Consider the following 56,660-nt stretch of genomic DNA (forward strand, 5'->3'; position numbering starts at 1 on the left):
TATTAAGTGAAGTTGTTTAATGGGTATATTAGGATTTTTAAAAACAACCCGTAACCATAATTTTAGCCTTGATATCAAAGCTTTAATAGTTTCTTTTCTTTCATATATCAAATCATGACCACAATCAAGACCACATCAACTATATTTGTTTGGAACTTTTCACAATATGAAAGATGACGAAAAAATTGTTGATAGTGGCCACAACAACAATGTAATCCACAAACAACAACATATGGGGAGAGGAAAAGAAGGAATGTTGTTGTATGATATATACTTACAATAGTTACACGCCTTTGACTGAAATATTTGCATTTTTGTGATTCCTTGTAAAGATCACCTTTGGGTGCATACTATAAAATGAAATAAACTCGTTTCTATAATAGATAATTCATAAATCATAAACAGGGAGGTATCCCAAAACCAGCACACACATAAATTTTTAAGATTAAAAACTAAAACTTCATTTAGGCATTTCACCAAACACATAACTTACAACTCATTTCACCAACAATGTAACCACATGACAGTTAACGCTTCCTAAAAGAAAAATGGTTTTCTTTGTTATCGCCACCTACACTAGCCATGTGGGTATACAAATAAAAACCCAAATCCGTAAATTTTAATTTTTGTAGGAATTGAGAATATCAATGAAATTGAATTAATAAAAAAAGGGAAAATTAAGGAATGGATAAAGGTAAAACCTTTTCTGTGCGGCTTCGACAGCTTTGGCATGTGCTTCTTCAGAGGTCAATCTTTCTTCTTCCTTGCAAATGCATTTGTCTACGCTAAAGCAACCAAAGCAAAGACCCATCTTTGGTGTTTCTCTCTCTTCCTCTCCTTCTTTGGTTTGGGCTTTCTCTTTCTCTTACAATTTCTATTTAATTTAAAATTCTTATGTACCCTCTATCACCATGAGTAAAATACTATCTAAGATTGCAAAATTTAAGGAAAGAGGGTTAGATTTTGACCTCCAGTACAAAAGAGATACAATGATGATCCTTTCCCAAACATCTAAAAACATCTAAAAAAGTTTCAACAAACAACAATAACAACAGCGGGGGGTGCTTTAACTGGGAACAAACAAAATCAACAAAATAATTAAGAGAAGAACATTGAATAGCAAAAGAATATTGTATTAGGCGCGAAAGCTCAGCTCTTTGATGTTGATGCTGTAAACAAATATGGGTGAATATCAGTTGAGAAGTTTGTGCACTGGAAACAAACAAAGCGAAGGCAATTAGTAAGCAAGGAAACATGCATAATAGCTAACAAAAAAAAGTCATGCCTGCTGGAGTCTTCTTCGTTGGTGACCTTGCAGAACCAAAAGAAGCAAGAGCTAAACAATAAAGCCTTAACACAAAAGAAAAATGGTGTTTTCTGCAAGACAACGCTGCCACCGCCACTGCATGCGTCTGAAACATGCACTAGTGAAATGACAGAGAAGCAAGTAAACTAATACAAAGTAAAAGAAAAAAGGAGGGAAGAAGCAAAAGTTTGACGGGATGGAAATGTGAGAACCAAGGCACCAAAAAATGGAGGCAAACAGTGTGCAGCAAGCCACGTACGGAAATGTGAGAACCAAGGCACCACAAAATGGAGGCAAACAGTGTGCAGCAAGCCACGTGGCACAAAACAAAGCAAAAAATTGTAATGATAAAATGACCAAAAAACTAGCAAAACTGTCACATGTCAAACATTCAGCCATGGGCACAATAGACATTTCATTGTCCTTCTCTTTTATTTTATATATATATATATATATATATATATATATATATATATATAATTTGTATTGATTGGATTATTTATTTTATGTATATAGGGTGAAGTAGATTTTATTTAGGCAAGTTGTAATTATGTTATTTTATTGTCTGGTATGTGATGTTGCAAAACTAATAAAATATATTTAGGCAGGTTGTAAAAATAAAAAGGAAGTAACTACTACGACCGTCGAAGACGAAAAGATGGCTTTTGGACCATCAAAATTAGGAAAGCAGCCACTATGGTCATCGAAATCAAGCCAATGGCCTCAAGCCATGGAAGAAAACAACATGGATATCGATGCCATCAAAAAGGAAATGCGAATGATGGATACTAATGTCATAAAAAGAAATGGGAGTGATGGATACTAACGCCACCAGAGTAAAGGAGAAATCAAAAGATGTTTCTCAGTGAAAAGGTGAGGATTTGAACTTAGATTGTATTTATTATAATTCACCTTTAAGTTTCGAGAAACCAATGCCCTTAGAGTCGAAAAGGATGGATCTCAGGATCCTTTGGAAGAGATTAACCTGGGGACTGATGAAAATCAAAAGCCCACTTATGTAAGCAAACTATTAGATGTTGGGCTTTAAGGAAAAAAAATCTTTATTACATGAGTTCAAAGATTATTTTGCAAGGGAAAATAAAGACATGCCTAGACTCAGTAGAAAATTGGTGGAACATAGATTTTCAATCTGTGAAGGCAAAAAAACCAGTGAAGTAAGCACCAAGAACTACAAGGTATGTTGATTGGATCTCTAATATTGTTCTTGTGATTAAAAAAAATGATAAAATGCGTGTATGTATAGATTTTAGAGATTTCAGCAACCCCTAAAGATAAATACCCTATGCCAATTGTTGGCATGCTAATTGATTTAATGGCAGACACCAAAATTTTAAGTTTATTAGATGGTTATACAAGATATAATCAAATATACATTACTGAAAATGATATATCAAAAATTGTTTTTCAATGCCCGAGGGCATTAGGAACATATCAATGGATAGTAATTCCATTTGGTTTGGAAAATGTTGGTGCAATATATCAAAGAGCAATGAATCTTATCTTTCATGACTTGATTTGAAAATTGATGCAAGTTTATATAGATGATGTTATTGTAAAGTCATAATCAAAAGATAACCATCTTGACCATTTGAGATTGTCATTTGAAAGAATGAGACAACATGGACTGAAAATGAATCCATTAAAATGTGTTTTTGGTGTATCTGCAAGTGAATCCTTAGGTTTCGTTATCGATCAAAAGGGAATTGAAGTAGATAAAAATAAGGTGATAGCCATTTTGGAGACTTCCCTTCCAAAGAATAAAAAAAAACTTCAATCATTATTAGGTAAGGTGAATTTTCTTAGAAGATTCATTTCTAATATGCCAGGAAAAACTAAAGTGTTTTCACCTTTACTCAAATTAAAGAAAGAAGTTGAATTTCGATGGAAAAAGGAACACCAAGATCCTTTTGATGACATTAAAAGACACCTTGCAAATCCACCAGTTCTAGTGCCTTCTATGAAAGGAAAAGACTTGAGATTGCACATTGCAGCATCATATTCGACTATTGCAAGCATGTAGGTGCAAGAGGATGATAACGGCATAGAATGTGTTGTTTATTATCGAAGTCAAATTCTTAATGATGTTGAAATTAGAATCGGTGCAATAGAAAAATTATGCTTATGTTTGTACTACTCTTGTACTAAACTCAAGTATTAAATGCATGTTAAGATTTATTTTCTTTCTTTCTTGTTTCTTTCTAGCATTTGGAGTTTGAATTTAAATGTTTGCTAGCAAATCAATAGAAATGTATATTTGATACATGTACAAATGAATGAAAACTTTGATTTGTAGTGTAAAATAGCCTTTATTTGGGGAAGAAGGAGGAAAGTTGTTGTTAGCTTCTTGGCAATTATACTGAGTCGTGTAAATAGTATAAAATGAAAGTTCAAGTATCATATCCATAGGGACTCATGTAATACTTGAAAAAATAACAACGTTCACTAACTACAACTAATAGAACAACAATGATTTTAGTTGGATTGCAAAAATGTAAATAACAATAGCACAAATAAATAAATAAAAACTAGTTTTGGCATGTTTACGAACACATGGAATACGATAAAAAGAGGTAAAATATTCACTAAACCACCTCCTCACGTAAACAAAGGTCACTCATCTAGTTCAAAGCCTAATTAGTATAATCAACTCACAAAAATATTCAAACCCTAATCCTATGGATGGAAAAAATCTAAGTCCTTTGATCAAACTATCAATCCTTTGACTAGTCTAAACAAGTGATTTGTTTTAAGAATAAGAGTTAAAAGATGACTAGCAAGATATGCTCCATCCTTAGACATAAAGGCCATTAGGTGTTCCTCTTAATTTCTAAGTTCAAAAGCATTTCCCAATGACAATTCAAACCACAACATCAAGCAAAGGGTGATCAAGCCAAAACAAACATTCATGCATAGAAGAGAATACTTAATAATGAACAATAAACATAGATTAATAATCAAAATATAAACATAAGGATGAGTTCAATTACATCAACCCCCAAAATGGTTAAATATAACTATATAACTGCTAGAAGAAAATAATAAAATAGATGAAAGAGATGATGAGCAATGGTAGGGAAGCCATAGAGAGGAAGAGATAGAGCTTTCCAGCCTTCACCCAAACCCAAGATGTTTCCTTTAAATAGGTTCTAACATGTGGTGAGTTGAAAATTGTCATGTGTAATTTGGGGCTTAAGCACTGGTTTTGTTGTGCTTAAGCGCCACTCTACTACTAAAAAATTGAGTCTATGAAGCATGGGACTTAAGCCCCACAATAGCCATGCTTAGGCCTAACATTCCATGTCATGCTTAAGCCTTAGAAAAGCCATTCTCAAGCCCCAAATGATGTACAACTCTTCAAGATTTCCTTGCTTTGGTCCCGCCATTAATTTCCATTTAAGTTTTCTTGCTTCTTCATTCAATATAAGCAAAAATTAAGATGAGAAATTGCCAAAATAACTATCCTAAGGTTATTCTAATTTATTTACAAATTAACTATTAAAAAGGGCAAATAAAATTTAGAAGTCTTGAAATACTAAGATAATTGCCTCAAAGTTTTCATTCAAATAAGGTTTACAAGGCAATTATCAGTTGGTGACGTTGGTGAGTGACAATGGTGTATGTGATGATGGTGAGTGGTGACTGGAGGGAAAGTTGGTAATGGGTCGTGATTGGCTGTCGATGACAATGGAGGAGCAGTAAGAAAGGTAGGGATACTAAAGAGATAAAGTTATGGTGTATAGGATGTATAATAAGGATATGAGCCTTAAGTTAATCTAAGGGCTCTTAACATTGGTGCTTGGTGGACCACCTATGAGATTTGATGCGTAAAAATAGTGCTCGCACAAGGGTAAGTGTGCCTACACATTAGTAACAGTGGACTACAAGTTTGGATGTCAAAGCCAAAGGACCAGTTGTGTTTCCAATTAGTAAAAATTATTAAACTAAACAATTGGATTAATCAAAAAAGGAATTGAAGAATTTTTGTGATTTTGGTTTTAAAAGAAAACAAGTAAAATATGCAAAAGAGAGATTTGAATGATATTAAAAGCGAATAGGGATTATGATTCACTAATATCAATTTTTCCCTAATCTCAGTCCTAACGAAGTTCCTTCTACAATTAATTATTGATTTAAAAAATGAACTAAAGTCTATGGTCAAGGTTAAAAGATGCTCTTTGCCTTAAATCAATACTCCAATGATCATGGATATATCAATTTAAGTCAAAGGATATGAACAATTCTAGGGATGATAAATTAAAGATTAATTAATCTATTAGAGATTACCCAAAAGGTTTGATTATGAAATTTGGTATAAAAACATTCTCTATCTAGGTCTACCTAACATACGCAGATGATCAACACAGTACATTCAATTAAGTATAGGATTCATCATTTCCCAAATAAACAATAAGAATAAGGAAGAGAATTAATTAGCACAAAACATTTAGGAATTCCATTAACAACAAAGAAATGGATACAATTGGACAGTTACATCATAATCCCTAGATTAGGAGAATTAGTCATTCATGGTCACAACAAAACTAGAAATCCAAACGGTGATCACAACCTGTCCTCCCGGTGTTGTCCAAGCTTCTAAGCTTTCAAAAACCCTCAAGGTTCTCTCTAAATTCGTCAAATGACAAAAGTGATCAAATGATTCTTTTTATAAAGTTTGGAGCCCTATTTATAGCTTCCTAAAAGATATCAGTTCGAAAAGGCACACTATGACCATGGTAAAATCCATCATTACTGTGGTAAGAAAATAATGACACTAAAACTCTAAGACGTTGTGGATTGACTACGGTCTTCATGAAAAATAGTGACATTGAAGCTATAGGGAGTTGTAGATTGACTACGACCCTTATGGAAAATAGTGAAATTGAAGCTCTAGGCCGTTGTGGATTGAAACTCAAACACAATATTGGAATGTTGAATCTGGCATATACAAAAACATCACCCCCTATTCTCATTCCCTATTATGGAACAAATAATCCATAATTATACAAACATTATTTCAAATAACTTAATCTAGAATTATTTTGCATAATTCCTGAAAAGCCAACATGTAAGGGCACAAAAAGATTTTCTATTTCAAATTTGCCAACCCTAAAATATAAATAAGCATATTTGGAAAAAAGAATCTATGAATTTACCTTAAGCAGGAACTTTGTCGATGACCCATGCTTTCAATGAATGAGGGGTGACTTCTGAAAGGAAGAGGGAGCCACCCGTGAGATGGAGGTACACAAGAAGATTCAGAGGAACTTAAGAAAAAAGGTAAGGTAATTTGGAGTTTTCAAAATTATGGAGATGCTAGTAATTCATGGAGTGCAGGAAGCAATAGTCTTTAGTGCAGAAATATTTAATTGAAAATTAGTCCAAAACAACCGATGGATCTGGGAATTACTATTTGCAGTTCCTGATTTTCTATTTTCACCCCATATCAACAATGATGCGTGCTTTGAAGATAGTATAAACTGCTTTACGGTGTGTGTGACCTTTTAACTTTAACTTATATCTTAAAGAAACATGACTTGTTTTTATTATTAATTTTGATTTTTTAAAATAGTGATTATTTATTACATTTAAATTAACCCAAATGCATATTCCAAAAAAAAATGCATATAATAAGCTCATTCAATTCAATTTTCTGTCATCAAAATGTTCTTGAAAAAAAAAACCTCAATGTAATCAGAGCCATATAGGTTTTCCGTATGCCACGCGTATTTGTGAAGTTTTGCGGTCTCCTTTTTCCTTTGTCTTTATGTCTTTTTAGCTTTTTTTCTGTCGAAGCAATATCCTCTTCTTTTTTTCTTTCCCATTTTCTTAATCTGATATTTTAGATTCTCAGATTGAATAGCTTCATATTTTATTTCATTATCTTTCTCACAAGCTTTTTTTTTCCTCCTTCATCATTGTCCCCATTGGCTATTTTTCACTGCGTGACGTGTGTAATTAATGATTCCACTGTTAACATTTTTTTTCCTTCTGATTTGTAAGAAAATTAGATGAACTGAATTAGTCTCAAAACAGGTCTTAACTCAGAAAAATATAAATACTCACAGAATATTCATGGACAAAGTTGTTACTTGATCAACATGGAGTCTAACTTAGGTAGATAAGTCTTTTTCGTTGGCAGCCAGTTGTGGGTTTTTCCTACATTACACTTTCTTTTCTCATTTTTTTTCTTACAAAGTACACCTACATGAAAAAATTCTTACAGTGAGGTGTGAAGAGATGTCGGAGTTGGGAACCCGACATCTCTTCGTTTCGTTTTTTTAAAAAAAATTATTAAAATTTTTGTTTTTTTTAAAAAATTAATTCACTTGTTTTTTTAAATATTATTTTTACATTAAAAAATAATTAAATATTTTAATATTATTATTTTATTAAATATAATTTTTTTATTATTTAATTTTTTAAAAAAATAATTTTTATTTAACAATTTGCACTCCTATTTTTTTTTTTTTGGATTAGGACCCACTGATCTCTTTTATATTCTTGTCACATTAATTTGTGTGACGTGCGATATGTTCTGTAAAGTAAATAACAGCGTCACATAATTCATGAGATCAACATTGGCAAATTTATAAACAGTCATCATTACGTGAGAACACAGTAAGTGTTTAGTCTGATATTCACCATAATCACACTTTTGTGATTGTAATGACCCTAAACCTTTCAGGTGGTTTGGGTGGTTGAAGTGGGGCTTGAGTCTTTGTTACAATAAATATGTGGTTGTGTTTGTCGAAATTGGTTAACAATGTGCATATTTGATTCTTGATGGTCATGATTCATTGCCTCAGAGACGATTATTGCCTGGGTTTGTCGGCCTCTAATAGGAAAAAGTTGCGCGGTCTTGAAGTATGTCTCCTCAATCAACGATGGCATCGACAAATATCTTGTGCTTTTGAACAAGGAATTGACTAACTCAGATAAATTTGTGGTCATATGTCCCCAACGTTTTCCCTCATCCGAAGCATTATACCCAATATTTTGTTGCTGCACTTATTTGGATGGCTATCCCAAGATGCCCCCAGTGCGCATCTTCTCCGTGTATGTGAACCTGTAAATATTCAATCAATTTAATACGTTATGAAATTTGAATTAAAATATAGTTTAACAAAAAATATATATTAAAGATTCTCACCATTTTGCATGAGTGGTTTCTTCAAATGTTTGCAATTTAGGTTATTGCGAAGGAAATTTTGTGCAATGTGATGCAGGTATAAGAAATGGGATGTGTCCTCAACCCATATGTTACTTGGATTGTTGTAGGCACTTATAATCGAGGGATGCCTATATGAAATGATGTCTTCTCAAATTCTTTAGGAAAATCCTAAGCTGAAGTTGTCTCCCTTTCTACAATGACATAGGTAACCAGGAAGATATGGTTAGTACCATCTTGTGCTGTGTAGATATCAATAATGTACCAGTATACTTCCCATAATGTCATGTACCATCTACTTATATGATGGATTTGCAATATGCAAATCTGTTAATGCATTGACCGAATGACCAAAACACGTGTTTAAGCATTTTTTTTGCCAGGTACCATTTCTCCCTCTTTTTTTAGTAGCGACCACAGTCCCTAAAACATAAGATTGCAAAACTCCCAAAAACTTTTGGTATCTTGGCATATGATTCTTTCCCAGTTTCCATTAATCATCCACAACGCTTATTTCTTTGCTAACCATGTCTTTTTGTAGGATGAAGTATAATTCGTGAATGTTTTGATCTCTGCAATCAACATTTTAATTGAGACTGTTGTGTTCGTTTTGATAATGGGTTGGATGATATGTGCTATGATGTGTTTGTCGAGTTACCTATAATCCTGTGTGAGCATTGACACAAGACAAGTGTGATGACCTCTAATATTCTTGATAATCCATTTCTTATGCGTCTTTGAATTGCATACACCTAAGCTCCATGTACAACTTACACACGAAGTTTAACCTTTTCTAGTTAGAATATATTGTTTTGCAGTCAAAATAATTTTTGATGTTGTATTCTTTGACTACTTGAATACATTGCACTTTTTCATCGAAGGTCATGTCAACCTCGAGTGCACCAATTGGTGGTTGTACATAGTCTTGTTGTTGGACGAAATGGTTGATGCAATCCTACCCCCAAGGGCATTGGATAGAAGACTCCAAGAAGATTGAGCCAGAGCTGCTAAAGAAGGCCCTAGGGTTCTCATAAGCCTTAGGATAGATTTTTGGCTCTTGGGCTAAGTATGAGCCCACTTATCTTTGTACATATTAGATTAGGGTTTCATTGTTTTTGAGGCTTGTATTTAGGGCTCCATATTATAGGGAGGGTACTCTAGTAATGTAGGATTTTTCAGCCACCTAGACTAGTTTTTGTATTAGAGGTAGTTTTGTAATTTCACATGCATTAAGTGCACTATTTGATGTGTGTGTTGGGAGAGAAATTTAATTGAATTGGGAGAAGCCCAATCCAATTAAATTTTGGACCAGCTTAAGGGGGAGGTGAGCATTTGCTTGCTACACCCCATTGCCACATCATATAATCACACTTTGTGCATGTCCTTCATGCTTTACATGCCTCATTACACCTAAGCACACTTAGTGGAGAATCTTGGACTTGATCTTGGATTAGTGAGCCGAACCATAGCTAAAATTCACTAATCATAATTAGTGAAATTTTGGTTCCAAATTTGGCTCCACAAATTCAAATTCAAGTGAAATTTGAATATAAATTCAAATTTTCCTCCAATTTTGTGTGACACTTAGGCTATAAATAGAGGTTTTGTGTGTACATTTTTTCAACTTTGATAATTTGAGGACTACACTTCAAAGTTCAGACCTCATTTGAGGCATAAAATTTCGTGCTCATTCTCTCCTTCTCCCTTCACTCATATTCTCCTACCTTCAAGCTCTTATCCATTGCTTCCTATGGTGGTGAACTTGCTCTTGACTCATCTCCTCCTTGAAGTGACGTCTCCAATCATCTTTCTTCCTTCTCTATTCTACTGCCATTGATCTTCAAGAAGTAAATGACTCCATTGATGAAGAAGATCCAAGGCCTACAAGCTTCACATGGAGCTACATCATGTGGTATCAAGAGCATCTTCATCTAGGTGATGTTGTTTTGCTTCCTCTATCTTTTTGTTCGGTCAATTCATTTTTAATTCCTTGTCCTTCATCTTCTTCTCCATGTATCTCCTCCATTATCTTGTGGTTTGGTGTTGTTTAGAGTAGATTAAAAAAAATAAACCGATTAAATCTTAGACTACACTTGTTCTTTCTTTTCTACGGTTCAAATTTTATAGATCTACTCTTGAATCATGTTTTGTGTTGATTTTAGGTTCTATTATTTTTCAGTCATAATCTTCTTGTGCTGAACCGTTAGATCTCAATTTTATTGCAAAATATTGATTAGAAAAGAAAACACAAAAATCTAAGTGTAAATCACTTCATTCATGTTATCTTAGAGTCATGTTTAGTCATAATAATTGTCACATTATGTTCTAAGTTTGTGTTCAATTTTGTTTTTGTTGATTGAATTCTAGATACATTTGTTCATGTATTCTTGCAATTCTTAGCCTATCATTTGAATTTTGAGTCTAATTCATGCATGTTATTTAGTTCATAACATGTTCTAAATCAATTCCTAGAAGTAGTCTTGTTGTTGAACTTTTTTTTTTCTGAGTTTCCTATATGATGCCTATGAAGAAATTGAGTTGTGGCTGGATTTGTGAATCAAAATAAGTCTTAAGCTCTCTTGAATTGTGTTATTCAAGATAATTGAGTGTAAGCAAACACAAATTGTAACTATCCAAGCCTTAAGCAACATAAACACTACTCTTGATTTCTAGGTTGAAATTTTGGTTGCTATTAGTTTTGGCACACTGTTTACTTAACTCCGCCATGGCTTGAATACTTCTAATTTTGAGCTGAAATTTTTACTGAATTTTCTAGACATCTAGAAAAAAAAAGAACCAAGTGATTTGGATAAAAGGAAAAAAATAAGAAAAATCACACAAGTTGGCAGGAAAATCAGTGTCTAGAAAAAAAAGTGAAAGGGAAGTGTGCTTATTGTTTTGACTCAAAATTTGTTCTATAATTGGTGCCTATTTTATACCAATCTTAGTTCTGAAATTTCAATTGAAAAGTAGTGTGAAAACAAGTGCCAAAACTAGAGGTTTCATGAGTCTTTTTTTTAGTTGTTTTTACTCTACTCTAGAGCCATTCTAAGTTTCTCTTTGAGTCCTAGCTTGCTTTTATGTGTTTTTCATTGCTTTAATTGTTGAATAATCCTTGAAAAATTGTCTTGTTAAAACTCTATTGGTTTAGCTTTCATTTCATGTTTTGATCCTTTGTTTCCTTGTTTGTGAGTGACCATATAGGAAATTGGAAATGAGGATTGTTGTCATCCCTTGAAGAATTTGAGTCAAGAAGCAAGGGGCCAACCACCTTAAGAACTATTGGACTATGAAGCACTCCAAATTGAGTGAAACACCAAAGAGAGAACCACAACAAACATTGAAGACTTTTTTGTAACTTTGTAATTGGCAATTTACTTACCTTCATTACTAGCAAATTTTGTAACAAAAATTGGAAGTGTGCTGGGAGCCTCCAAAAGGTTACCAAACTTCCATTTGGGTGTGATAATTTTAGGCAATTTTTCCCTTGGGATAATGAGTGTTTTGTTGAGAACCTTAAATGTGGTCATCCAAACACTCTTAGGATCCGTCTAGTTTACATTTCTTGCACTTTAATTTCTTGTTTACTTTCATAGCTTATTTTCTTTACTAGTCACGCCTAGTTTATCTTTTTCTTGCATAATACTTTCTTCTTGCTTATCACGCTTATCTTGAGTTCTTTTGAACCCGTTTTTACCTTTTGCAAACCCCCAACAAGAAAGAACCACAACTTAGGAATCAACATGAGTCATCGTTCATCTAGAGTTAATGGTGAGGGTACTGGTCATAAGGACCCTCTATTTAGAATCTTAGATGAGTTGAGTTCCCTCAAGTTATGGAAAGAAAAACTAGAAAGAAAAGAAAAAGGAAAAGAAAGGATAGAAATAAATCAAGATGAGAGGGAACAAATAAGGGAAGAAGAAAGAAGGAAAATACTAAAAGAATTAAGAAAAGAAAAACATGCCTCCTATAGTAGTCATGACCCTTGCAAGAGCCTAAGTAAAGAACTTCGTGACTATTGTGAAGGAAGGCATAGGTCACATCCTAGACCTCACTCTCATAGGATAGAAAAGGAAAGAAAGTCTCAAGAGGCTAACATTAACCTCCCATACTTCCATGGGAAGGACAATGTAGAGGCTTACTTAGATTGGGAAATAAGGGTAGAGCAACAACTTAAAAGGAAGTCTACTTTAAAATTTTATGGCCCTCATTCTTATCCAAAGAAAGACCAAGGTCAAGGAATCTTAGGGGTGGCACCTTCTAAGCCTAAAGATGATAAGGGGAAGACAATAGAAAAGCAACCCCCTAAGGCTAGTATGCAAGAGAAGACTAGTTCTATAAAGTGCTTTAAATGTCTTGGAAGAGAACACATTACTTCTCAATGCCCCACCAAGAAAACCATGATTATGAGGGGCCAAGACATTTATAGTAGCCAAGATGAGGCTACTACTTCACCTTCCTCTAGTGAAAGTGAAGAAGCAAAAGGGGAAGAATCTAGTAAAGAAATCTACCCCCAAGAAGAAGGACAACCTTTAATGGTTAAGGAGGAGTGTAAGGAGGTAAGTGTCTGCTCTAAGAGGTTAGTTAAGAAGGAAAAAAGACAAACATTTAAGAAACTTCCTCTCTTAGAAAACCTCCACATCTTCTTTGTAAAAAGATACTTGTTAGCATTGCCACACCTCTTGGGCTTGAGATTATTCCTCAAGTAAAGGAGTTGTTGGATGAGGGTTTGGTTTGTAAGAGCTTAAATCCTTGTGTTTTGTTGGTGTCCAAAATAGGTATTATGAGGTACCAAATCCCTACGATATGTGGTATGATGAATGTGTTGAGTAGTGCAACCCTCTTTTGTAAAATTAGTCATGCATCCAATATCTTCATGATTCATATACATAGGAACTCATTAGGTAGGTTTGTTCTTATTTTTTTGTTTCAATACAAACCTAGGTGCTCATATGGGACAGCTTAGGTTTGTCATACTTTTTGATAGGATTAATCAACATGAAAATATAAAAAAAAGGTACATTTTATTGCATTACTTTCCTTAATTTTTCAAATAGTGATCAAGGGGTTCCCACAAACCCTAAGAGAATAAAGGTCATTCCAAAGTGGCCCAGTCCACCAAGTATAAGGGAAATTTGGGGCTTCTATGACTTAACAAACTTTTACAAAAGGATTGTCCCATATTTTTCTATACTTGTAGCACCACTCATTGAGTTGGTGAGAAACCATGTTCCCTCATGGGATGATGGTCAAGAAAGGGGTTTTCAGACCTTACCCTACTCTAACATACCCAACACCACTAACATATATGTTTTTATTCTTTTTACAGGTGTCGAGGAAATAATTCCAGAGTTTCAATAACCTCTGGATTTGAGGTCAAATCCTTTTCAAGGGGGAGAGGATGATGCAATCCTACCCCTCAAGGGCATTGGATAGAAGACTCCAAGAAGATTGGGCCAGAGCTGCTGAAGAAGGCCCTAGGGTTCTCATAAGCCTTAGGGTAGATTTTTGGCCCATGGGCTAAGTATGAGCCCACTTATCTTTGTACATATTAGATTAGGGTTTCATTGTTTTTAGGCATTGTATTTAGGGCTCCATAGTGTAGGGAGGGTACCCTAGTAATGTAGGATTTTTCAGCCCTTGTATTTTAGGGCACCTAGACTAGTTTTTGTATTATGGGTAGTTTTATAATTTCACATGCATTAAGTGCACTATTTGATGTGCGTGTTGGGAGAGAAATTTAATTGCGTTGGGAGAAGCCCGATCCAATTAAATTTTGTACATTAACTTTAAGTTTCATACATATTACACTTGTAATATTTGCAAATGTATCAAAGATGCACCAAACACCTTCTTCGTCAATAAATTGAACTGCCATATACTCAACATGACCATTGAATTGGTATACGGGACAATGATACCAAAGTGCAGTAATTAAAAGCGTAACATCATTATCTCTAATTGATGACTGTATTGCGGTGATTATGTCTGACAACGTCATTGTTGGATTCAACAGTATCGATTTTGTCTTGTCACTTTTGAAAACTGCATTTGGACTTGAATTGTGGATGGTCTCCCCATTGATATAAGCATACACACAAATTGGCTCTGAACTCATTTTGCTTGCTATCTCTGTTTTCTCGCACAATTTGATTTGATGCTACTATACAAAGTCTATGGTGATATGGTGCCTTTATATATACAATCAATCATGGGTCCATGGTTCACGTGATTTGGAATCTCAATGTGTGACAGTAACATATTCATGTCAACGTGCTTTCGAATCTCGAGGCCTTACAATGAGATAAAGTGTAAACGTGCTTTGTAATCTCGACGTAATTTATATTATAAATTGATGGGAGGTGCATGTCAATACCATATTTTCATCGCCCAACATCAAATTTTATATCATTTGTAACCGGTTTATCATTTAACCTTGATGTCATGGCTCATATACCTCTATTGCGTCATCGACGTGTTCACCGTTCACGTACCACGATTAATGACTTAATCACTTCATACTACCATACAATACTTGAACCACAACCACAAACTATACCATTATTATCGTCTACCGGGTTTCAACATATTGCTCTAATCAAATAGTATATAGTTGATCCTACATTGATCACAATATTGGTTGAATGATAAAGGCCTGAAACACCTTTCATCTACCATGGGGTGAGTGCACCATCACACGAAGATGTTGCACTGCATCTAGGCATTGTCGATGGTTGTGTTGTGACTGGACCTAGCTTCTTATATTGGGATAAGTTATGTGATGAGTTACTAGGCGAAGTCCTTCTAGATAATGCATGTAAGGGAGCCGCACTGAAGCTGATATGGTTGCTTAGCATCTTGTGCGCACCATTACCTGAAAAAACAACAATACACCAATTACAATGCAGGTGTAGAGCTTACATAATGTACATGACTAGTGGTGCTTTAATACTTGATAAATCTAAAAATAAAGTTCAACTAATGTATTTGAACTTATTACGTGACTTCAACAACATAAAAAAACATAGTTGGGGTTCTGCTTGTTTAGCAAACCTATACAGAGAACTGTGTCGGGCATCATCAGAGGTTGGGAGAGTTATGGGTGGTTGTGTCATACTATTCCAGTCATGGGCTTGGTACCACATGTCTTTTATTACACCAAGAGTCCTACGGCCCGAAACAACTTATCCACTCGCTAAAAAGTTATTACAAATAATGAAATCAAAATTTTTAATTTCAATGACGCACATTATAACATTACAATGAATAGTGGTTTTGTTTCATTTACATTTCAGATGGAATGGTGGTAGATTAGAACATAGGGGCACACCTCATAGTGACTTGGTCGGGTATAGATCTTGTATAGATCATATGAAGAGCCATTAGGTATATTATTATCATCAAACGCACCATCAATATGTACATATTAACATTTACTAATGTTGCATTGTTAACATATATATTTCAATTTTCTTGGGTCCCATATAGAGGATTTGAAGAGGACCTACCAAGACATGCATACAGAGATAGCGACATTTGGTCTATATGTACTGCAATTATTTGTTTTCCCATTGTGGAATGACATCAAATAAATGTGGTCAAGCTACAATTTGGACTACATGAAGATATCCCTGTTGATCCCATGAATCTTGGTTGACTTTACCAGATTGACATGCGAGGTAATCATTATAGTGACTAGATGGAATATCATGCGGGGTGGATTAATTTTGGAAAAACAAACACAATGATGTTTTAACTGAACAATAGGTTGAAGGGACAGTGACACAACAACAACAACAACAACGACATGCGAGGTAATCATTATAGTGACTAGATGAAATATCATGCGGGGTGGATTAATTTTGGAAAAACAAACACAATGATGTTTTAACTGAATTTATATTTATATAATTTATTATTCTTTAATTTCTATGTTTCATATCGATATTACATGGATATTATTACTTAAAAAAATAGATTATAATGAAATTCAACAGACTTAATAAGTTTAAAGAAAATATATATTTATTAAAAATAAAATATTTAACATTATTTTTTAATTTTAATATATATATATTTTTTTCATTGATAAAAATCATTAGAAGAAATAATTTTATTTATGTACATTTATTTTCAAAAGATATTATATCACCTTTATTATTTGAATTATTATTTGAGTGAACAAAAAATTACAATAAATTTTAATATACTTAATTTTTAAGATAAAATTAACTTAATTAAAAATATAATTAATCAAATTTCTTGTTAATAATTAATTAACATAGTACTAAATTTTTAAAAATTATTGTTTATATATATATATATATAATTTTATAAAACCAGTGAAACGCACGGTTTCAAAGTCTAAGTCTAGTTTTACATTACACCTTGGCTTGTGTTGTTCAGGTGTATTTATTGCACTCTCAAACCAAGGAAAAGTACGAGAGCTTCTTCTCCTTTGATTGTGTGGACGTTTTGTTTTCTCTCCATTTTCTGGGTTTGAATGATACTTGTAAAAAAAGAGGGACCTGAGTGAAACAAGTGGTGGGGTTCTCTCACAAACATGGAAGAGGAAAATGTTAAGCAGCCATTGTTGGAGAGGAAGTACCACGAGAACTGCCCTGGTTGCAAAGTGGATCAAGCCAAAGAGTTGAGTGAGGGAAAGGGTGTACCCGTTACAAATCTTTTCATCATATGGATGGTGGTGTTGTGTGCTGGTAATCATTAATTTAACTTTATTTGAGTGTTTTTTCACTTCAGGAAAAGTGTTTTTTTTTTTTTTCACTCCTGCCATTTTAGGACTTTTGGGGTATTTGTGACTGCCATGTTTGCTAATGCTACTTTTCTAACTTCTAACCAAATGTTTGCTAATGCTACTTTTCTAACTTCTAACCAAATGTTTACTTTCCTTAACTTGTGCTATCAATGGCCTTTGTCACTAGAGTAATCTGAATTATTTGCTTGCCCTTATGTGCTTTTGCATCAGACAAACACAGTTGCCTGCAAGGTTGCTAAACTAGCTAAAAGTTCAGCTAGGTTGGCTATAAAATTTGGTGCCTAACTTCAGAACTGAAACTGAATATAAAGCTGATTGTTACCTTAACAGCTAATCTTTTAAGCTAAAACTGAAAAACTAGTCCTTTTCAAGTTATACACTTCCAAACTTTGGTTCATCCTTTTTCTTTTCTTGGAGGAAATCAGAAAAAGTTCACACCTTAGAGTTGACTGGTTGAATTCATATGATTATTTCATTTTTCTCTTCAGTGTCAGAAATTGAGTACCTTAGCTCAAAAAGCAGTGCTTTCTATCCGTAAGAGAGTGCGGGAGGATTGAAGTTAAATGCTGAATTGTTTTATGGGATTTTCAATTTTAATATTTTGAAAGGAAAATCAGTGTCTGATTCTATGTTTTACCACTAGTAATTTTTTTATTTTTCTTTGTCTTTCTCAATCGGTTGAAACTGTTTTGCCCCTTCTGATCTAAATTTGTTTTGTCCTGTACAGCGCTGCCTATATCGTCTCTCTTTCCATTCCTTTATTTCATGGTGAGTTTAACTATCTACTGGGGTTTATGTTGTTACCTTTTTGCTTGATGTATACTCTGATTTTGTGACATTGTTGGAAGTTGTCTGAACATATTTATTTATTTGAGTGCTTCAAGTTCAATATCAGTTTTTATTTATATTTATAATTAAAGTTCACACTCCTGTCAATCCTCAAATTATCTCTGTTTTGGCATTTCAAAAATGACTTTAAGTGTCAATTCACTGTGTAATTTAATCATCATTTTTATATATAATACAAATAATTGGTTCCATAATGTAGGTTTACTGTACTTGGATAAACTTATACTGTAAATCTTTTCCTGGTAGTTGGACTAACTAAAAGTAGTTGTGTTTCTTGGAATGTCCATGGCCATGAATAACTTACAGAAGGAAGGGATGTATTTGAGCTATTTTGAAGGAGAGACTCTGAATTTAGAAAGGATTTGTTATTGATGGAATGTTTGTCTTATTGCAAAATAGCAATTCTTTTTTTGGCCAATGTGAATGAACTTCACTCCTCCAATGAGACTACTCAAACACATTGAAATTTTGGCATGCACACAACTAATTAGTGGTCTCAAGAACTGAATAATGTTCAATCTAAATAATTTAAAAACCTGAGACATTAATCAGAGGATTTTCTTCAATATACCAATCCCCCTTCATTTTTTTCCTCAACAATAATATACCATTCTCTGTTCCCTTTCAACAGTATAAATTTGCTGAGACTGATAGTTACAACAAGTTGGATTTGCCAAAGTCAATTTTTAATGTCTTATTGCTCTCTGTTTTGCTTTTTCATTTGTTATGAAATAATCAAGAAATCAAATCTTTGTTAGTATTTAACTTTATGCTGATGCACATAATATGTATCCTCAATAATGCAACATTTATTTTCAGGTAAGGGATTTTAATATTGCGAAAACAGAAGCTGACATTAGTTCTTATGCTGGTTATGTTGGTAAGCTTACTTCTATTATTTCCATTTTTTGATTCTTCAACAATTCTTGTAAGTTATTTATTAGTGATGCCAGTATGATAAAAAATGTTGTAGGTTCTGCATTCATGTTTGGCAGATGTTTGACATCTGTATTATGGGGTATTATAGCTGATCGCTACGGTCGAAAGCCTGTTATAGTTATAGGGATTATTGTAGTGTAAGTACAGTTGTTAATGAATTGGATTCTTTTAAGTGATGTTGTGCAGCTTCCCATAATAATCAACGCTTGCTTGATTTCAGTGTCATTTTCAACACACTATTTGGCCTTAGCACAAGTTTTTGGATGGCAGTTATCATGAGATTTCTTCTGGGAAGTTTAAATGGTTTGCTTGGACCAGTGAAGGTATCACATTTTTAACTCCTAATAGTTAGAAGTTTCATGTTTCTTCCACCAGTACCAGGATAGAAATATTGAATGTGTGTGAACTTGGATATGTAACTTGTTCATCTCATTGAAACTTCCATTTATACATCTGTTTGCCTAACTCCTCTATTTGACAGGCCTATGCCACTGAACTTTTTCGGGAAGAACACCAAGCTCTAGGACTCTCAACTGTAAGCATCACCAACTTTTTCTAATATTAGTTCTTAGTACTGTATTTCCACAAGAATAATTCAGTGTGATTTGCTTTTAGGTCAGTGCAGCTTGGGGCATAGGTTTAATCATTGGCCCAGCATTGGGAGGCTATTTAGCTCAGGTACTATCTATATTCTTGGCCATTAGGAGTATAAGATGCATCTTGCATAAACCCTTAAATTTTGTACTTGTTCATGAGATGACTTGTTTTATATTGAAAGACTTCTGACTTTTAATTAAGAAGGTTAATGCTTGAAATTCTGTATTTAATTGAGGATTATTATTATTATTTTTTTTTTGATAAAATCCATCTGCCATAGAAATTGCATGTTATTAAGTATTAACATTTTCTATCAAGTACTTGAGTATCTGTGTGAGGGTGCATGCACACAGGGATTGTGGGCTTGTGGCTAACATTTATGTGCACATTTGTCACTTGTTTCTCTAACACTGCTAATCTTTAATTGTAGCCCGTAGAGAAGTACCCACATATATTTCCAAAGGATTCCTTCTGGGATAAGTAAGTGGACTTCTCTTACTTTAATTTTATAAAATTTAAGGATTCAATTTTCCGATTTCCTTTGTCCTTCTATCATTTTATTCTTTAATGATGTGCTGATTTTCATTTTCCAAAACATAAATCATTCTGCAGGTTTCCTTACTTCTTGCCCAACTTTATAATATCTGCAGTTGCATTTGTAGTAGTTATTGGCTGTATCTGGATTCCGGTATGTATCTTAGGTTGATAAATCTGTTCATTGACTACAGATGTTTCTATCTTCTTTATGTTTCGTGGATTTTATTTTAACATTTTTATGATGGCATTTTATAGTGTAAAACCATTTTTGTATGATTTTTTCAGCTCAGCTGTGCTTTGTCTTTACTGTTTATATTGTTTAGTCTGTCTCCTTCGTCAATTTAATTGTTTAAATACATTCAGGAAACACTTCACAACCACAAATGTAGAAATGAATCCATAGACAATGCTGAAACTTTAAAAAATGGAGGCAATGTGGCTGGTAAAGACAAGATAATCCAAAAGAAGGAAAACCTCCTCCTGAATTGGCCCTTAATGTCATCGGTCATTGTTTATTGTGTTTTCGCACTTCATGATATTGCGTATCAAGAGGTATGATACTTAATAAGGTTTAAAATGGTCCATGCATCTCCTTTTATATATGTTGTTTTGATTTTCATGCTTTCTATGCAAGCATTTTTAAGTGAACAATATTCATTCATCCTGATTTCTTTAGGTTTTCTCGATATGGGCTGTGAGTCCTCAAAGGCTGGGGGGGTTGAACTTTACAACTGATGATGTTGGTAATGTTCTTTCAATATCAGGTGCATCTCTGGAACCATCAATATATGCTTATTAAGGTTGGGCATACAAGTTTCCTTCCTAACTTTCCATCCATACCGATTGCATATAAATTTTATGCATTTACATAAGGCCATATGGTCACTTCCTGCAAGGCTTTTCTCGTTTTACTGATCTCGTTTAATGAATTTTATTGACTTGGGTTTCCAAACTTTGGTCAAATATTGTTTAGACATGTCTTGGTCATGGCCATAATTTAATATTTGTGAATGAGATTCTTGACCTGCAATCATATTCTGAATGTGGCTTTGTAACTTCACGTAAGTATATTTTAATATCAAATGCTATAGACATCTCAAATATTTTGTGTGCCTAAATCAGGATTAGTAAGTTGTTTTATATGGTTCAAATTACGTTGATGTCCAAAAGTTACTAATTCAACTATACATCTATTTAGGTTCTATATTATTTTTGCTTGAGGAATCTTCTATTTTATAACACTCCAGGATTCAATAATTTTGACAGAAAGATTTCTCTTATCTTCTTCATAAAGGAAGCATGAACAATTGGCAAGTTTGCATCGTAATCAGTTTGGAACAAGATTGACATAATATGGTATCACATGAACCATATTAAATTTAGTGGTGTTCAAAATTAAACCAAACCATTTGTAAACCACCTAACTGATCCAAGAAAACCGAAATGGTACAAACTAAAAATCTAAAAAGACACCATATTTTTTGTGGTTTGGTTCAGTTTTTGGATTTTTTTTATAAAAAACCAAACCTAACCGAACAAACCACATACTATAATTATATTGATTTTTATTGTGATAATTGATAATAAGTATTAAATAATTTATTACTTTTCATTTGCTTTATAATCAAGATGTATATCTTACTTTCATATGTTAAAAAGGATGTACTAATGTTGTTAAAAAATAGTGTTAAATATCTAATGATACCCAAATTACTAGTATGTTACAAAAAGAGTTGGTAATATTATTTTATATTAATGCTAAATATAAGTGAAGATAATTTTTAATTAAGATATGTTAAACAAAATTTAATAAAAATAAAATTCATTTTTAAAATTATATAGCATATATAATAATTATGTAAGTTTGGTTTAAATTGTGATAATAGATTAAAAAAATTAAAAATCGTGAACCCGAATTGAACCAAACCGTAAAAGATTAGTTTGGTTTGGTTCAGATTTGATGTTATATTAAACTGAATCACACCTTTATTTTATGTTTGGTTCGGATGACTTTTTGGATAAAAATCAAACCATATCACACTGCAAACACTCCTAATTAAATTTATTCCTTTAGTTCTATACTTTTATCAATATTGTATGTACGTTGTGTGTTTGACAGTGGCAAAGATGTAGAAAAAAATTTACATTTATAGTGTGTTTGGATGAAGCAATTTATTTAACTGGGGAATTCATTTTTTTTAAGGAATTTAAAATGATTCATGATAAAATAGTTTGTTTGGATAGAATATTTGAAAGGAGATTTAATTTTTGATATTTTTATGAATCATTTTGATTGATTAAAACAGTGAGATTTTAAATTCTCTCAAAATATAGAATTTGAAAATTTTTTTTCGGAGATGTTCACTCTAACTCACATTTTTACTCGCAACTCTTTTCACTCAACACTCATAACTACGGGTGACTAAAGTTTTTACGGCCGATATCGACATAAGTTGTTTTTCACTGACGTTGGCCGAGGTTTTTTGGTTAGAATTTTTTTGTATGATGTCAACCAAAGCTATTTTTTGCCGATATCGACTAAGATTTTTTTTAGATAATGTTGGTTTGGGTTATTTTCTCACTGACGTTAGTTATGGGAAATTTTTGCTAACATCTGCCAAGGATTTTTTTGGCTGTTGTCTTCCAGGTTTTTTCAATTGATGTTGACCAATGATTTTTTTGGTTGATGTTGACTATATTTTTTTTACTAACATCGATCATAACTAACTTTTGAGTAGACACCTATTAGAGTTTTTTAGTCGACATAAGCTAGGTTTTTCCAGCCAACGTCAGACAAAGCTATTTTTTAGCCAATGTTAGCTAGGGTGTTTTGGTTGATGCCAACTAGATTTTCTTAGCTGACGTCGGTTAGGATTTTTTTGCTGACGTCGGTTAGGCTTTTTTGGCTGACATCAGCCAAAACTATTTCTTCACCACATTAGTTAAGTTTTTTGGTTGATGTTGGTTATGGTTTTTTCTGCCAACACAAGTTAGGCATTTTTGATCGATATTGGACATGATTATTTTTAGTCGACATCGACTAGGTTCTTACAGTTGACATTCACTACATTTTTTTCGGTCAATATCGGTCAGAGCTATTTTTTAGCCAACATCAGCCAAGGCTATTTTATAACCGATGTTGGATATGGTTTTTTGTCCGACATTGGTCAGGGCTATTTTTTAGCCAACTTCGACTAGAGATTTATCGTCCAACATTAGCCAATGATGTTTTTCAGCCGACATCGGGTAGGTTTTATTGGTCGGCATCGATCAAGCTATTTTTTAGTCGATATTGGGTAGACTTTTTTGTCAACGCCTGCTAGGATTTTTTAGGCCGACGTTGGCTAAAAATAACCTTGGTCAATGTCGTTTGAAAAGACCCTAGTTGGTGTTGGCCAAACAAACCCTAGCTGACGTTAGTAAAAACATTTAGCCAACATCGTCTCAAAAATAGACTCAACCAACGTTAGCCAAAAAATAATTCCGACTGACGTCAACTGACAAATATTCCTGGCATACTTTGACAAAAAAAACCTTATTTGATGTCGACTAAAAAATAACCTTGGTTGATGTCGGTTTAAAAACATCACTGGTTGTGGTAAGACAAAACAACCCTAATTAAAATTATTAATATTTTGTATTTATAAATTATTATAAATTGAAAATATTTTTTAATTAATATTTCAAAATTATATTGTGTTTATTTTCTATAAAATTTAATATTAAAATTTTATCTATTTAAAATATAAAATTGAAATTTTGCATATGGAGGAAATTGAATTGCCCTATCTAAACAAAGAATTTAAAATGAAAGAAATTTAAATTGATTCATCCAAACAAAGCATTTTGAAAAATGAAGGCAATTAAAATCAAAGCAATTCAAATTCTGAACATTTCAAATTCTTTGAAATTTTGAAATTCAGGATCCAAACACATGGTTAGTGTTGATATCTGTTGTCCTATTTCATAATAGAATTGTATAATTACTGAATTCTCAAATGCTCAGGTCTTGCGCTTATCATTTACCAACTTATCATATACCCATATGTGGAAAAAGCTAGTGGACCTATTGTTATTGGTCGCATCTCCGGGGTTAGTTTTCACCTAATTGTGGTAATTATTGCATTTCAGCATTTCATTTTTTTGTTATTTGAAATATATATGTTGTTACCTTGGTCCCATATGCAGATGATATCCATACCACTTTTGCAAAGTTACCCCTTCATAGCATTGTTGTCTGGCTTAGCACTATACATAGTGTTAAGTGTTGCTTCAATTCTGAAGAATCTTCTGTCTGTAAGTGCACCTTTTATTTATTTAACCATTTATTGAGGGTTTTAAAATTCATTTGGATTCTCAAAACCTCTGGAGATCAGTTTAATTGATTCTGAAAAGTTTCTCTACGTTACAAATTTGATTGGTTGTATTCTTTTTATCGGATTTAGGTAACCATTAATACTGGTCTGTTCCTTCTACAAAACCGAGCAGTGGTAAATTTTTGGATAATTTCATTCTCTTTAGTTTCTTTACAATGTTGAGACTTGTTATTGATGATGACATGTTGATTTGGAAAACAGGAACAACACCAGAGGGGGGCAGCTAATGGCATTTCCATGACAGGCATGTCTCTATTCAAATCTATTGGCCCTGCTACAGGTGGTGCAATGTGAGTGTTTCCATGATTTCTTCAGTTTTAGTTCGATTTATCTGTCAGTTCAAAAAACTCAATGTAGACATCTGCATGGGATTAAAGTTTCAAACGATACTTGCTATAAAACTTTCATATTATTGTACAGGTATTTTCATATATGATCTATATTAATAACAGATTAATATAATTCATCTGTTCCTGAGACTTCATGCTAAGTTCCTTTATGATAATATTCTTTCATAATTAACTGTTAGTTGACTAGATTGAAAGATGTAGGTAGCCTGTTTCCTGTTGATGTACCTTTAGCCTTGTCGGCATAGTAAGACATTTAATGGAAATTACTCTCACTCTGATCCAATGACAGTTAATAAAGTTTGCATTAGTAGAATTTCTTAATCACATACTTTCTAAACTCAAGTATGATACATTAAAAGTATCTCCTATTTTGTTATATGATCATGGTCAATGCAGATTAACTTGGTCACAAAAGCGGATGGATGCTTCATTCCTCCCAGGTATGATGCTCAATTAATTTATTTGTTCTGGTTTCTGTTTCATATATGGAACATGGAACCCTTTGACTATCTTTAAAGTCAGTTAGCCTTGAAAAACAGCAGCCTTTAATCCGTGTGGACCCAAGTTCAGACTGTGCATTTATTTGTGCTAATCTAATACCCTTGATGGACAAAGAAAAAAGCTAATGTAGAACTGAATAACATGTGAATTCCTTATAGTACTATGTTTTAATGTGTATGGACCTAAGATCAGATTATGCATTTATTTTGTGTTAATCTAATACCGTTGAAGGACAAAGAAAAAAGCAAATGTAGAACTGATTTACATGTGAATTCCTTATGGTATTATGTTTGACTAGACAGTATGCTTGTGGTGGTACAATAAACTATTGTCTAGCTAGACCTTGATGTCATTATAGTTATTAAGAGCATTGATTCTTTTGCTAGCTGTATTATTAGGAGCTTACTTACTGCTGTACATTTGACTGCAGGCACCCATATGGTCTTCTTTGTCTTGAACATAGTTGAAGGACTTGGAATACTAATGTTGTTCAAACCATTCCTTGTTGAAAAGAAGAAAACGCACTCCAATCAGTTACATTGATAAATTAGAAAAAAGCTCAGTTGTGTGAAATTATGCAAAATTTCCTATAATCAGATTTGTGAGAAACAAATATAAATGTGGAATAATCACACAATTGATAATGGAGTTTAGCCAATTATGCCTATGTCTCTAGGCTGCTGCAGACCTTTTTTATTGAAAGAGAAAAAAATGTAAAATAGGTGTTTATAAAACACTCAACCCACAACCCAATTATACCCAAAAAAATAAGTATAATATTTTCTAGTTGTGAAGGTTTTCTCCCTCTCATTGTTATTCTCTCTCATTATTGGAATATATATAATAAAGATTCCAAGGGGTGCTATTTATATAGGTATGTAGAAGTTATCTTTCATACATGTTCTTTTTCCTATTTTTATGCTAACTATTTCTTCTCTAGTTTTCCTACCTTTTCTCAATGAAACAAAAAATGTTTCACTCGTTTAATTGGATTGTGTAACCTTTGACCAACAATCTCCCACTCACACCTCGATCAATACATCAACCTTCAATTTGTTATTCTGACAAGCCAACTAAAGTTGAACACAACTTCAATTTGTCGATGGTCACCACCTTTATTAACATACTGCTAGATTCTTACTTCCTTGGATCTTCTTCGATATTAGCACCTAATCCTCAAGTAGAGACCTGATGAAGTGATTATGAAGATCAATATGCTCTGTTCTAGAATGAAATGTTGAATTCTTTGCCAGATGCATTGCACTTTGACTATCACTATACAAAACAATTTTCTCCGGGATGAATCCCAATTTTGTAAACAAACCTTGAAGCCATTTCAACACTTTTACTTTTGTGACATCCAACTAACAACTGTAGTTCCAATTGTGAATATGTAACCAGTGGTACTTCTTCTATGATCGACTTCACTTGCAAAGTTTGCATCTATATATCCTTGTACTTTTAATTCTCTTTTACCAAAGTACAAGCACTTGTTTGTAGTGCCTCATAGATACCTCAAAATCCACTCGACTGCTTTCCAATGAGCTTTACCTGGATTTGACATAAATCTACTAACAACTCCCATTACATGGCTAATATCTGGGCCTTCTACAAACCATCACATTCATCAAGCTTTCAATGGTTGAGGCATATAGATCCTTAATCATGAATTCTCTTTCTTCCTTCGTCTGAGGTGACTCATCCTTGGATAAACGAAAATAACTAGCCAAAGGTGTGCTAACTGGCCTGGCTTCACCAATGTTGAATCTTTGCAAAACATGGTTGATGTACTCTGCTTGAGATAATTGCAAAATCCCTCTATTTTTATCTCTTGTAATTTGCATTCTAAGGATCTATTTTTGTTGGACCCAAGTCTTTCATCTCAAATTCTTTTGACAACTTGCTTCAAGCTTTTAATCTGATCCATATCTAGACTTGCCACTAACATATCATCAACATAAAATAGCAAAATGATTTAACAAGACTTGTATCTCTTGAAGAAGCAACCATCATTGGCATTGCACTTCTGGAAACCTTCATTGTGCATGAAGCCATCAAACTTCCTATACCACTGTCTTAGGGCTTGTTTTAGACCATACAAGCTTTTCTTCAATCTACCCGTTTTATTTTTCCCTTCTTTTGAGAAACCTTCATGTTGGTGCATGTAAATATCCTCATCTAAGTTTCCATGAAGAAATGCAATTTTGACATCCAATTGCTTAAGATAGAGTTCTTCACTAGCAATAATGCTTAAGACGGATCTGATAGTGTTTAGCTTCACAATTGGAGCAAAGATTTCAATGTAGTCAACTCCTTTTGTTGAAATCCTTTAACAAGTCAGGCTTTGTATCTCTTTAAGCCATCATGCTCCTCCTTTACTCGATATAACATTTGTTGTGGAGTGCCTTCTTTCCCACGGGTAACATGGTTAGTTCTCATGTTTGATTAGAGATCAAAGACTTCATCTCGTCTTTCTTAACAAGCTCCCACTTGTTGGAATATACAGTCTGACATGCTTCCTCATAGTTTTCAGGCACCCCTTCATCAGCCAATAATATATAATTTAGGCATTTGTTGTTAGAAACATGAGGCCAAGTATACCTTTGCGGTACAGGAGTTGGAGTAAAATGCTCTAGTGTTGAGTTATTGTTCACTGCTTTGTTTAATTGATTCCTCTGATTGAGGATTCTTGACTATAGGACTTTTTAGAACATTGTCCACCTCTGTATACACTAACTCACTTTGTTATGAGTTGTTGGCGTCTGTTTTATGCTCATCCTTGTACATCACTTTTTCATTAAACATCACATCTCTACTATGAATCATTTTTCTATTTTCATCATCCCAAAGGCAATAGCCAAACTAGTCCTTGCCATAGCAGATGAAAGTGCACTTGTTTGATTCGAGATCAAGTTTATTTCTGCTTGATCATTGATGTGCACATATGCTACACAACCAAAATTCTAAGATGTGAGACTTTTACCTTTTTTATGCTTTATACCTCTTTTGGTATTTTGTGTTCCAATGGTACCAATGGACTTCAATTGATCAAGTAAGTTGATGTGTTGACTGCTTCTACCTAAAACTACTTTGGTAAGCCTGACCGTACACATAAGCTTCTAGCTCTTGCTATGAAAGACAAGATGAAGTCTTTGATCTCTAATAAGACAGAGGAACTAACTACATTACCCACGAGAAAGAAGACATTCCATAACAAATGGGTTTATTAAGTAAAGGAGGAGAATGATGGCTTAAAGAGATACAAAGCCCAATTAGTTGTTAAAGGATTTCAACAAAAGGAAGGAGTTGACAACACTAAAATCTTTGCTCCAGTTGTAAAGCTAAACACTATCAAATCCGTCTTACCATAGGTCAACGCCCCGTGTCACATCCAGGAACCATCTCCCGAAAAGGCCTCGACTCCATCTGACCCTATAAATTAAAATACGTAAGGGTGAGTCTTTTCGCTTCGTCAACCAAAACAAAGAAAGGCCTAAACACAAATTAAAACCCACAAGACTAGCAATCACTGGGTTGTGGTTATCTACTGGATCTCGCACGCATCCTAAGGTGTCACCTTTTCACTAACTCAACATATATGTTTATGTATCACACTCGCTAGCTGCCACTAGAACTCCTAGAAGTTAGTGGTCTTATGTCATTTTAGTTCAGATAACTGCTGGAAGGACACCATATGCCATGGTATGATGGCAAGGCTCTCACTGACTAGTTATGTGATAATTGTTAAATATGAGTTATTTTGATAATAAAAATATATTAAAAATATCTTTAAAAATATTTATTTAGCAGTTATCTTTGGCTTAAATATTAAGATTTGATATTTTTCTTATTTATGGCTTGTAGATATGAAAAGAAGAGATTAAAAGAGAAAAAGATTGAGAAAATATCCAAAATATCAGAAAGTCTCAGAAAGATATGATTAAAAGCAAAATAAATCCAAAAAATATCATTGAGGAAGATTTTTAGCATTAGGCCCAAGTCCACTCCAACAACTATAAAAAGAGAGTTAAGCCAAGGAGGAGAACACACCACAGAACCCCCTTTCCTAGGGGTTTCATTTACTCCCTTTCTTTCTTTCACCCCTCTTATCCCATTAGTTCTTATACCTTATCCATTGTAAAGTCCTCAATGGCCATGAGTGGCTAAACCCCTAGTTAGGGTCTGGCAGACCTAAAAGTCAAGCGATGTATGATGTACTCATTATTTATCAATGCAAAAGTGTTTTCTATTCTATTATCTTTTCTGCTTTTATCTTGCATTATTCATCTTTATATTCTGTTAGGGGTTAGACACTCAGGAGAGGATAACTTCTAAATAAGATTTAAAGAAGGTATGCATGCATTGGTTTTAGGGGTTAGACGCTCGAAAGATGGTAACTTCTAATAGAACAAAAATAAAGGATTTCATAGGAAAGTCATTACTAGACATAGAATGATTATTTTATGCCCATGCATTCTTGCAAACATCTAGAATCCATACTTCATGCATTTTATTTGTTGAGTCTTTGCAAAGGAATTTGGAAGATATATAAATAAAATAGGCTTGTCATCGTGAGGAATCAGAGGCAAGTAATTGAATAGATGTGAGTAGAATAGAATCACCTAAATTGATAAAGAAAAATCATAAACTCATACATCTTAGGTAAACAAGGCAGGCCAGGTCCCAACATTATCACGTTCTGATTTTATTTCTTTTATCTTCTATTTTTATCTTTTATTTTTCTTATCTTATCTTTTCTTTATCTTAATCTTTTATTTTTCTTATCTTTTACTTTTATTTTCTTATTTTCTTTATCTTTTATCTTTATCATATTTTAATTTAAATCTTTTATTTTCATCTTTAAATCTTTATCTTATCTACTATATTTTCTTATCTTTATTTTAAATTCTTTATCTATTGCTTTTAAATTGAGTTTGTATTAATCTAAGTATAAACAAAGTTCATGTGGATTCGACACTCGGACTTTAGAGTACTTTACTACTTGTGACAATTTGGTACACTTGCCAACGAGTTAACATTATGCCTTGCATTTGTTGGGATTGCTAAGTCGACACTGTGGAAAACACAACCACAAACTTAGCACCATATCCCCAAGAAATAACAAGTTAGCAAACATACCCCAGGTACCACTCTGTAAAGCTATCCTAACTCCAAGGACTTAATTTTCAACCACTGCTCAGGAGGGTTTACTTTATTGTCATTGTGGGGCTCGACTGCACAAGTACAAAATGTCGTCGAAAGGCTAACCAAGTCCGAGAATCATTCGAACTTCACATCACAATAACAAGCATCTCATTCACACCTTATGGTGGAAACCGTCAATTAATCGTCTAGTGAGCTCTCACAGCTTCCAACATGTCATCTCAGACTCTCTTGAAGGAGTTCTTTGCATTCCACCTCGAGTATGCATCCCTGTCCTTGGACAAGCTGGGAGTCAATATAGCATCGTATCTTCTTGGCCTTAACTTCTCTTGCTAGTTTTAGACCTACAATGAGCACCTTGTACTCGACCTAATTGTTTGAGGCTTTGAAGTTGAGTTTAAGGGCTTGCTTTAGGATGACATTGTCGGGGCCTTCGAGGATGATTCCTTCCCCACCTCCCTTCACGTTGGATGCACCATCAACGTAGAGGGCCCACCAATTTGGGGTGGTTTGGTGATTCTCAACAAATTCTGCTAGGAAGTCTACCATGAAGTGTGTCTTTATGGGGCCACGAGGTTCGTACCGGATATCGAACTCTGAAAGTTCTATGGACCATGCCATCATCCTCCATACTAGTTCAAGCTTTCACAAAACCTGCTTGATGGGGAAGTTTGTTTTGACTACCACTTGATGACTCTAAAAATAGGGTCTGAGTCGTCAGGCCAAAGTAATCAATGTTAGCGCCATCTTTTCTATCATTTGGTAGCGCTTCTTGGCACCATGGAGTATGTGGCTGGTGAACTAGATATGGAGTTGGTGCTTCCCTTCCTCTTGTACAAGAGTAGAGCTAACTGCTTCGTCAGCTACTGAAAGATATAGGAGTAGGGATACTCCTGGCTTGGGTTGACTTATGACTAACGATGTAGTGATGCTCTTCTTGAAGGCTAAGAAGGCTTGTTCGTAGGTTTCGTCTAACAGGAAAGGCTCAGTTTTCTTGAGCAATTTGTAGAATGACTTCATTTTTACAATGAGCTTGAGGAGAAACCTGGATAGGGATGCTAGTTTTGCATTCAGCTTTTGGACTTCCTGGATGTTAGTAGGACTACACATCTCCAAAATAGCAGTTCATTTGTCGGGGTTGACTTCTATTCCCTAATGCGTGATTATAAAGCCCAAGAACTTGCCTCTGCCGACCTCGAAAATACATTTTTCATGTTGAGGCGCATGTTGTATTTGCGGAACTCTCTGAAGATTGCTTTCAGGTCTGCCACTTGTTGGGCTATGCTTTGAGATTTGACGATCATGTCGTCGATGTAGACCTCAACGTTTCATCCAATTTGCTATTTCAAAATCCAGTCCATCAATCTTTGGTATGTAGCACTTTCATTTTTTAGGCCAAAAGGCATTATCCTATAGCAAAAGTTGGCATCTTCAGTTATAAATGTCATCTTCTCCTTGTCTGCAGCGTACATCCTAATTTGGTTGTATCCGAACGCTCCATCAACTACCCTGTCGATGTTGGGCAAAGGGTATGCATCTTTGGGGCATGCCCTGTTCATATCAGTATAGTCGGTGTCCATTCGTCATTTGCCATAGGCCTTTTTGACCATGACAACATTGGCGAGCCAGTGAAGTATTTGATTTCTCCGATGAAGTTGGCATTGAGGAGTTTGTCCACTTCTTCTCTGATTGATTTGTGTTATTCTTCTCCCATCTTCCTTTTCTTATGTGATATCGGTTTGGCCTAGGGACAAATGGCGAGCTTGTGGCAGATAATGTTGGGATGGATTTCTGGCATGTCAGATGGCTGCCAAGCGAGCAGGTTCACGTTCTTATGTAAGACATCAGCGATGCGCTGTGCTCATGGGTGGTGAGGTTCCTACTGAGTTGCATACACTGCCTGGGTTTGGGCTTGAGTTGTAACTTGTCAATCTCTTCGATGGGCTTCGAGCCTCTGTCAGAAGTGTCGTCACGCAAATCTTTATCAAATTCATCATCTAGGCTTGCTTGGTAGACGATCAGAGCTTGAATTGGATGTCCTTCATCTACGCTGATGACTTCAGTACCTTTAGCTGTTATGGGGTGAGGCTTGGAAGGCTTCCTAATGGGAGGATAGGGTGCTACCTTCAGGCTCTCTACATAGCACTGCCATGTTTGCTTTTAATCCTCCTTGAAGATGTCGATGTCCCGAATGGTGAGACTTCGTTGTGATGATGCATCGACCAAATTGATGTTGATGCATCAAATGGCATGAAGATGGAGTTTACAGGATTGGCGAGACTATCCTCCATAGGAAAATTTTCTCACAATGGGGTTGATTACACCTCTAATTTGCTGGGCGGGTTCTTGTTGTTGTGGAGGTTGTCGCTCATACCTCTGCTACTGGTGTCTCTGTCTACCTCGATCTTCTACTCTATCTCTTCTTCTATGTCCATCGTAATTCCTATGTTTCTCCTCTTACTTTCCTCTGGGTCTTACTCTTGCTTAGTGGTTATCCGACTTTTTAACAAATTGGGCTAAGTACTCAGCTTGTATAAACTCTTCTATCTTGTCCTTTATGGCCCAGCAGACTTTTGTGTTATGACCGATACCGCGGTGGTACCTACAGTATTTGGTCGTGTCTAACCCCAGCCTAGGAGGTTTCGTTGGGGGTATCCTGATGGGTACCTCCAAGTTTAAAGCTTCCTCTAGGATTGTAGTGCAATTGGTCGTTAGGGGTGTGCAACGCTCGTACCTAAGCCCTTTTGGGAGAGGCTGGCGCTTGTTTGACTTATGCCTCTTGTCTGACTTGTGCGAGTTGGCCTTGGTGTTTCCTTCTCGCTTGTCGTACTTTTGTCTGACTTATGCCTCTTATCTGACTTCGTTCCCAAATCTAGACATTTCATCCATCTGGATGTAGCCCTTGACTCGTTCGCGCAACTTGTCCATGCTACTAGGGTTTTTTTTTGCATAGATTGTTCACGAACTTGTTGGGCTGTAGGGCAAGGAGCATGGAATGTAATGCTACATGTGGGTTAAGATTTCAGATTTGGATGGCGATACGCCCAAATCTATCCATGAATTTTTTGAGAGACTTGTCATCTACTTGTCCTAGACTGACCAAGGCGGTAGAGGTCATGCGATGAGACCTGTTGGTTACGTATTGCTCACAAAAGTATTTGACGATGATGTCGAAACTGTCTATGGATCTTGGTGGGAGTCCACTGTACCAGGTCAATGCAGCCCCCTTAAGGGACGTTGGGAATACACATGGTATCAAATCGTCATTGTTGTATAGATTTTCCTGAGTCACGAAGGCATCCAAATGCTCATCTGGATTGGTGGTCCCATCATACCGCTCCAGGTTGAGTGGTTTCTTACCTAAGGATATGTTAGCTTCCATAATGTGGTCGACAAAGGGGTACCGATGAGTCGTCTTGCTGATGATGCATGTAGGAGAGGCTTAGGTCATCTGGAGTGTTAATTGTGCATCGGGGGTGTGATTCCCTTGGGTGTGCTCAAGCAATGTGTGAGTGGAGTACTCGTCGCCTTGGGGATGTTTGACATGAACCTCCAGTTGATCATGGTCCACCTTTAGCTTTCTCGGCTCCTCCTCATGGCGTCACTCAGTTTTGGAGTTGCTGAAGAGTATTTGTATGTCATGGCTGCTGGTGGAGGGTTAAAGCCCTCAAAAGGGGTCTCGCGTCTAAAGCTAGACCAAGTGCTAACCATAGGTGAAAAAGATAGAGATGACAAGGTATTGCGGGGTATGTTTTATTGTGACCCCACGGTGAGCGCCAAATGTACTTACCAAAATCCAGAGTTGGCACACGTCAGGGTGGATGTGGCTAAGGTGGGCTCCTGGACTTCACATGTCAGTCGAGAGTGACCTTTGTTAGGAGGACAAGAAGGGAGACTTGCAAAACAAAGGACTCTGACGCTCAAGTAAGTATACGAGTTAGGAGAATAAGCAAGAATGTATAAGAGGGTACACAAGCAGGTGTGCGTAGTGTGCTCAGGATGTGTTAAGGGTTCGATGGAACCTGGTATTTATAAGAGTGGTATGGAGCTAGGGGGTCCTTGTTTGCAGGGGTTGTTATAGGCTTTGCAGATAATTACCGGTTTGTAGATAATAACCGGTAGCTCATAGATAAAGTTAGAGATAATGTATTACTTAGAGATAATTGCTAGTAGATAATTTAGCAAATTTAGCACTTACAGATAATGCGTAGCTTGTAGATAATTGAATACCTGCCAAGAGATAAAATTGTTACAGTATATTCAAATAATTAAGAGGTTATAGATAACATGTATATGGGGGAGTCTGACTGTTAAGGATTGGACGTTCATGCTCCTGTGTCAAGGCTGACATGGAGGGTGAACACGTGTCTCAGAGTGCCATGTGTATTTTGTGGACCCTGAACAGTACAATTACTATATATAAAAAAAAGATTATATAACTCCCTTACCTCTATACCTCACTCTTTAAGTGAAAATCTCAAATTAAGTGAAGGCCTAAGTAGTAGACAGGACAAGCATATGCTAAGAGATTGATATAATGAAGCCACAAGAACTAGATTACAAGTAAATGAATGTCTAGTTGATCTTCATTGGATTCATCTCATTTCTCTGGATTTAGATGAAAGGGAATGAAATTTAAGCAAAGCTTGTCAATGTTTACTACTTGCGCGTCAAAATTAAAGACAGAAAATTGCATAGTAGTGTTCTGCCAAAATGAATTAGGTGCAATCCCTTTATTTCGACAATTCAATGAATTTGTATGATAAACAACTCAATATAATATTACTTGAGACATCTCAAACTTTGATGTAGTAGTCATCAAACCATGTAATTTTGGGCTGGAGGGCATTAAAGTTGATGATAACAAATTTAAGTTTCCAATTGTTAAATCTTTTGGTTCTTCTAACCTCTCAGATAAAGGATTGTTGCCTATTGGTCCAAAACCTCAGTAGATACAGCATTGGCAATCCATTGTATGTAAATTTTAATCCTCGGAATATATATTATCTGCTTAATTCTAAAGTACCAGAATATGCATCCATCAGTTTCACAGGTGAAAACATTGACAAGCTTTAAGTACTGCGACGGTTTCCTCTTCAGAAAAGTTCTTCAAAAAAGGATAGTTATCTATAGGCATAGGATCCTTAGTTCCTTATATAGTTGCAGAGTCCACCGTATATTTGTCTCCTGCCAAAAGAAAATTATGCTTTTACCTTCTTGCTCGTGTGATAATATAGTAATAGCAGGAAAAGAGAAGGATTAGTAATTTAAGTTTACTCATTATTCCTCTTTTCTATTATCTCCTTGAATCTGTATGTGTAATCAAATTATCAAGTCAGGCCCTTTTGTCTAATTATAGCCTCTTTTGGGCTTCGTTAATTAGGAGGTTGGACTAGTGACATCCATAATGGAAGATAAAGATATATATAGGTCCCAAACCAGTGGTAGAGACTAGAGAAGAGAGCAATTGAATTGTCCAAGGTGCAAAGTTCTATTATTTATTACAAAAACTACAGACAGCCCTGCAAGACTTTCATCAAAGGTTCCTAACTTGAATCCACCAAGCCTCTCAGCTATTTCTTCCCAAAACCCTAAAATGCAATCTGGACAAGTATCATGGCATGTGTTGAAATTGGTAGTGACTTCTTCTCTTTCAACAGGTGTTGAAGTGAAACACAAGGAAATAATCCAACTGAAATAATTGGTGAAGGAAAGAAAAGAACATCAACCTGTATTGTTTCTATCTATCCTTTCTCACAGCTTCAATTTGTTCAGATCTTTGCTTATCTTTCTTGTTGATTGTCGTCTGGGGCTGATGCTAGCTCAGAGTTTTTGCACTTACTACCTGGTCTGTCTACAGTCTGGCCTAATGGTTTGCTTATTGCTTGAAAAACCATTGCATTGTGTATCCTATAAAGGAGGCTGTTGTAAACTTTAGGTTAAAAAAAGGTTTTGAAATCACAAAACTTCAGTCTAATTTACTCAAAATAATTTTGGGTTTTAAATATCAGAACTATGTAAAAAAAAGTTCAGGAATTAAATTTTAGAAACTCGCAAAGTTTTCATACTTTTAAAATTTAATTCAAACCTATTGAACTGACTACGCGTACAAAAACACTGTTGGAATAAAATTACACAGAAAAACGAGGGGTCTGGTGTGCATAGACAAGGGGGTGAAATGAAATGGGTCAAGAAAGTTCCTTTGGACCTTTCTACTAGGCCAAGAAAAAGGGTATCAGGTACCTGTTAAATAATGGGGAAAAAATTAAATGAAGTATCTAAACTATTTATGTAGCAGAAAAGAACATGTTCCATCACCAATAAATGGTAACGTTTGATCGAGTTGGTAGAGTTTGATAGTGCCAACTTTCCTTGATGGCGATTCCATATACAACTAGTAAAAGGCCTCCCTAATAAACAATAAAAGTGTAAATTGCAGTGAAAGGACCCAAGAGTGTTCAGATCAATTCAATTTGCATAGAAAAGATACACAGCAAGGTTTAACAAAATAGTTTCTAGAATCCAAAATAGGATATATAGTTCTAGCCTTCTAATCAACGCCAACACTAACTGTATTACAATTACAAAAGCCAAAAGGGGACAAAGATATGCATGTTAGTGATATCAAGTGCTGGCCATTCCCTACAACACTAATTTTACACAAGTTGCTCACTAAAACCTTTTCCCCTCAAAACCAGGAATGGGGTAAGATGATCCAAAGTCACTAACTATAAGTTAAAGCCGAAAAAGAGCCATGCCTAAAGACTAACATGGTTAATTTTTACCAAGTACATCTACCAATTATATTTTGAAGCAAGCATCCACGACGTTGGAACTTCCAAGCTGTATCCGGTCTTCACATTCAATGTCCTCATCTGTTTATCAAATAAAAAAGATAAGATTAAGCATAAGACAGAAAGATAGAAAGCCTCAATGGGGTAGAAAATAAAAGCATTATCATTTGTTAGATAAGAACAAACATGTGAGAAGCACACTACATAGCACATTTCCAAAATTTTGGATATGCTCCATAAATAAAAAATGAAAATCTTGCACGAAGACAAATGAGGAAACTTAAATAACAAGGGAGGCTGCACTAGTCTGACACAAATGCACATCAGCATATGCACAATGACAAAAAAAAAAAAAAAAAACTAACAATAGCATTTCTTGATTAGGTGGAATCAGCGACATGAAATAAAAAAAGCCATTGTGCTCAGTCTTCACATACCCATAAAAATATAAGTCTATTTCAAATGTTTCTCTAAGTTTTTCTTGGCCTTTCTCTAGTACTCTATTCAGTAGACTATCACCTGTGATGCACAAACACAATATGACGATTGAATATGAAACTTATCTGATATGGCACAGATATGATTGTTCCCAAAAAAATATAGGACGCGGTCAGTGTAGAGTATGTACATAAATATGCATTAAAAATTGTAAAACATAATAAACATATAATTACAAGTCCAAAAAACAAAACCAAAAACATATTTGTTATATGTTGAATTTAATTTACGCATATGCATAAATGTACATATGTTGAATTTAATTTAGTTTAATATAGTATATGTTGAAATCCATTTTCAATTAGAGATATAGAGCCAATGTAGTCTTTATAAAAACTAGGACAATCTTCACTTTACAAGTTGGTTTTGAGGTTGTGTTAGACCTAAACTCAAATTCTAATATAGTATTAAAATCTATCCTAGATCCACTCCTAGGCCAACCATATTTGTCTACCCTCTAGATGTATTTTCCTAGACATAGAAAGGTGTTATTGGATCACCCATATTTGTCTCCACTCTAGATGTTTATTTCTAGGCATGTGGGGGTGTTGCTATTGGGCTACTTGTCCACGTTCCAGAGGTCCAATCCTTATAAAGGTTATGACAATCATCACCTTAAAAGTCGATTTTATGGAATTGAGTTTGACCATAAGTCCAAATTCTAAGATAGTATCAAAACTTATCCTAGATTCGTTATTGGGCTACTTGTATTTGTCTATGCTCTATGCTATGGATGTTTATTCTCAAGAGTGAAGGTATTGTTATTGGTCCACCTTGCATTTGTCCACACTCAAGTCTTGGGCGTGAAATAAGTGTTGAGATCTCACATTGATTAAAGATAGGACCAATGTAGTCTTTATAAGGCTTGGGTAGCCCTCACTTTTCAAGCCGGTTTTGTGGAGTTAAGTTAGCTCTTGAACTTAAATTCTAAGAACATATAAGTTTATACCATATATAATCTATTATGGAACAAAAATTCATCAAATGAGGCAGTTGGTGACTCAGTAGCTATAATGTATTGTAAAGCATCAAACTGTACAAAGGAAAAAATTGAAACCGTGGTGGTTGACATCTCATGCATATAGAAGGCAGACCAAAAGAGGTAAGACAGTAGTTGTGTGTAAGCATGTGTTGGCAGTTGGTGTAGCTAGTGCTCTGTTTTCAGACATTCGGTATTTAGTGAAATAAGTAAAGAGGAGAAGTGGATTGGTATGGGATGTAATGGATTTCAGAAACTGGAAAATTTACATATCAGAAAACTGAAAATTTCTAACATTGAATCAACTATGTATCAAGGGGAATTTGGATGTTACAGATTCTTACATTTTTTAGTGGGTATCCATATTATTAGTATCAGATCATCTTTGATCCTCTTCATAGTGGAACTTTTATTGGTCTTTATTCTCAAATGGCCAAACCATCAAAAGAAAAATCCTATCATCTTACATCAATAAATGCTACTGCCTTTTTATCTAACACATTCATTCCAAAGCTTTTTATTTTTCTTTGTATTTCCCGTCATTCACCACAATATTCTGATATTTATAAAACTTTTCAATGTTCATTCTTACCTAGACATTTCCAAATTTCAATAGATGTTTTAATTTGGTCCAACTGCTCTACCATTGTCCATCCTCTTTGACGCTTATTTTGCCTCCACTTGTAAATTTTACAACAAGTATAATACTTGTCATCGACTCCACTGTATTGTATAAAATATTCTGAGTACCTTAATGTTGTTTGTCCTTAATAAAATAACTTCAGAAAATAACTCCTCCATCTTATGTGGATATCTCATTTAGAATCTAAGCCTTTACCTTCTCTGTTCCAAATGCATTTCACTTGATTTAAGTCTCTTGTTTTTCTTTTTCTGCCCTAATGTAAGCTTAATTCTTTACCCCATGTGTGGTGCTTAAAGATTAGTATAACCATTCATAAGCTTTAAGTTTCGCTTACCTAACCACCTTAGTATCCTTTGTAGCTACATTAATGTTTTCTTTGCTCTCATCATTTTTGCATAAAAAAAATAAAACCATCTTTACATAAATTCCTTGCAATAACGCTAACCTTCTCTTCAACTCTAGCATCCCATCATCAAGACTTTTCTCCTTAGGTCCAAGGCAAAAGCCTTTTGATTCACTGAGTGTGTCGTCTGGCTACCTTCTGAATCCATCCAATGATTTCTTTCTAGTTCCACAAACGGTTAGCCCTCCCTTGTGCATATCAAATCTCTTATAAAAATATTCATCTAAAGAGGTCATTTACTTTCAATCTGTTTATTTGGCACCATGGGATTCTGTCACGGGAATTTCTCATTACCCTCATATTAACAACTACATCAAGAACCCAAACCCTAAGTTGGATAGGCTCTCTCTCCCCAAGCTTCTTTACCCACACATGTTCAGGAAGCGTTGGAACCCTTGGTTATTTTCACTGCATTCAACACTAAAGCAGTAAAGCTTGCTTTCTCACTGTACTATAGACATACAAACGTGTTATTTGTTAGTAATAATCTATTATTTACACAATATAATTTCAATCCATGTCGTAAACATTCAACAAAGTTTTACACTGGTTATCAACTACCTAACACAACCCTCCTTTTTCAACCAAGCATGGGACCAACTTCGTAATGATTGGCAACAAGGCACACCAAGGGCAAGACATTTCTATTTTAACATGTTACAACCTTAAATTCAAAAGCTTGTAGACAAAAAATTATGTATAATATAAAACCAATCATGTGTCTTCATATGACAATTTAAGCTATTGGCATAGTTGGTTCATGACATGATATAGCAATGCCTCTATGACCAAATGGTCTAAAGTTTGATCCTTGTCACTTCCATTCTTCTAATGAAAATTAAAAGTTACTTGAAGCTTTGAATATGTGAGGAAGAAGACTGTTCACTCACTTGCTTACTTTATTACATTCAAATAATACATATATATATACATCAAAAAGGGATAGAGACAGCTTGACAAGACAAGTCATACTGCTGTCTTCTACCACAAGCTAAGCAGGAGACTAAGGAAGCTAAAAACAGAAAATCTATCAAAAGATACACATAATTATAACACTCCCCCTCAAGTTGGAGCATATAAATCATATGCACCAAGCTTGGAACATATAAACTGAATCTTAGGCCCCCTTAAAGACTTAGTCAAAATATCAGCTGGCTGATCATTAGAATTAATGAACTCAGTGACAATCTCTTTGGACAGTAGCTTCTCTCGAATAAAGTGACAGTCAATCTCTATGTGCTTGGTCCTCTCATGGAAGACTGGGTTTGAAGCAATGTGAAGAGCAGCCTGATTATCACAATATAACTTCATTTGTACCACTTTGCAGAATTTCAACTCTTCAAGAATTTGTTTAATCCACATAAGTTCACATGTGACCATAGCCATAGATCTGTATTCAGCCTCCGCACTAGATCGAGCAACAACAGCTTGCTTCTTACTTTTCCAAGAGATAACATTTCCGCCAATAGAGACGCAGTATCCTGATGTGGATCTCCTATCCATGGGACAGCCAGCCCAATCTGCATCACAATACCCAGATATTTGTGTGTTACCTTTGTCTTCATAAAGCAGTCCTTGTCCCGGAGCTCTCTTTATATATCTAAGAATACATGTAACAGCATTCCAATGATCAGCACGGGGATATTGCATAAATTGGCTCACTACTCCAACAGCAAAGGAAATATCAGGTCTTGTAATGGTGAGATAAATTAGTTTTCCCACAAGTCTCCTATATCTTTCGGGGTCATGATAGATTTCACCTTGATCTGCCATGAGCTTCAGATTCGGATCCATAGGGCTATCAACAGGTCTACAATTCTGCATGCTTGTCTCCTCCAAAATGTCAAGAGCATACTTTCTCTGTGAGATCACAACACCATCTCCTGATTGAGCCACCTCAATACCAAAGAAGTACTTCAAATACCCTAGGTCTTTGGTCTGGAAATGACTGAATAAGTGCTCCTTTAGCTGGACAATCTTAGTAGCATCATTCCCTGTAATCACTATATCATCAACATATACTATCAAATAAACACATTTCCTAGGGGATGAATGACAATAAAAAACAGAATGATTGGCTTCACTTCGTTTCAACCCAAAGAGTTGAACAATATGACTGAATTTACCAAACAAAGCCCAAGGGGATTGCTTCAACCCATAGAGGGATCGACGCAGCTTACACACAAGACCATACTCCCCCTGAGCAACAAACCCAGGAGGTTGCTCCATGTAGATCTCTTCCTCAAGGTCACCATGAAGAAATGCATTTTTAATATCAAGCTAATGGAGAGGCCAATAACGCATGGTAGCCATAGCAAGGAACAGACGGACAGTAGTGATCTTAGCGACTGGAGAGAAAGTATCACAATAATCAAGGCCATATACCTGAGTATAACCTTTAGCCACTAAGCGAGCCTTAAGTCCATCAATCTCACCATTAGGCCCAACTTTAACTGTATAAACCCATCTGCAACCCACAACCTTCTTGCCAGGAGGAAGGGGAACAAGTTCCCAAGTACCACTATGTTCAAGAGCATTTCATCAATCATAGCCTGTCGCCATCCAGGATGACTCAGTGCCTCATGAATATTAGAAGGGACAAAATGCGAAGATAGAGAGAAAACAAAGGAAGAATATGAAGGAGACAAACGATGATAGCTTAGAAAGTTATAGATAGGGTGAGGATTACAAGAGGATCTAGTACCTTTGCGGATGGCAATGGGCCAGTCTGAATCAGAGGGATGAGAAGTAGCAGGATCCATGGCTTGAGGATTGATTGAAGAAGGATGAGAATCAGGAGGAGAAGCTTCAGATACTGTAGAACCAACTGGCTGTGTCCTGCGTTGATATGTAAGAAGAGGTGGAGGAGCAACTTCAGGTGGATGTGGTGGAGAAGATGGAACTTCACTGACATCTTGGTTTAAGGTACCTAGAGGACATGGAGAGGGAATCGGAAGAACATTTTGGATGGAAGAAGAATGGTCCATAGATGATGAAAAGAAAGGTGTGTCTTCAAAGAAGGTTACATCTGCAGACATATAGTATCACCTGGTAGATGGAGAGTAGCATTTGTAACCCTTTTGAAAACGAGAATAACCTAAAAAAACACACTTGATTGCTCGGGCAGAAAGTTTATCTAAATTAGGGGAGAGATCATGGACAAAACAAGTACAGCCAAACACTTTGGGTGGAACATGGAATAAGTGGTCATGAGGAAAAATGATTGAGTGAGGAATTTGATTATCAAGGGAAGAGGAAGGCATTTTGTTAATTAAGAAACAAGCAGTGAGCACCGCATCCCCCCAATGGTGTGAAGGAACATGAGAGACTAACATTAGTGATCGTGCGGTGTCAAGGAGATGACAATTTTTCCTTTCTGCTATACCATTTTGCTGTGGTGTATGGGGACATGTAGATTGATGTAGAATGCCTTTTGAAAATAATAAAGAAGAGAAATCATGAGAGAAATACTCTTTGGCATTATCACTTCTGAAAATCTTAATTGTTTTTCCAAATTGATTTTCAATTTCATTGAGAAAGGACATGAAGATAGACAAAAGTTCAGATCTGTCTTTCATTAAATAGACCCAAGTACATCTAGAGAATTCATCAATAAAAGTTACAAAATATCGAAAATCAAAAGATGTAACACGACTTGGTCCCCAAATATCAGAATGAATGGTAGAGAAAGCTGAATTACATCTTTGAACAGTTTGTGGAAAGAATGACCTAACATGTTTTCCTAGTTGACAAGATTCACATTCTAAGACTCGAAGATTCTTCAGACTAGGGATCATCAATTTTAATTTTGGTAGACTTGGGTGACCTAGACGATCATGCAAAAGTTTGGGATTTGAAGTTGCTGAACAGGAGACAGACAAGTTGGACTTCAAGTAGTAAAGTCCTTGTGATTCATGTCCTTCTCCAATCAGTCGACCCGTGCCATGTTCTTGGATAACAAAAGAATTAGCGGTAAAGGTTACTGAGCAATTTAATGAACGAGTTAACTGACTCAATGAAATTAAATTATAGGGACATTGTGGAATAAACAAAACAGAGTCCAACTTCAATGAGGAAGATAAAGATACTTAACCACTTCCTTGAGCTACAACTTTGGAACCATTAGCTACAGTGATAAGATGAAGAATTTTTGGAAAAGAAATGGATGTAAAAGAGAACTTATTATCAGAAATATGATCAGAGACACCTGAATCAAGTATCCAAGGACTGAGACCGTCAATAGATTGAAAAATACATGTTGTTGAATAACATGGTACAGAGGAAGATGAAGCCTGACTGCTGGATTTCTCGGATTTCAGCTTTAGATACTCCTGATACTCTGTATCAGAGAACTTAGGCTCTGATTTTTCGGTCTGAGCTACCTGAGCTACTTTGTCAAGGAAGACATGCAGGGAATAACAATTCTCTTGAGTGTGGCCCATCCTCTTGTAATATGTGCATTGAGGACGTCCACTCCTTCCACCACAGTCTCCTCTATTGTTGCGACCTCCTTCTCTTCCACGAGATGCAACCATAGCTGATGTTTCCACACTTTCAGCTAAATTTTCTTCTTTCAAGGCTTGAGGCACGCGAAGAAGTCTAGTAATGAGGGAGTCCATTGACGGGACTTGGTCACCTGCAAGAATTTGATCACGCACATTATCAAAATCTAAATGTAGACTTCTCAAGATAAGGACCATGTAGAACTTGTCCAGCTTCCTATTCACTTCCTCCAACGATTTTGCTGCAAGAAATCTCTTCAGTTCTTCCACTGCTGCTCTAGCTTTACCTACATGCGCATTCATATCATGGCTGGTTTGTTTGAGAGCAACAACTTTCTAGGTTGCATCAAACAAACTTTGAATGTCGTTGGCAAATATCTCTTGTGCTTTCTTCCAAAAAGAGCAACATGTTTTGAATGATCTAAGGATCTCCAAAACATCCGATTCAACAGATTGCCATAGCACTGCACACAACTGAAAATCCAGCTTTTTCCATTCAGCTCTCCTGTCATTCGGAACAGCATCAACTCCCTTTTCCAAGTGATCAGGATATCTTTGGCCGAGAAACCATAACTCCACGGAAGCAGACCAAGACATATAGTTTTTCCAGTTGAGTTTGGCAGTAGTAATGGTGGGAGTTCCAGAGAATGAAAAAACAGGACCGGAAGAAGCCATTTTTGTCAAGGAAAAAACAAAAAACCTAACGGAGTAGAGAGGAGGAAGCACAAAATGACACGTAAACACTGCACCCGAGGCTGGAACGAAGACAGGGGAAGACGGCGCTCCGTTTGAGACAAGTCCAGCGCGATTCCGGTGGCCGGAGGTCGGCGCGTGGGCTTCACGCGCCGGGAAGAGGCACTGTTGTAGAGCGGTTTGCGGGGTTGTGTCGCGCTCCTCGAGGCACACAAAACCCTGAACTCGCCGGCGAATTTGACGGCGGTGGCAGCGACGGACGGCGGCTGACGGCGGACGGCGACGATAGTGGTCAGAGAACCAGCTCTCATGCCAACTTGAAACTTTGAATATGTGAGGAAGAAGACTGTTCACTCACTTGCTTACTTTATTACATTCAAATAATACATATATATATACATCAAAAAGGGATAGAGACAGCTTGACAAGACAAGCCATACTGCTGTCTTCTACCACAAGCTAAGCAGGAGACTAAGGAAGCTAAAAACAGAAAATCTATCAAAAGATACACATAATTATAACAAAGTTAAAGTTCAGCACAAAGAATGTGGGTTTGTACATTTATGAGTCTTCACCAAACAACTTAAACTTTTAGGATGTTTAGTACATGACATATAACATAGTCATGAACTCAAACGGTCTCTATAGCAAATTCAAGGCATTATAAATTTATACGCCCGGTTGAATGAAACTGTAAAGTTGCCTAGTCTTTAGAGTCTTGATTAAATTAAACGTTTTTTTACCTCTCATGTATTCAGATGGGTTGCTGAACTTTTTTTTACTTCTCATCCAATACAATTCTACCACTTTATAATGTCATCCTATTCATTAATATGATGTAGCAATAAGACAAATTCTTATTGGCTGTCTTCGTAAAACTATTTTACTGACAGTATATATGAATTAAACTGTCTTATTTATTACAAAATTTGATAAAACATAATATATATAAAGCAACTTAAAAGATGGAGATCATTACTAAACAAATTAAAATGTGTTTGTTACAAAGCATAGATATAAATAAGCAAGTATTTTGGAAACATGCAATAGACCCACGAACCTCTTCTAGCCCTGAATACATTTGCCAGCACCATGTCTGTCCATGAGCAACTGCAACAAAACATCAACCAAAAGAACCACGACATTTTGATGATCCACACAAGCATTTCTTTCTCCCTTTGGGTGCACTGCTATGATCAGCATGACTGGAACATCCATAATCATATGTTAACTCTGTCATTGGAGGAATGTGACTGGAACATCCATAATCATATGTTAACTCTGTCATTGGAGGAATGTGTCGGAGGGCAAAAAATGCAATGTGAAGAAAGGATTGATTATTTTCAGCATACAAGACTGGCTGCCAGAAAACATTTGGGGAGCAACTATGATTCATGTATCTAGCCACATTTCCAAATTTCTTAGAACTGATAATTAGAGGAGACGGTATATCATAATCCTCACAAGAGACATTTGAGCTTATTTCTTCCAATAAGCTAGGTTCATAATTCCATTTGAATGGATCATAAATACGGCTTGTATCAAAAACATACTCATCATCATATCCCCTATTCTTATTTACCTTGGCAACGTCAATAACTTCTCCTGCATACTCACAAATAAAAGTACCAGCACGTATAGGATCCAGTGATCTAAGTCCCCACCCTCTATCTTTTGTTTTGAACACTTCCATTTGGTGCTTCAAACCAGTCTGGGATACTCGATTCTTGCAGTTAGGAGAACACTTGCACAATGGGCCACACTCATGAACCAATGGTTTCCGACTCACTAGAACACCATTTGCAGTATATGGAAAGTCACCTTCATTTCTTTGAATGCAAGAGCAGCTCAAATCTCCAGGGACACATGTTTTGTTACAGTTGCATCCATGTGAAGATTGCAGTAAACTGAATGGCTTGGGATCTTTGAGAGAATGAAAATAAGTGAAAAAAGAAGGGCCCTTCTCATTATCAACTTCATTGACAAGTGATACAGGAATACTCTCAACTCCGGTAGAGAGGTCTGCAAGAATAAGACCAGTCCTTGAAGATGTGCTTGAGCCCATTTTCCACTTCTGAACTGATTTCCAAACAGCAAAAGCACTGGGTTGTCCGGACAATCTAACAAACTTATACTTAAATACACCGCCACCAGACTTCCCTCTTTCTATCCAAGAATCTTGGATTTTATACAGACCATCATAGACATAGATTTTTGCATTTCTGTTTGCAGCATCTCTCAAGCCCCGGATGACTCTTACTTCATTGTGGCGTCGTGAACTTCTATCTAAAGCAAGATTACCCCTTTGAAGCTTCTGATCAATCACGTGCTTATCTTTCTTGTTGAAGTTCTCACCCTGACCACTATAAATTAAAACATCATTATCCTCTGCATCATTATCATATACTCCTGAAGAAACAATGCTTAAAGCCACCGTTTCCTCTTGAAGCTCATCCTTGATAGTCATGTAGTCAATTCCGCTCATTGACTGACCATGTAAACCCACAAGACACATTTCCATCCGCAAAAAGAAAATGTCCCCAATCTCAACCCCAGGCACTGCTCCTACTCTCCTCCTCATGTTTGTTCGAAAAGCTTTGCCCGTCATCGCATTGCTTGCTCTTAAATCCGCACGCTTGATTAACATTGTTGTGTTCAACTCCTTGGCATCTTCAATTTGGCAAAGCCTTCTACGAAGAGAATCATAAGTCATGAGCACAAGATTAACCACTTCACGATCGCCATCTTCCCTTTTGGCCATGCTGATACCACCAACCGAAGAACTCAAATCAAATGGTGACTCCTTAGTTTTCTTACTCCTCTTTTGGGAAGATTTGCAGCTGTTCATAGGCAACACAACACGCTTTTGGCCATCATCAACATTACAACCGTTGAGACCCTCCATAGGTGAAGAAGTCTCTCCATTGGCTCCATGAGGGGCTTCTTCTTCATCTAGTGGGTCCCTATAGGACCTTATTGGAGCCGGCATGGGAGCAGGTGACGGCTGAGACTCCTGAGGCTCCTCAAACAAAACAAATGGAGGAAACACAGATGGATACCGGCCAGAGAGAGAAGATTGAAGAGATTTTGGCAACACAGGTGCCAAACTACGAAGGGGTTTAGCCTCTACAATCCTAGTTTTATCAACAAAACCTGAACCAGGAACTGAGTTTTGACATGACCCTTCTTCCATTACACAACCTTTTTACACAAAGAACACAAAATCAAGCTTAACAAGCTGAAAATTTCTCACCTTTTTTTTTCTTTTTTAACCTTCACTCTGCCTTTACTAATCAAACTATTCGCCAACAAGAAAAGTCTGTGCAGAAGGGTAATGAAACCCTGAAGTTGAAGAGTCTTTGTTCAGGAAAATGGTTAGCATAAAAGACCCAGAACGAAAAATAGATCAAAAAGGAAACTTTGTGGAGAAAACATAGAGAGACCCACAATTTGTAAGAATCTGAATATAAATCTAAGGAGAGAAATTTTACCAATGAAACATGTTTTATGTTGTGCGAGGATTTGACTGTTCAAGCTTTGGAACTAGAGAGTGGTGGTGAAGCTGCAAAGGAAATACGCTATTTTGGAATGTATTAATGTAAGAGTTGCCATTTTGGCATTCAGACTTCAGAGGAATTGGAAACAAATAAAAGGCACAAGATTTCAAGTTTTTGTTAACTTTACCTTGTATTGCAACTTTGAACAACGAAATTTTATTGCCAATAAATAATTATTTTAAAATTTTTAGTTTAAATTATATTTTCAGTACAGTTTGCTTATTTCTCAACAATTTTTTCACTTTAAATCTAATCCATCAATATTTTAAAAAAAATTGATTCAATTAAGGTTGTTCTCACTTTTCGTCCAATGGTTTTTATTCAAAATTTCTAAATTCTCATTTTTGTGAAAATTATATTTACTCTTTGAAAATAATAGATCATTATAATAATTGGGTGATTTTCACTAAATTATTCAACTCACCGAAAATCGACAATACTAACGGTTAAAATCAAATTTTATGATTTTGACATTGCACAATAATATTTTTAAATACAAAGATCTAAAGTTATTTGATGTCTTCTTGTAACTTCTGTTGTAATTGTTTGAACTGATGTTTCAAAATTTGAAAATCCTGACTCTCTCGAGTACTTCTAAACTCCACGTGTGCTTGAATAAAGTCTTCAAAAATGTCAATCTGTATCAAAATAAATTCCTTGAATAGCGTATTCAACTTCTCGAATTGTGTTTCACATATCGATCACTTTTGAATTCACTCTTTTGTTTCTCTCAAAACAAGTTCATCAAAATTATATATAAGTTTTATAACTTAAACAAATTTTACATAATAGAGGTAACACATTTTAATTGTTTTGTGAATTTAAACTATTTTAAATCTTCTTTTATTTAAATTCTAGATTTTATTTTTCTTCGAAACTCTAACTTTTTACTACTATCTCATTTCAAACTTCATTAGTTTGTTTGAGTTCCAAACCATGTAGAAAATAAGGATTTAATGATTTGTTGGGATTTACAAAATTAGGTGAGACTTATTAAATATGAAATGACACTCCGAAGGAAAAAAAATCTATCAAAAAATTATGAAATGACACTAATAAAGTTTGTGAGTATAATAATAATAATAATAATAAGTATTAAATATGTGTTGTTACCGTTTCCAAAGGAAAGTCATAAAAGATGTTTACAAAAGAACTTAACTATAACAAAAATTAGCATTTGGTCTTCCCAGACACTGGTGTGTGTTGGTCATAGGTGGCTCATTGGAGACACTCAAACATCTCAATGTGGAATAATCCGTGGTTGAGAGATAAGGATAACTCCTATGTGACAATTGCGCCTGATCCTAACCTTCATAAATTAAGGTGAGTACCCTTATTGATCATGAGCATAAAAGGTGGAATAAAGAGATAGTAATTTTATTTTTGAACCGAGAGATGTGAAGGCTATATTGAGTATCCCTTTAGTTAATATTGAGGGGGAGGATAGAAGAGTTTGGAGGGTGAGTAGGGATGGGAGGTTTTTTTTGTTAAAACTGCATACCATTTCATTAAGGATTGTATGGTTGATAATTCTGATCTTCGTGTTCCTGGGCTGTGGCCAAAATTATGGAGTTTGTAGGTTCCCCCAAGAGTCAAAAACTTAATGTGAAGGGCTTGTAGAGGTTACCTCCTTACATGCTTCAATTTGCAATCCAAACAAGTACCTTGTTCAAATATTTGTGTTTCATGGGACTCAAATTTAGAAAATTGTTGCCATTTGTTTTTTTTGGCTATGACAAGGCAATTGATGCGTGAATGGAAGAACGACTATGGAATGAGCTATTTCTTATTATTAGGCGAGCTAAATCTTTCAGAGATGTAGGTTTTGATACTTGCCAAACTCTAGATGGTACTAAACTACTTGATTTTGCTATGATTTTATGTACCATCTAGAGGAATAGAAATTTGGCCATTTGGGAGGGAAAGAATTTTTTTCCTGTTTGGAGTGGTGGTTGAAGCAAAGGAATACCTCCATCAATAGAATTTGGTGAGACAAACCAGTCATAACCAAATGGATTAAAATCAATATCAAACGCATGTTCAATGGTCCCCTCTAGTTAAAGGTATGCTGAAATGTAATGTAGATGTGACATTCTTCCCAAATGAGAACAACTTTGGTTTTGGGATTGAGAGACACATGGTCATTTCAACCAGGAGAGATTGCATGTGTTTGAGAGTATACCCGATGTCAAGAAAAGGGAAGCTTTAGCTCTTTTGGAAGTAATTCATTGGATTGGTGATCTGGGACAAACTCGTGTCATTATTGAGCTTGATTGTAAACAAGTGGTGGATGTAATCCATAAACCTATCATCGATGCTCCTGAGTTTGGGGTTATTACTTCAATTGCAAAAGACTCATTCATAATTTCCAAATTGGCTTTGTAAGGAGATAGGCAAATCTAGTTACTCGTTCATAATTGTATTAAATTATAAAGTAATTGATTTGTTTTAAAAAAAATCATAATGAAAATCCATAGAATCATTAAGGCACATCTACGAATTAAAATAATGTGTCCAACTAAAAAACAAAGAATTGTATATTTTTTTAAATGAAAAGGGGCATTAGCCCTGCAATCACGATATATTTAAAACCCATGAGTGAAAGTCATACAATTAGAATCACCCATGAAGGGGAGCAAAAGAAAGCTAGGAACATTCATAAAATTTTGAATACTATAAGGCAAAGAAAATCCAAAACTTTGAAAGCAAATCCACAACTTGATTGGCCTCTCAAAGGATATAAGAAATCTAGAATTGGTAAAATCTACAACTGATACGATGAATATTTGCTATCGATGCATGACAAGGGTGCATTGTTGGCCTAGTCTCATTAATATGATCCTCAACATATGTGAATCATATTCGACAATAAGCTTCTTAAAACCATACTAGTTGGCTACCTGAAGACCTAAAAGTATTGTTAATAGTTTTGTTATGGTAATCAAGCAATTTGTAAGGAACAAGAAAAACCAAAACCATAGCTCCTACTTGGGTCTCAAAACAATTCTCTCATGATGCCTTAAAATTAGTTGTTTTCACAATGACATCAGAATATAACTATAACATGCAATCTGGTGGTAGAAACAAATGTTAGACAAATTCATATCAATGCTTTCAAGATTGGCAATTGTCCCCATAAACTAACATAAGACTCCATGGTGATTTGACCTCACTCACATGCTTCCTAAGAAACTTCCTAGGAGGTCACCCATCCCAAAATTGTCCAACTCATGTTTAGTGGAGTTCTTAAGTGATGGGTTATTCAAAAGTAGATGCATCTTATTGGTATAGACAATACTAATTAATTCCTTTAAGTCATCATTAATTTGTAATCTCATACCTACACAACCTTTAGATGCCTCTCATTCCGATGTGTATTTTATTCATTCATGTGCATGTCCGACTATAAGACTTCTAGGAGCTGCTCCATGTTCATGCCTCATCTCTTTTGCATCGATGATCATTCTCTGCCCTCGTTAGTGCCCAGGATGTTACAACCACCATAAGCAATCTAAACTAAATGCAAACAACTTTGACCAATGCATTCCAAAACCTCTTCATTGGTTCCTTAAATTCTCCTCCAAACAAAGTAATAAATCATTATGCACAAAATTATTTGGGACTTCTTTGCCCCAATTTTTTTCCACACCGCCTAAAGTCCACCCAACCTCAAGGCTTTGTAGTTCCTTGTGAGCCATAAGTCCATGCGACTTTCCTCCTTGGCACCTTCTTATTGTATAAGTACACTAGAATGGACCTATGAGTTGATTTGAAGAAAGGAAAATGAAGGTGAGGGCATGCTAAAAATGAACCCTTTAGGGCATGTTAATAAGGAGCCCATTAAGTCTTTCCACTAGATTGCCTCTCTTCTATATAAAAGTAAACCCCTAAAAGCCAACATCAATTAAGCTATAATCTTAAATCATCTTCTAAAAGTGTTGAGCACCCTAACCGCTAGGAAGGATATAAGGACCCACATTTTTTCTTAAGAATGAAGAATTCCATTACACATCCCTTAATTACAGCCTACAGATCTGAAATACTTCCCACCAACTCAATAATATTCTCCTAAAGAGATCATTTATACTAGAGATGAGGGATCTAGTGGATCAATGTTAACAACCAGCTTATGTTCCTTTCTCAATTCACCCTTATGCAAATATGCTAATGGTCATTTTGAAGAACATCAACCTTCCAATTAAATGATTTTGAGAGACACCAAATACTCTTTGGATTGACTTCTAGCCTTTTCAATGATATTTTCCTCAAAACCTAATCCTGGAATACAAGTAACCTTATCCATGCTAGCATAAGAGTCTAAAAGGAAAACCAAGGAAATTGAGTACTCCCTGCTAGTATCCCTAATTAGAGGCATAAAGCAATTTGAACTAGTTCCATAATGATTCCAAGTTAAGAAATTAATGTCAATAGTAGGGTGGATGGTTAACTTAAGAAGACATGATTGTGTTCCATCATGCTAGGTCTTAATTTTCGTGTCAACCATATTACTATCCAAATCCTTAATTCTTATCAAACTATTTCTCCATGTAGTGCTAGTTGTATGATTTTGTTGTGGGTCATTTGAATACTTATAAAATTCCTTTTTCCATATCTTAACAAGGGCATTATGCACATTTTTGTACCACATCTTTTCACCTTCGCCTTGTCCCAATATATGCATCATAAAGAACACTCCTTCCTCTCTTTTTTGCATTGCAAGTACATCTTCCTTGTTTGCATGTTGTTGTGTAATATCCATTAGAACACTTAATTCTTCTTTGGAATTACTCATTACAATTGGCCCAAGCTCCGTAACTTTGATAATATTCTTCTTTTTCTTTTTTGCATGGGCGTAGATGCTGTTAGTTTAAAAGCCATTTCTCATACAAAAACCGTAAGCATACCACTAGACTTAGACATAATCTTAGGGGGGGAGGGGTACTCAACCTTTTAAGTCCAACTTACTTTGATACCTCCATTATTAATATTTGCAATTGATTTGATTTTCATATCCTTCACAAATATAACCTCATTATCATCTTCATCCAATACCACAAATTGAAATCAATGATCCTCATTAATAGGATGGAAATTTTCCTTATTTCTATTACGTTTGAATTTATTATCCAAGGGATTAATAACCAAATTCTTCCTACGATTTGCTTTATTTACCAACATCAAAGGGTTGTATATTTCTCTATATTTTTTAACTTCGTTGTGAATTTGCTTTGTTAAATTTCGTGAATTCTTGTGATTGGAATCACTTATTGATTTACCTTCTTAAACATTGTTCTTTAGTGTGTGCGTCAATCTAGCCTTCAATCCACACCCTCCAAAACTTGCTACTTTCAGGCAACCAATAAATGCTTGATCAACTAATTTCTGATGACAAATATGCTATTGATGACCATATTTCTTGTATGAGAAACAAACCAGGTGTAAACCTTGTTGTAAGCGGGGCTGAATAGTAACATCAAAAATTGATTAGGATAATTTGCACAAGCACACTAGCTTCTAATTTTTCTTCTCAAGCTTTTAACTTCGAAAAATCATAAGGCTAGTAGAAGTAACATGTTTGCAAGTACTTGGGCATATAGACATTTTCAATGATAATACTCCAAATAATCTTGTTAGTTACTACTTTGTAACCAATTCACAAAAGATACAAAATTTGTTATCAAACAATTTTTTCTCTTTTTTTCATCAGAGTAGGTGTTGCTTCAAAATAATAAATAGTTTTATAAAAACCTTAGATCAAGATTAATTTGTTCAAAACAAGGTTTTTTCTAAAAAAAATTTTAAGTGCACAATAACAGATAGTAAGTGTTAGAAAGGAAACAACATACCAAGTATTTATATTAGTTTACCTAATTCGAGCTACAGTCAGTACCTACACCTATAGGCTTTCCACTAAGACCAAACACTGTTTGATATTCTTTCTTTTTTGAAGCCTCCACAACCTCCTAAAATTGTGATATTCTTTCTTTCCCAAAGTCTCAACAGGATCCTACAAATTGTGGTATTTTTTCTTTCCTGAAGCCTCCATAAGCTCCTACAACCAGTATTCTCTAAGCCTTCCACTATAGGCCTATGCTCCACACCTATTCTATGATTTTGATTATGTCTTGTCTTAATAAAGAACACCTAAATCAACCATTACTATCAAAGTTTAGTCATTTTAGTTTGGCTTCATAATGGCTTGTCATCATTAAAACATTAGCTTTTGGATTGACTTTGTCCTAACAAAAGGCTCTTGTAGACCATTAATAACAAGCAACTCACATTCCTTTCTATTATGGAGGCAATATTTGTTCTAGACTATTGAGTCGACATTGCTTAATCAAAGTAACACCAACTTAGGGGTAAATGTTATGGAGGTAATATTCATTTTATCTTTTAAGTCAACATTGCTTAATCAAAATAATATTGACTTTGGAGCAATTGCTATGGAGAAAATATTCACTCTATCTCTTAAGTCAACATTTCTTAATCAAAGCAATACTGACTTGTGGACAACTATTATGGATCCCTTTCGGGCTTGCCATGTGGCCCATTGCCCGTAACAACTACACAACTAGTTGACATGCCAACTACTACTATATAAGGCATTTTATGCCTATAGTTATGAATCTAAAATCATATTATATATTTGTTAAACTTTCTAACTTTGGTATCAGAGTGTTTGTGCATGTTAATGAAGGTTTCACTTCTCATCATCACATAACTAAACTCTAATGCTTCCCTAGAAAAGACACTGAAAAATTGTTGGGATATTGGCAAGAGTACCAAATATCTCAAATAACAAAGTGATGAGTAAAGTATCGTCTCCTTAGAGACTTATGCGATAATTACAGTAAATTATGTAGACTATAATGTTTAAATTGACTAATGTAAAGACAAGTGCAAAAGTTAAAAGAGTTTAAGGTAAGAAAACTAACTGTGAAATTTTGTCAAGTACTTAGTGTGTGCATAAAACTTTGTCTTTATCAATGGAAGAAATCATCAAGGTTTAACTTCATTAGACATTTTTAATATGCAATCACTACTTATTCCTAGTCAATTATTATTATCATTATGTTATCATCAACCCAAAAAATTATTCAAGCCTTAATTCCTTATGCCAAAGAACCTAATTCCCTTGATTCTACTATCAATTCCTTCAATTAGTGTTACCAAGTGACTTGTATTAAGAAAAATGGTTTTAGTGGTAATCAATCCTCTTTACCTTATACCTAGGCATAATGAATATTGGCTACCTTTTTCAATTCACAGTTCAAAAGAATTATCAAATTACAATTGAAATAATAAGATCATGTAATTACTTAATCGGGCTAACAACAAGCATTAGGTATTGAAGAACAACAATAACAAACTTTATTCAATAAGAAATTAGCTAATCATTGCCAAGGAACCACAAAAGGAGCAATCAAAGTATAACACATAGACATTGCCACACTCTCTTTCTCTATCTTCTGAAACACTCCTTTTGTGTCTTGCAATTTATTTCCCTTTTATAGTTCATTGGGGTTTTTGTAGGCAACAACAAACGATCCCTAACATATAAGCTAACTTAAGCTGACCAACTATGGCTCACTTAAGTGAGCACAACAAACATACTAGACTTTCTACTGTTAGCACACTTAGGCTAGCTAGTTGTGGCTTGCTTAAGCGAGTTGCTTTTAGCTGACCAATTGTGGTTTGCTTAAGGGAGCACAAAAGGTTGTCAAATCTTTTAGAGGTGAATAGCTTAAGCTATTTGGGTATGACTCGCTTAAGCTAGCTCAGTATCATTAGAAATCTTAAGGATTCTTCTACTCCAGTGTTGGCACTTCAAATAATTTCTCCAAAGTATCCTTCAAGATGATTCCTACAAAATGAAACAAAAACAAAAAGAGATGAAATGGAAAAAAGGATAAAACTAAACTTTTAACTAAACAAAGCATTTTCTCTAAAATGAACCAAATTGAGCACAGATAAGGTTCAAAAACATAAGAGATATATAATGATT

The 56,660-nt window shown here is 35.2% G+C and overlaps 3 protein-coding genes across 8 annotated transcripts; 1 reads left to right on the forward strand and 2 right to left on the reverse strand.

The window, feature by feature from the left end:
• Positions 1-16,876: 16,876 nt before the first annotated feature.
• Positions 16,877-26,087, forward strand: LOC114386626 (protein ZINC INDUCED FACILITATOR-LIKE 1-like). Its single transcript, XM_028346658.1, has 17 exons — positions 16,877-17,212; positions 17,999-18,039; positions 18,940-19,000; positions 19,094-19,196; positions 19,280-19,382; positions 19,541-19,594; positions 19,675-19,737; positions 20,087-20,136; positions 20,269-20,344; positions 20,557-20,745; positions 20,870-20,957; positions 24,200-24,285; positions 24,382-24,489; positions 24,639-24,683; positions 24,771-24,859; positions 25,316-25,359; positions 25,851-26,087. The coding sequence occupies exons 1-17, from the start codon at positions 17,059-17,061 to the stop codon at positions 25,961-25,963; spliced, it is 1,467 nt and encodes a 488-aa protein (XP_028202459.1). The 5' UTR covers positions 16,877-17,058; the 3' UTR covers positions 25,964-26,087.
• Positions 26,088-37,022: 10,935 nt separating this feature from the next.
• On the reverse strand, positions 37,023-48,748 carry LOC114387982 (histone-lysine N-methyltransferase, H3 lysine-9 specific SUVH1-like). 6 transcript variants are annotated; one of them, XM_028348298.1, is made up of 4 exons: positions 48,587-48,747; positions 48,349-48,437; positions 46,156-48,248; positions 37,023-37,458 (listed from the first exon to the last, which is right to left on the reverse strand). In XM_028348298.1, exon 3 carries the CDS (start codon positions 48,082-48,084, stop codon positions 46,219-46,221), a length of 1,866 nt encoding a protein of 621 aa, XP_028204099.1. In that variant the 5' UTR covers positions 48,085-48,248; positions 48,349-48,437; positions 48,587-48,747; the 3' UTR covers positions 37,023-37,458; positions 46,156-46,218. The 6 variants fall into 6 exon arrangements, with proteins under 6 accessions (XP_028204099.1, XP_028204098.1, XP_028204096.1 ...); XM_028348297.1 differs by having other exon boundaries at positions 48,349-48,452; XM_028348295.1 differs by adding an exon at positions 37,815-37,896 and having other exon boundaries at positions 46,156-48,748.
• LOC114387983 (uncharacterized mitochondrial protein AtMg00810-like) lies at positions 40,594-42,153 on the reverse strand. The gene has a single exon (XM_028348299.1). It carries the CDS (start codon positions 42,127-42,129, stop codon positions 40,963-40,965), a length of 1,167 nt encoding a protein of 388 aa, XP_028204100.1. The 5' UTR covers positions 42,130-42,153; the 3' UTR covers positions 40,594-40,962.
• Positions 48,749-56,660: the final 7,912 nt, after the last annotated feature.

This window comes from Glycine soja, chromosome 15 (genome assembly GCF_004193775.1).
Source record: "Glycine soja cultivar W05 chromosome 15, ASM419377v2, whole genome shotgun sequence".
In the NCBI taxonomy this organism is placed as follows: domain Eukaryota; kingdom Viridiplantae; phylum Streptophyta; class Magnoliopsida; order Fabales; family Fabaceae; genus Glycine; species Glycine soja.

Excerpts from the sequence above, each read along its gene's own strand:
- LOC114386626 (XM_028346658.1), top strand. The coding sequence starts at position 17,059 with ATGGAAGAGGAAAATGTTAAGCAGCCATTGTTGGAGAGGAAGTACCAC. Across the intron at positions 20,958-24,199 it reads TAATGTTCTTTCAATATCAG|GTCTTGCGCTTATCATTTAC; the intron begins GTGCATCTCTGG and ends TCAAATGCTCAG. Across the intron at positions 24,490-24,638 it reads TTCTGAAGAATCTTCTGTCT|GTAACCATTAATACTGGTCT; the intron begins GTAAGTGCACCT and ends TATCGGATTTAG.
- LOC114387983 (XM_028348299.1), bottom strand. The coding sequence starts at position 42,129 with ATGGAGCAACCTCCTGGGTTTGTTGCTCAGGGGGAGTATGGTCTTGTG.
- LOC114387982 (XM_028348295.1), bottom strand. The coding sequence starts at position 48,288 with ATGGAAGAAGGGTCATGTCAAAACTCAGTTCCTGGTTCAGGTTTTGTT.